Consider the following 72,089-nt stretch of genomic DNA (forward strand, 5'->3'; position numbering starts at 1 on the left):
GTAGATAAATTATTTAGCTGATCCGAAAGTTCGACTACTTTCTCTGATAATGAACTAATTTCCTCCATGTGCCTTTCTGAACCAATTTTCAGAGTATCTACTGTGTCTTTTAAGTTTTCCTGCGTTTTTGCAAGTAGCGTAACCGAATCGGTAGATGCAACTGAGTCAATTTTAGCCCGCAAGGTCTCATGATTTTCATGAACATTAGTTTGCAGTTCTTTTATGGCTGCTTCGTGATTCTGTAATGCATTTTCATGCCGCGAAAAAATAGGTTGAAAATGCTCACAAATTTGTGTTTTTACATTACAGACTTTTTGACATTTCGATTCAATGTTATGTAACTCAGTAGTTAAACCCAGCCACAGACTGCACACAGCACAGCCAGTGATTTTCATACAGTGCGCTACGTGGCGTTATCAATACAAAAACCTAAACAGCCTACTTACAACGGTCCTGGTACAGTTTGCTTTGAGCACGGAGTTACCGGCTCTAGGTAACTGAATGGCCTTCTAGCAATCCTTGGAAACTGTAGAGGATATCCTATGCCAAAGAATGTGAGTAATATTGCAGAGAGACTGCCGTTTTTTTTCTCATTCTTAACATCAGCCTTTAATATGAGCTCCCACCTGTTCAGTGCCTGTCCAGGATTCGTTACTGTTCTTGTATATATATGTGTGTGCATGTTAGTAATGATTTGTGTAATGGTGAATGATGACTAACTGAGCCTTGTCCCAGCCTTCCTCAATATGTCTGGGTTGTTTTCTCTAGTAGCACGCCTGTCTGTGTCATTCCATTGTGCAAAGGGTGACGACCCTCCTACTGATGATGTACTGCCTTCTGACGCCCTGCCACTGGACGGCGTGACGTCTCTCCCCACCTCCTTGTTCAGTCATTATCCTCCTGCTGACACCGAGCTTCCTCCGCTTGTCTGATGCATTTTGTCCTTTCTGTGTCTGACGCTACCTGTCGTCGGACCTCTGATAATGTGCGACTGAACTTTCCCAGCGAGATGGCCGGACGACAACAAGGATGGAACCCCTTTGGCCTTTCGGTTCCTGTTTCAGTAATGTACCTTTCTGTGAGGGCCTAATGGCAGCTTCCCTTGCTCCGCGCGTGTCTGCATCACCCAGCCTCCTGGAGACGGAAGCTTTTCAAACTTATTGCATAGCCACAGTCAATGTTAACAACATTCATGTTCGCCATAAAATTCCGTTACTCCATAATGTGCTGTATGCTGTGGATGTTGACGTTGCGCTCCTGCAGAAGGTGCGCAACTTGCAGACTTTTGTGCTACCCTTAGCTTTATGGCACACGCCTCCCATGCTTCCCCTACTGATACTGTGGTGGTGATGTAGTACTCATTCAGTGGCCTATTTCTCTGATGCCAGAGACATGGGTCTTGTGGCGTCGATAGTTACGATGCCACAACGTAGGTGTACGCTCTCGTAAGTTGGCACTACGAGAGAAGACTAACTACGCCGAGCACAGCGCCCTCTGGCTGACGCTGTGGAGCTCACCGAGAGCTGGCTTGATTTCTGCCCCCTTTTTCATCAAGAGCAGACGGCCTGGAAATATCGCTTCTACTACTGAGTGGTCTAGCTTGCTATTGAGATTTTGTGTAAGTGACGTTCAGTTAAAGTTTGGACAGCAACGAGTATTTGTTAGGTTTGAGATTATACAGAACAGTCATCCTAACTTCACAGGATTAGACATTGACTACGGCTTCATACCTACGTGCTCATCCTAGCCAAAGTTATGTATGCATTTGATATTTACTTGTGTTTTTGACTCTACTAAAAGTGTTAAAGTTACATGCAGTACCAAAGTGCTTCACCTCTCCTGCTCCTACTCGCCTATATTACAGAAGCAGTTCACAAGAGCAGACCCACGCTCCGCTTATGGAGGCGGGATACAAAAGGTCTCACGTTTTGTGATGTCAGAATCGCCGACGACTTTGCGCCATCTAGTTTGGGTCTCCACCCCGATCGTTCCACTTTCTTCTCCAAAGCAATGACGTCTCTCGTCCTGGGTCAGCAGGATGCCTTAAACATGGGAGGCGACTTCATCTCCACCCATGCGCCACAAGACAACTGCCACGGCACTCTCCGTTTGCGGCGCCAGCGACAATTGTCCAGCACCTCAGCAACGTGGAATCTTGGGAGCGTGTTCATGCAGTTTTGAATCTGCTTACTGACGCCATGGAGAACCGAGTCCACGATGCAAACCAGGTAGGTTCTATGAACAAGTCGCGCAGCCCTAACGGACTCCCACTATATCTTTGTTTTATCCGACATTTCGTTCCCTACTTGCACCAGTGTGAACGGAAATTTGTCAGGACCTTACGTCGTCCATCGTGCTGATTCCAGACGATTTCCTCGACAGTCTCATCATCATAATTCACATTCACAAGCCTCTGTGCACATCACGGATATGTAACTACCGCCCTCTCATGTTGCTCAACAGCGACACTAAGATTTTATCCGGCTGTTGGCTGTGTGACTTAAACGGGCGGCCTGATAGGTGTTTTACCCTGATCAAAGCTCTTTGGGAGATGCCCATACCGCGTTGGATTAGCCGAGCGGTCTCAGGCGCTGCAGTCATGGACTGTGCGGCTGGTCCCGGTGGAGGTTTGAGTCCTCCCTTGAGCATGGGTGTGTGTGTTTGTCCTTAGGATAATTTAGGTTAAGTAGTGCGTAAGCTTAGGGACTGATGACATCAGCAGTTAAGTCCCATAACATTTCACACACATTTCAGATGCCCATAATATTCACACTGCCGTCTGTCGCTATCGAGACATAATCGCTCTTGCTCACGCTCGTCGTCTGTCTGGACTTTGGGTCGCTCTTGACTGCACCCGGCGTTAGGTCGGGTCGATCACGACTACATGGAAATGGGTGCTCCGCAATAAAGGATACCCTTATATTACCGTCGACCTCATTATGCGTCTCCTTCGCAGAGCGATGTCCCTTGCGGTCTACACTGGCCATCTCAATCCTTCCATCTTGTTCCTTCATTTGGTGTGTCAGGGCTACCCACTCTCTTCAGTGCAGCATGCTTTCTCCATGTAATCGTCGCACTGCGGCCTCCGTCAACGCCTGTTTGTGATGTGTCTGTAGTCACTGTATTCAGTTTCAGTACTGATGTAGACGACCTCGTCCTCGTTCTTGGTAACGATGCAGAGGTCAGATAGTCATTGGGCAAACCTTCTAGTAGCTGTCTTAATATCCGCAGATCGAGCGCTATGGGTATAGGTCTGGGGCTTTCTGCCGACAGCGCTGCTCAATTGGGTATAGCTGTTACTGTCGAATGCTTAGGACTCGATTTAGCAAATGATCTTGTGATCTTAGGCGCAAGACTGCCCTCAGCTGCCGGCGCCTACTGTCCCAACTACGAAATGGGCTCCTAGGTCATCGATTACGTATCCTTGATCTTCAGCATATTTGGCGCCAAGCATCCTCCATGTGGCACAGACATTCCCCATTCCGCCGTACATGGCCCGCAGCATGGCAGTGGGACTGGGTTCATATGTTTGCCATTGCTTGCTGTCCACGATACGAGACTGTGGTGCAGGGGTGGTCTAGTCTGTGTAATGTCCCTGACAGACCGATAGCTCTCTTTGCCAGCTCTTAAATGGCGCTGTGGTGCTGTTGTCCTACATGACTTTTTATCCTGTTGCTGGAGGCTCTTGCACCACTCTTTCAGCCCCCATTCAGCTTTCGAACGTTCCTCCCCCTTCTTTTACTTCTGTCAGTTTCTCCTCGAAGTATGTCCATATTGTGATACTGACAATACTTGTAAGTAGGCTGTTTAGGTTTTTATGTTGGTAACGCCACGTAGCGCTCTGTATGAAAATCACTGACTGTTCAGTGTGCAGTCTGTGGCTGATTTGCATTGTTGGAATATTTGCTATTGTAGTGTTGGGCAGTCGGATGTGAACGGCGCGTAGGGTTGCGCAGTTGGAGGTGAGCCGCCAGCAGTGGCGGATGTGGGGAGAGAGATGGCAGAAATCTGAGAGTGGACAATCTGGACGTGTGTCCGTCAGAAAAAGGAAATTTGTAAGGCAGGATGTCATGAACTGACACACACACACACACACAGATATATATATATATATATATATATATATATATATATATATATATATTGTAAAGAATGTACAGAAAAGAGTTACGTTCAACATTAATGGATTAAAGTTAAGTATTTCACCATCTGCGTCCGTTTTTCTAAGTTCTCATTTCCTTGTAGCCTTCAGCTACGTCATTTGCTACGACCTAGCAAGGCGCCATTATCAGTTGCTATTGATATTGTAAAGAATGTACAGAAAAGAGTTACGTTCAACATTAATGGATTAAAGTTAAGTATTTCACCATCTGCGTCCGTTTTTCTAAGTTCTCATTTCCTTGTCCTGTTCCAGACCTCACGCCAGCCTGCGTGAGCTTAAACGCGTGCCTTTCGGCTTCCTCCAATCTCCGTGGGTTGGCTCCTGCCAATCCACAACACAAATAACCCTGTGACGAAACGCGCCGCTCTTCTTTGGATCTTCTCTATCTCCTCCGTCAACCGACCTGGTACGGATCCCTCATTGATGAGCAATACTCAAGTATAGGATGAACGAGTGTTTTGTAAGCCACCTCCATTGTTGATGGACTACATTTTCTAAGGACTCTCCCAATGAATCTCAACCTGGTACCCGCCTTACCAACAATTAATTTTATATGATCATTCCACTTCAAATCGTTCCGCACTCATACTCCCAGTGCTACCAGTGTTTGTTCCGCTATCATATAATCATACAATAAATGATCCCCCTTTCTATGTATTCGCAATACATTACATTTGTCTATGTTAAGGGTCAGTTGCCACTTCCTGCACCAAGTGCCTATCCGCTGCAGATCTTCCTGCATTTCGCTACAATTTTCTGATGCTGCAACTTCTCTGTATACTACAGCATCATCCGCGAAAAGCCGCATGGAACTTCCGACACTATCTGTGTCGCCTGTGATGTTCTGAACAGGGAGCAGCATCGCCTGGACTGCGGATCGGTGACAGGTAACTGCTCCTTGGTGCAACATAGCTGGCCTTAATTATTCGTACGACTCCTCATCAGATACTTCCTCACCTACTTCTCTTTCCGTACTCGGGATACTTCCCATAAATGAAGACAAATTCCAAGTAATGGATTTGTGGACACGCAGTACACTACTTGTTTGCTGAAGGAGAGGAAGATGTCCATGATTTTTGGCACTTCCTTAATGAACGACCTTATGCTGTGGTCCACAATCCCAAATAGAGACAGTTTTTCTCCAAGTTCCTTTGGAGTGTCTTTCTTAACCCACCCCAGAGTTCTGGGTGTTACTGCAGTGAAGAGATGGTCCATGCATTTTCCACTCTTAGTACCGGTTATTCTCTGGTCGTCGGAATGTACTCTGGAGAACTAGGCATCGATAGCCCCAACATGTGTGGCTACTTGCCGCTCTTTCCTACTTCCGACATCGCTTTCCTGCTACGCTTGGTGCTATTAAAAATATTGCAAAACATAAAAATAAAATGGAAGAAAATTCATTACGAAATAAAAACAAGAATAAAAACAGAACATCATTGATGTGCTCTGTACATCTACTCCTCATTCCCTACTGTTTCCTTGGTTCCTGGAAGGGGGAGAGCGGGGAAGGGAACGAGACATGGTGGTCTGGCCTCGGCTCGCGACCGCTGCCCAGTTTGCAAAAAACCGATGAGTCGATAACAATGTCCTCAGAATCACATGCATGGACAAAATGCTACTACGCGTGTGTGAGAGAAAATAATCCACGGTTTCTTTGTCATGAGCTCATGTGCTTCAGTGTAACCCACCGTTGTGCCCGGTATAGTATTCTCAAACGTCACCAAATGATTAGCAGCCAAGAGTAACGCCATTCGTATTGTGATTATAAAGATAGGTTACACAGCAAGGTTCTGGATCAGGAATCTCATTTGAATAATGTCTCAGAGAACAACTTGATACGCTTCGTGGAAGAAGGAGAAAGGGATATCGGCACTTGTCGTCATAAGACAGCGGCAGAATCGTAGCCTTGCGAGCCTCCAGGTCATGATTTCGCGTTGTCCAGGACACAACTGTAGAGCGAATATAGGATTGACCCGTTCAGGACGGTCATAGGATCAGGCAGGGTCTCAACGGTCCAGTGCGTGAGGACTACATAGTTGCACAACAGTCACTGCATTTCTGACATGGCTGTGTCTTATATTCGAGTCTCCCCATAAGTTACCTTCCAACAAGATAAGTCCGCACGTCGTCTGCGCTGTTCATGATCTGTTTCCGACTCTTACCCTTTCCGACACGTTCTCCAGATATCTCATCCACTGAGAACGTCTGGTCACGGACTTCCCAGAAATTAGCACGCAACAAATCACTATGCTTTATTAACCCTGAAAGAGGACTGAATTAGCATGGAATGATGTTATCCGTTTCTGTCACCCAGGCTCACTTCGACAGGATACACAGCCAGATTAGTCGCTTTTGCTCTCTGTACTTAATTTCACGCCCAATATATCCCCAAGCCAACCACATATATAACATTATTCTTTCTTCAGCACTTTATACCTGCATGAAGCAGAATTAGGTTATATCTTTCCCAGAGTTGCAGTTCTGGTGGCTAGTATGTATTATGCGGAATCTCACTCTCTCTTCAGAAATATGAGTGGGAAATATGTAATCAGACAGTGATTGTTTTTATACTGTAGCACGTGCCGAATATAGAAGACATGAATATTGTGATGTCTCGCAATTTTTTTACCATAATTTGTATACGTCCGGGTTATTTTGAAACCAACAGACTGCCGTTCTTTCCACCTCTAAAGTTCTGAAATGTAGTATGTGCTTTGGCTGCTGCTGCTTGCTTAAGCCATGAGTGTTTACTAACGTCAAGAAAAGCGGGCGTGTTTGCTAGGTTTCGGCGCATCAAAGCATTGATCTAAAACAGATCACCTCTACTTTCAGTAACGAGGTGCCATTGGAATTCGGGGAACAAACACATTCAGATAAATTCAAAGCACAGACATATAAACTATGAATGAAATTACTAGCGACAATCTGAAACCTTTTGGATATTAAAGACAGAGGCACTTGCCTTCCTACACTCCTACACTAAAGCTGAGGGATTATAGCATTGTCGGCGACTAGGACATTAGAGATTAAAGTTCATCACTTTGTAGTAGCCAGTGTCATATGCATACTCAATTATTAGCTATAGGATTCTTTTCTTGGAAACAAATGCAAAACATTATTTTCAGACTAAAGTTAACGTCCATAGGAATAATAACCAAATGGAGAAATCGGACTCAGGGCAGGACCTGTTCACATCATTCGGGATTTTAACTACAAACAGTTACCAGTCTGTTATGCACTTCAGAAATGACCTTGTTAATTCCTAAATATTACTCTCTCTCTGCAACCACGGAACATGATACAAACTGAATAAGTCAAAACAGCAATTTCTAGCATGGAATAAAATTCTACAATAATTCGTAGGACATTAAAAAATTACAAAGATATATTTATTTTAAAAAGTTACATGCAATGTAGTATTGCTTGCACAACACATAGGAGTGTGGTAGATCACGCAAAAGATAATAATAAGAATAAATGGGACTTGTGTAATTTGACGTAACGCGTTAGCAATACGATTACTTTTTTTTGTCTATGTGTTTTCTGGAAAACCTTACTTCCAAACCTCTACTATGCATAATAATAACATCTTGTCCTGTTCTATGTTCAACATATCTTTCATTATGGAAGAATACTAACTCATTTTCGTGGTATTGTTATAATTTATACTTCTGTTCCGTCCCAGATATTGTGACTCCTTTAGCAAACATCGTGCTAAGTACATCCATCAAAAACGTTAATAAATGCTTTTTTCTCATATTTACTTGAATTTTCTAGGCGTTAACACAAAGCTGTTCGTGGCAGACATGAAGTTTTCATTTTAACAAAGATATAAAATAAATATTTGTAACAGTTATGAGTTAATCAGTTAACTGAGAAGTAGAATTGAGTTGATTAGGAGTAGCTTTGCTACAAATCGTCCTTTCCTGTAGGTTGCAATAATCTGCCAATCAATCATTTGTTTCTCCCACAGTATGGTTTAGATTTGAAAAAAGTGAATGTATCCAGAGGAGTAATTAATTGTGATACAGGAGTAATTTGGTGTAGTGGTGTTGACTGTTTATTATTAAAAACAGAATATATCTGGAATCATAGAGGGTAATGAAACAAAACTGATTTCAAAGGACTTTTGACATAGACAGGAAGCCATGTTAACGGATATACTCAAGTTTGCGAAGGAGATTTATTGCAAACAATTCCTTTATTATATATAAAGATTAACCTAAATTGAATGTTTTACAATAAGTCTTCAGTTCACAAACGGAAAAAAGGATTAGCATTAAAATAATAAATTCTGAAATAAGCATAGACCAATGTATTGCGGCAACAAATGTAGAGACAACGATGTAAACTGTGGCTCTACAAGAACTTATCGACTGATTCATCAATGAGTGTGTGATAAGATACAGAAATTTAGTGAACATTACTTTCCGATTAATCCAATCTCTTTTACATTATTATGCTATGAATTTTTTCCCGACATGGCACTAAAAGTGTCCAGTTTGTTACACGCAGAATGCATAACAACAAATCTGTGACAGTAGCAGCACACGGAAACAACAAAACACTTGAATGTTCTGAAGTAGTTCAATTAAAACACTGCCATTGCTAATCCTCTGGATTAGAATAGTCAATAAATACTCAAATATACGTTCTACATCTCACATATTGCTATTTTCACCACAAGAAAATGGACACATGGTCGTTATCACTATAAACCTGTAAGACTCTTACGCATAAATAACCAAGGAGCCATCTCTTGTTATCAATGGTAGTCGTGGTGATGCCCGTGGTGCGGATGGTGCCTATGGTGTGGACGGTGCCAGTCATGGTGGTGATGTCCGTGTCCATAGTCGTGGCCACCACCCCTGTGGTGATGTCGCGGGTCAGCTACCGGGTTCGCCTTCAGCGTCGCGAAACACAGCGCCAGTGTCAGCAGCACAGCCGAGACCACCTGTTGGAGAACAAGGGGCTCCTGTCAGCTTCAGATGCTTTTGTGCTCAGCGCCAGCAGAATCTGATATCAGAACCAATTGTATCTGTGGCGTTCTAGGCACAAATCAACAAAAGGACCTAGTCACAGTATGTTAGAGATTTTACAGACGAAAGATTGTTATTGTAATCCTTATTTTATGTTGTTGAAGTAACATTTTTCAAATTCTAAAAATCTGTGTAAGTTTGATCTCTAAATCTCATCACTAGGAAATTAGTGTCAGTTTACGCATTCCTACTGATGAAGCTTTTTGAGCTATTAATTACTGCGTCAGTACATTGATACACTGATTTTTCATCATATATTGCCAAGAAATTCAGTTGGGGGCGTCACTGAAACACTACAATAGTTACAGCAACTAATAAAAAGAATAAAAGGTAACTTTCGTTATATCTGTCGAGCTTAAGAAACAACGCTGAAACTGCCAACTGTACGTTAGTGCGCTCGTTTCCTACGAGGCAGTGGTCGTGAAATTATGAAATGAGACTGCTGCTGGTGACGTAAGAACATGTAACGTGTGCAACCTGTATGCGTGTGTTGTGGTAATAGCGTTTACTATAGCGATCTATTCCTGCTCTTTCTACGAATCTCATTTGGTAATGGTGCAGGCGCTTCGAAACCACAAATATGAAGCAATAACAACCGATCTTTAGTGTCGAACTCACAGGCGGTTGTTTGACGGGGAGATGTCAGTGTTCTTGATAAAGCAGCAGAAATCTATTTGACTACAGTTCAGAGCGACTCTAAGAGACAAAATTGTAGTTTCGATTGTGCTGGATGTTACTCTTGGTAGGACGTAACCCATTTAATATTACATCAAAGAAATATATATTACTGCAACGCAAGGTAAATACGTTTCGCGGGCACTTGGAAAAAGTACATCGCTTTCAGAAGGGTGACAGATGATGAATATCCTCAGTAGTACACATTGTGTTAATAATACTCGCGCTTTGCAACTACTGCATTGGTCAAAGGTTCAGCGAAATAATCTGCTTACGATTATCTCTTCGCACAACCAAAGGGTGCACACATTCTTCCGCGAAAACAGATGATTAAGGAGTTGAATAAGTCAGTTTCTTTGAGATGCAGTTTCGAAAATTTTAAGTTCTATGAGTTTCTGTGAGCTCTACTACACAGATATCACTCATGTTACATTTAAGTTATCATATTAGTTGCTTCTTCACAGTGGTTATTAACTGCCAGAAATAAAGCGCAACACTTACATGAACTAATAATTTCAATTAAGACACTCATTCCACGATGGAGGCCATTAAAGAGGAGATGTGTGTTTCAGTGAAAAGTGTAGTGACTTACTGTCACCCATTCTAGTCTCTCTTAGTGGACGACAGGTAAAATTAAAAACAACGACAACGTAGAGTCAAAGTTAGAGGACGAGCGGTATGTTTGGGAGGAGTGCGATTTAGATCCCGGGCCATCCAGCCACCTCTGATAGCTCTAATTCGCCGAGGCCATTTCGAGGAGTGCTGCTTTGCAGCGAACAGAGCCAGTTTCTTTTACGCAGGCTTTTCCAGTCCGAATCTGTGCACCTAGTCTAATGACGTGACGAGATATGCAAGTTTAATATTTCTCCCGTCCTTGATGTAGTGGTATTTTTTCTTTTTTTGCAATATTTATTTACAGTCGAAAATTAAATCAAATACGAAATAATTTACTCTTTCACGCTAGGACAATGTTCATAACAAATAATTACCAAATATTTTAGTGTAATAGACCGTAACACTAATCAGAAACTGTTATAGGTATAATATCTCTCTGTCTTGGAATGGTTATGCGTGTGTCAGCGTTCACATCACATACTACTACAAAGTATGGTAAATACGATAAAAAATGTATTCGACGTGATAACTGCCGAATTTATGTATTTTAAATGCAAATCCGTTTTTCCACTTGTGTCTTCACGAGAAGTAGCATGGAAATTGTCAGATCACAGGTTCTCTTTCGGACGGAAGACGGAACTCCTCCAGAATTTTAATAACAATTTCGCAACACGAAAATGACGGAGCTGTTTAAGAAAGAATGTAAAAGTACGAGAATCATAAGCTTCATTATAAGGCACAGACAAGTGTCAATCATTCCTACACAGTATCCGTGATTGCAAAGGGAATATTCTGTAATGTAAGACAGAATGAGAAACTATTACTACAGAAAAAAAAAATCACTTACACGAAAATCTAGACATACACTCGGTACAGTGAAAGTATATGTTAATGTTTGCGAAATTATCTCCTGGTATAAGTTAGAAACAATAATGATTCCAAACGTCTCAAGAGAACAATGGACAGTAAACTCTCACCAGTTGCCTGTTCATGTCGCTGCCGTCACAGTGTTCTCGTTCGCCAACCACAACGGAAGTGTCTGAATAGTGACATCCTACCCTTCCAAATATACTGGCAGCTCTTGCGGAAACTGTTAGGTAAGAGCGAGAGCCACAGCAGTTGGGAAAGTACTGCAGACGATCACTGCTTCACTTTCTGACATCAGGGCCTCGCGACTGTCGCACATATATGACGTACGGAGCGGAGGCCCTGCAAGAAACTGTTACTCACGCAAACCTAAAGCAAACATACAGCTCGATCTGTCTCCCGGCTTAGCTTTGTATGGCAAAATCGCCTTTGAGGCTCTGTAGAAAGAGTGTTCTAGTTGCCGTCACACTTGTTTTTGTAGAAGCTGGAATATAATTCTTTTTATTGGTGTTATTATTTTTAGTGTTATTATTTTAGTCCTCAGTCTTCTGACTGATTTGATGCGGCTCGACACGAATTTTTCATTTGCGCTAACCTCTTCATCTCAGAGTAGCACTTGCACACTACGTCCTGAATTCTCTGATTGACGTATTAAAATTCCTGTCTTCCCGTACCATTTTTAGCCACTATAGGTCCTTCTAGTACGGTTTTCCCAACTGTCCGCGATTCACTACAATAGAATGCTGTGCTTCAGAATTATGTTCTCAGAAAATTCATCCTCAAATTAAGGCGATTGCTTGATACGAGCAGTGTCCTCTTTGCCATCAAATGCCTTAAAAAGAGTCGATAGTTATGCTGAGAAAATCTGCTACATACTTATGCAGAAATAATACATTTATAATCGTATCCTCTATGTTCTTCTCCCGCTTATAGCTTCAAATACGCTTTTAGGTAGTATTTAAAATTATTGCAAACTCAGTGCAGTGAGCGAAAGTCTTTTATATTGATTGCCATCTCATTAATCAGACACGCTTTACTTTGAACATTTTCCCGTCACACAATTGAGATCCCTATACGAATTTATTGTTTATGTCTCTCACTTGAAGTGACAACTCTCGTGTTTTACAGACTTCTATTCCTAAATGTTATCTCTCTTAATTGCTCCCCGTCGGACTTCAATTAGTCCTCATCTCTGCTTCTTCAATTACTATACCTCCAGATTTCTTTTTAAACGGCAAGTACTCTCTCTCAGCGAATACGGGAAAATGTTATGAGGAATAGTTCCTGGTTGTCAGTCTTTGCTGAGTACTTATGCTATTAAAATTCACGTGTTTGGAAGGTTTTGCTCTTTGTATTGTCACTCTTGTCTTCGCCTCTGCAAAGCGATTGTTTCATAATTGTATGCGTGGCTACATATTGAACTGCTGCTTCCTTTCTTTTCTCTCAGTCCACAAATGTGCTATTTTCTCCCACACGGAAGAGGGTTATCGAAATATTTGATTAGGACTGCTCAAATAATGTATTTCGCATGATACATGGTATGAAATGAATTTAATGGATAGGAACAAAACAGTCAGAAATCAAATTAGTTTGAAATGGCACTTGTTGGTCTACCGTTTATTCTGGAATAGGTTCCGTCCTGTGTACGACCGGTATAAATATGTAGCAAACTTTCTCATCTTAACTTTTCAACTAGTTACTATTTTTAAAACATTTGATGTTGAATGCTATGGGACTGTCCCCTTCTCGTTGCTTACTAAGTAGAGAAGCTGCGTGTAGTGCACATTTTCCGCTCTGCAACTCTGCTAACTGCAATTTTGGTTATATCTGGTTACATTTAAATCGTACTCATGGTCACATCTTCTTTGAACAGGTAACCAGGTATCATCGTATGTATTAGATGAAAATAGAACTAAATACGTCTCCGAATTTGATAATGATGAACGTACATACGGCAAAGAGGTAAGCAAGCCGGCCGCTGTGGCTTGCGGCTCTAGGCGCTTCAGTGCGGAACTACACGGCTGCCACGGTCGCAGGTTCGAATCCTGCCTCGGGCATGGATGTCTGCGATGTCCTTAGGTTAGCTAGGTTTAAGTAGTTCTAAGTCTAGGGGACTGATGACCTCAGATGTTAAGTCTCATAGTGCTCAGAGCCATTTCAACAGGTAAGCATATTGCCTCAAACAGCGACAAAAAAAAAAAAAAAAAATGTTCAAATGGCTCTGAGCACTATAGGACTTAACTTCTGAGGTCATCAGTCCCCTAGAACTTAGAACTACTTAAACCTAACTAACCTAAAGACATCACACATATCCAAGCCCGAGACAGGATTCGAACCTGCGACCGTAGCGGTCTCGCGGTTCCAGACTGTAGCGCCTAGAACCGCACGGCCACTCCGGCCGGCAAACAGCGACAAAGGGAACGCGCAGTGGTTAAGTGGATGACTTAAACATGAAAGTGATGATTCAACAATAGGCAAATGTTTCAAATGGTGACTCTAATTAGACTGGCGAAAGCAACTGTTTATTGACAGTAATTAAATTTCAAAAACTTTAGCGAAAAATGACGTTCACACATCTTACAATTACATATACTATTATTACAGTAAAATGATCAAAGAAAATGTAGTACAATTGTTAAGATCTGAAGGTAAATAAGCGCGAATTAATCACATATAAAATAAACTAATACGTATGTACAAAATATTCGTACCAATGTAAATTGCCCTGAAAGTATAAAAGATGAGAACGAAAATGGACAGAAATGGAATTTAGTTATCAAGGCTGTCAAAGGTAAAGTGAAGAACTGTATCAGTGCACGGGAAGTCCATCAGCATATAGCGGAACGACCAGCAGTACAAACAGTCAGTTTCCGGAGGGCTGTGCCGATGTCGTCATCTCCAGCGAACAGCCCATAGTGTGAGAATGGAAGGTTTTAAAAGCAACGAATCTTTTTGTGATAAGAGTGTAGTGCTCACTATTATAGAAAGCTTTTTTCAAATGTCGAAGTATGCACTATGACAAAATTCACAGTACTAATTAAAGTTATTTTTCAAAACGGATTTCTTCAGAATGGATATGTATCGGTTGTCTCCACAACATTGAATCACATGCTTTCCGCTCGTGATTTGGAATCATTAAATAATGAGTCATAAAGTTTCCGTTTGTGTGTAATAATTTCATCTTCGTGTTTCTTTCTGAAATACCGTTGTTACCATTTTACTCCTATTCATCTGATGGTGGCCATAAAGTTGATAGTGGTTATCTAGCGAAATGAAACAAAATGTGACAAAGACTGAATCCTAAAATTTATATAAGTATCACGGTCACAAAGTTCCAACAGAGATACAAGCGTCGTCATTTCACGCTCACTGTTTCTGTTTTAAAATTTGTAGTAACTAAAAACACACACACACACACACATAGATCACAGAAATGGTGTTTGTATTTCGTAGTTCAAAGAACATAAAAAATATACTGTTTCGATTACGAATCTTACGCTGCATCTGCATATTATACATATTTAACAATAATGTAAATCTTATTCTGCTCTAAATAGCACGCACGACGTAAACCATAGGGCTGAGATAGTTCATTGTTTTCTCGTAAAATTTCTGACTACAGATATATGTAGAATTCCTGTGACGTGTGAGGTCACAGAACCGTTGCCATATTTTGTACCCTATGTAAATGCATGGCGACATATGGTGATAGCAGAGCTCTGTGACAGCTACCGACAGAATATCTTCGTAAACTAATATTCATTTAGAAAATATTCATTTGGAAAAAATTACATCTAACAATAAGTCTAAATTTACTCGAGTATTATATATTACTGTCACACGCAGCAGTTACGTGCCTGGTTACTCTACCGCATATCGAATTAGCAGTCTTCATGGAAAATAATGTCATAACGTTTAAAATGCAAAGTGCAGCACAAGCTGACGTCACCTATGATAGTATTTATGAGCATGAGGCGGTATTTTTTTTTCTTCTATTACAATTCATTGTCGAAAAATTTTATATTTCACCTGCTGTTTTGAAATCTGTTACCTATTATTTTTGTATGTTTTTATGCATTCAATTGGTTAATGCCTGTCCCAATTCAATAATGTGTATTTTCTGTCACTTTTACCTTCTTCAATTGTGAGATACTGCCAGAGCTGTAGTTAACTCGTTCTTTCAATCTGTGTAGGGGGTATTTGTAGGTTAGGGTGAATATTTTAGCGCCATTGGTCTGAGCCGAGAAGACTGACGGACAAAAGAGTGAATTCACGAACGGATCACTACTGGACTACTGAATGACGATCGTAGTTACTATTGGGGTATAATCACATTTTAACAGGGTTAATGCAAGACGTAATTACTGTACTTTCAACCCTACACTCTCCAATCAGTGATACGTACAGCAATTGCAACTGCGTTAATTGTGGCTAGGCCATCTGCGCTGTACTTATCCCAGTAAAGGCACTTCGTGTGTTGTTGATAGTCCCCAATAGGTCTTAATGAAATGACCTTTTTTCCATTTTCTTTTGTTGCGTAATGAATCCCATCATTTAATTATAAAACTCCAATTTGTCTTCTGAGCTTCTTTGGTGTCTCGCCAAATCCTGTTCGAGAACGGGGAGAGAATCCACACTCCCTTAGCAACGAGCTGCGCGAGATGCAAATTACGCAACACATTGCTTCGCATATTTACTCATAAACATTTATTTGCGGACTCGCTTTGATTCTCTGCGCTGATACACTTATATTATCAGTAAGGGTAAGGTTCGTCAGTCTTACATTAATCATAGAGAAGGTGTCAACACTGTCGCTACTCCTACGCCCTAATTAGTACCCTGCAGCAGTCAGGAAGAATCTGACATCCGGCCCCCGGACAGCAAAATGAACACCGCTGTAAATTTAACTGTAGACAAAAGAAAAAATTTCAATGCTACATACTCAAGGGCAAGGAAAAGCATCGAATGCACATTCGGCATTCTATACTCTGAATGGCGAATACTGCCAAGAAGTGTTGAAACAAAACATCAAACCCCAGATTACATAGTAAAGGCAGTCTGTGATCTTCAAAATACCATTATTGACAAGGAAGGTTTTTAAAGACATCTCGCACAGGTAACTACGGATAAAACTGGTGGACGTGAACAACGACAATCAAGACAAAGAGAACGACACCATCTGCAGCTCTGCTATTGTGTGACACATTTAAAGTGTACTTTCAAGATAATCCTACTGAAAGCATCAATTTCGACTAATTACATACCTAGATTTTTAAACAACAATGTTCTTCATTATTATTTATTATTTATGAAAATAATGCTGGAAAATAAATATTTTTTTCGTGTGCAGTTGTTTTCCTTGCTTATTTCCTTCTACAAGCGATGTATAGCACCTGTTGTGATGTTCGTTCGTTTGCTGATCCCAAACCGCACGCCAATCCCTCACAAATAAAAGAAAACTGTCAAGGTTCATTGATTCAGTTTGAGCGCAGCGTATCAACTAGAGCTGCGATGCAAAGAAATCGGGGCTGAATTACCGACCAAAGAGTCAAGGTCTCGCCGCTGCATACAGCGCTATGTTAACTCACTGGACTACATGCGTTATTAGATGCAGCGCAGCTTCATACACCGCTTGACTCTTGACCTTCCGCTCAACTGTGTTCTCACCCTTACTCACTGAATGCTACATGATACCTGCAGATACAATACAATATTGTAAAACTGGATGTAAGGAAATGAAATGTGGCTTACACAGAAGGGGTACCTTGACAAGCTTCGGCTTTTTACACTGATACTATAATGCTACCCTGTTTTATGTCACTCTTCCCTAACTACCGAACGCTTAGTCCTGTCACAGGAAAAGCCACTTATAATGCTAACTTGCCACGTATGTTGCACAAGTGTGCCGTGAAACAAGCTAACGTTACACTGTGAGAGGATTTCGGATTTTGACCGTGCGTGTATCTAATGGCCAAAGGTATCGGACTGTAATTTTGAATATGGTTAAATTAACAGAAAAACTAAACGGACTTTAACCTTGGGAGTTAATGGAAGTGGTAAAAATCATATGTGAATGAAAAAGTGAAGGTCGCCAGCCCAATTGAGCACATTAATTTGGAAATAAATGTTTAAGAAAAATGAACATTGGTTATTAAAAATACTTTCGTTGATATTTCACTTTGAATAGCGCACAGGATACAAACTGACACAAGACACTCTGAGTTGGGTGTAGCAGCAGTTATCAATAAGTAATTATGGAAAGTAAATTTATGCTAAGCTCTACTAACAGCTACACTCAAGATCATTACTTAAACCAATACTGCAATATAATTTCATCTGGACATGAGGGGCTTCTATCTTAACTGACATGAAAAGAAACACAAATAAAGATAAAAAATATCATAAAGATACTGTTTATACTCCTTTACATATACCAGTTTTCCTTAGCAGCAGTAATAGTCCAATTATCTTTCTAATATATGGAGGATATGATGGGACCCATAAACTAGTATAATGTCACTAGTCAAGCTTTATGATTATCTTAGAAGGAAAGACTAATCCTTCCCTTCACTTGTAGTAGTTCATAATTCACTTTGCAAGACAAAAAAAATCAACACTGAGCGTAATTAACTTCGAAAAAGGAACCATTCATGATAGAAATTATTATAAGCTTAACTTATTTGCCTTTTTTATCACCTGTGAAGCAGGTATTTTTAGACAATAACATTTACACAATCTGACACTGTATTCTTGCAAAAATATAGTTTGCAATAAACTGAGAGTGCTTTAGCCAATTCCATTCTAACTTCATTTTTGTGGTTTTAACTCTTTGAAACACTTGAATGGCAGAGTTGTTCAGTTAAAACAGGATACTCGGTTTTGGTGGCACTTACGTGAGGACCCAGCGTAGGTTCGTGATCAGGATAGAAAACATGGTTCTGGACACTGATTTCTAACATTTGGATTATTATTAAAACCACACACAGTTTAACTGGTCCATGCCAATATACATAGCTCGATGTATGAAGTCAGTAAACCAGTGGTGAGATTTTGGTGGCAAGCGACATGGCGGCTAACTGTACTCACGGCTCTCGGTGTTCGAATGCTGCATAAAATCTCTTCTTGGCGTCGGATTTCCAACATATTAGAGCCATTTCTTTTTGCCGAGAATACCGAATAATAACCAGATCCACATACGAGGCGAAAATGACTTGTACAGCTGCTTCCAATTGCCTCTGCCAGCACCGTCGAAGTGCACCGCGCTACGGGTAGCCACATACCACGTACCGTTCACATCAAGGAGCCGCCCAGTTGGACCGCCAAAACCACCTTTTACATCCCGCCATGCCACTTCCGTTGCGGAGGGACTTCTCTACGTCGTTTACGTATTGCAAATATATGTGCCCTAAGCATGAAGGGTGATGTACTTGACGACAATATTATGGAAATGAAAGAGGATTTAGATGAAGATGAAATGGGAGGTACGATACTGCGTGAAGAGTTTGATAGAGCACTGAAAGACCTGAGTCGAAACAAGGACCCTGGAGTAGACAACATTCCATTAGAACTACTGACGGCCTTGGAAGAGCCAATCCTGACAAAACTCTACCATCTGGCGAGCAAGATGTATGATACAGGCGAAATACCGTCAGACTTCAAGAAGAATATAATAATTCCAATCCCAAAGAAACCAGGTGCTGACAGATTTGAAGATTACCGAACAATCAGTTTAATAAGTCACGGATGCAAAATACTATCGCGAATTCTTTACACACGAATGGAAAACTTAGTAGAAGTCGACCTCGGGGAAGATCAGTTTGGATTCCGTAGAAATATTGGAACACGTGAGGCAATACAGACCCTACGACGTATCTTAGAAGCTAGATTAAGAAAAGGCAAACCTACGTGTCTAGCATTTGTAGACTTAGAGAAAGCATTTGACAATGTTGACTGAAATACACTCTTTCAAATTCTGAAGGTGGCAGGGGTAAAATACAGGGAGCGAAAGGCTATTTACAATTTGTACAGAAACCAAATGGCAGTTATAAGAGTTGAGGGGCGTGAAAGGGAAGCAGTGGTTGGGAAGGGAGTGAGACAGGGTCGTAGCCTATCCCCGATGTTATTCAATCTGTATATTGAGCAAGCAGTGAAGGAAACAAAAGAAAAATTCGGAGTAGGTATTAAAATCCATGGAGAAGAAATAAAAACTTTGAGGTTCGCCGATGACACTATAATTGTGTCAGAGACAGCAAAGGACTTAGAAGAGCAGTTGAACGGAATGTCTTGAAAGGAGTATATAAGATGAACATCAACAAAATCAAAACGAGGATAATGGAATGTAGTCGAATTAAGTCGGGTGATGCTGAGGGAATTAGATTAGGAAATGAGATACTTAAAGTAGTAAAGGAGTTCTGCTATTTAGGGAGCAAAATAACTCATGATAGTCGAAGTAGAGAGGATATAAAATATAGACTGGCAATGGCAAGGAAAGCGTTTCTGAAGAAGAGAAATTTATTAACTTCGAGTACAGATCTAAGTGTCAGGAAGTCGTTTCTGAAAGTATTTGTATGGAGTGTAGCGATGTATGGAAGTGAAACATGGACAATAAATAGTTTGGACAAGAAGAGAATAGCTTTCGAAATGTGGTGCTACAGAAGAATGCTGAAGATTATATGGGTAGATCGTATAACTAATTAGGAGGTATTGAATAGGATTGCCTAGAAGAAGGGATCAGTTGGTAGTACATGTTATGAGGCATCAAGGGATCACCAATTTAGTACTGGAGGGCAGCGTGGATGGTAAAAATCGTAGAGGGACACCGAGAGATGAATACACTAAACAGATACAGAAGGATGTAGGTTGGAGTAGGTACTGTGAGATGAAGAAGCTTGCACATGATAGAGTAGCATGGAGAGCTGCATCAAACCAGTCTCAGGACTGAAGACCACAACAACAACAAGCATGAACCAGCTTTCAATAACCATTTCTTTTTATAAACATAAACATATTATAATAATTTATGATTATAACTAATTCTTTGCTTTTTTCTGGTATATATTACAAATCTCTAAATTTCTTGTCACAAATCAATAACTTTAAATTACAGTGAATACACACTCCATAATTGCAGATACAGAGTTACATAATATAAACCTATTTGTCATCGATATAAGTTATAGTACCCTACAAGCTTCAGTTTTTTACACCACAAAGGACCGTATGCTTTAGCATGTTACAAAATTTTCAGCTTCATACGACTACCCGTTCCTGAGAGGTTTTAACGTTCGTATATGCTTGACATTGTCAAGCTAGCTGGCGATCTAGATTAATGCTGAAACATTGCAGCCTTCATAGCTATTGTGAAGCCTTCATAGCGATGACCAGTTTCAGCAAACTACGTTACCATCATCAAATCATCTGCACTACATTTCGCTGCATATTGATCAAATGCACGATATAAGATGTGTTTGGTCAAGATTCAATGAAATACAGTGCTGAAGATCTCATGATGGCAACAGTTTGCTGAAATCCGTATTCAGAATAAAGGTTGTACAACATCGATATTGGCTATTTGAAGTTGTCCTTTGCTTATTTTTAAGAGTCGGTCAGACAGACAGACATTCATTCAGACAGACGGACGGACAACAAACGATTCCGTGTTTGCCTACTGAAGTGGAGCACCCAAAGAAAGGCGTATTGATAGAACGCATAAGAGGCGTCACAGGCTCGTCAATTTGGTAACGTAAAGTTGGTAGCGGATAAAAATAGTAGAGGGAGTGCGAGAATTGAACACAAAAACCAGGCTCATATCGATGTAGGCTGTGGTATCTATGCAGACATATAGAGATTTGCAGAAGATTTACTAATATGGAGAGCTGTTTCCAACTACACCAGAACGACAACAACAACTTAGTTTTGGGAAACATAAAGCTTCTCTGCGCGCAATAAATATTGCTGAATATCCTACCCGTAGCAGCGTAGACACTATCATCTCGATAACAAATATTTCTTCGGTCTCTAAGTATGAAACAAACGTCACAGTCGGCACCATATCTTGTCTCAGGGGACAACATCCTTCCAGCGGCACTGTAAAATTGGCGTTAGTCGTTAGTCAGTGATCCTTAGTGACAAATGAGGGAAGTTTAGAAATACTGAAAACCTACATGAATCCAAGGGTGCGTTTGTATGCAGCGGCGTTGACTTCTGATTCAGCTATATCCGGTTTCCTAGGCGACTGTTGCCGTTGAAGACAAGACATGTGATCATTGGGTAGAAGCATGATGGTAACGGAACCACGTGGCGGACATGTTTACTGCACGATGAGGACTTCCTGAGGTTTAACTGCGGTCAAATAGAGTATGTGTTTACGGATAAGCTTGAAGGGTGAGGTCTTTGTGTGCCTTTTGTTGCCTACTGCTAAGTGCTATTGTGAATTATTTTTGGTGGAGATTATCGGTGAATGTAGGTAGGGAGGCCGCTGGAAGTTATGTACTAACTGTCAGCGATGTTCATTTTCCTGCACGGGGGTCGGATGTCAGATTCATCCTGACTGCTGCAGGGCACTTATTAGGGCGTAGGAGTAGCGACAGTTTTAACACCTTCTAGATGATGAATGCAAGACTGACGATCCTCACCCTATCTGATTATGTAAGTGCCTCAGCGCAGAGAAAGAACGCTCACCAATAAATGTTTTGGGGCAAATATGCGAAGCAATGCGTTGCATAATTTGCATCGCTCGCAGCCCGTCGCTATGGGAGTGTGGATTCTCTCTCCGTCCTCGAATAGGATTTTACGCGACGCCAAGGAAGCTCCGAAGACTAAATGCAGTTTTATAATTAAATGATGGAATTCATTAATCAACACAACAAAATGGAAAAAGATGATTTCATCAAGACCTACTGGGGTCCATCAACAACACACGAAGTGCGTTCACTGGGATAAGAACAGCGCAGATGGCCTCCCCATAATTAACGAAGTTGGCCGGCCTAGGTGGCCGAGCGGTTCTAGGCACTACAGTCTGGAACCGCGAGACCGCTACGGTCGCAGGTTCGAATCCTGCCTCGGGCATGGATGTGTGTGATGTCCTTAGGTCAGTTAGGTTTAAGTAGTTCTAAGTTCTAGGGGACTGATGACCTAAGAAGTTAAGTCCCATAGTGCTCAGAGCCATTTCAACCATTAACGCAGTTGCAGTTCTGGGACGCATCACTGTTGCGGCAAGTAGTGTTGAAATTACACTAATTACTACTTGCAATAATCCTGTTAAAGTGTGATTTTAAATGGTTCATATGGCTCTGAGCACTATGGGACTTAGCAGCTGAGGTCGTCAGTCCCCTAGAACTTAGAACTACATAAACCTAACTAACCTAAGGACAGCACACACATCCATGCCCGAGGCAGGATTCGAAACTGCGACCGAAAGTGTGATTATGCCCCGACACTAACTACGAGCGTCATTTAGTAGTCCAGTAGCGATCCGTTCGTGTATTCACTCTTTTGTCAGTCAGTCTTCTCGTCTCAGACCAAATGCCACTGAAATATTCACCATAACTTACAAATACGCCCTACATGTGTCGAAAGAACTAATTAGCTACATCTCTGGAAGTATCTCACAATTAAAGAAAATAAAAGAGACAGAAAATACACATTATTGAATTGGAACAGGAAGCAATGAATTGAATGCATAAAAACATATAAAAATAATAGCTAACAGATTTCATAGAAGCAAGTGAAATACAAAATTTATCGACAGTGAATTGTAACGGAAGAAAAAATAATACCACCTGATGTTCATAAATATCTTTATATGTGACTTCAACTTGTGCTGAAGATTGCATTTTAAACGTTATGACTTATTAATTTCGATGAATATTGCTAATTCCATATGCAGTAGAGTAACCAGGCAAGTAACTGGTACGTGTGACATTAATATCGAATACACGAGTAAATTTAGACTTATAGTTAGAAGTACTTCGTTTCTAAATGAACTTCTGTCGAAAACTGCCACAGAGCTCTGCTATCTGCTTCTGTCGCCATGCATGTACGTAGGGTACAAAATAGGGCAACGGTTCTATTGTGGCACTTGGACGTTGACCTCACACGTCACAGGAATTCTACATATACTTATCAGAAATTTTAGAAGAACACATTGAACTATCACCAGCAGGATGGTTTACGTCGTGCGTGCTACTTAGAGAAGAAAAAAAATTAAATTATTGTTAAATATGTATAATATTCGGATGGAACATAAGATTCGTAATCAAAACAGTATATTTCTTTTTTGTTCTTTGAAAACGAATTAAAAACACTAGTTTTGTAATCTAATAACGTATATTTCTCTCTCCCTCTCTCTGTCTCTCTCTCTCTCTCTCTCTCTCTCTCTAAATATATGTGTACGCCTGTGTATGTGTGTGTGGTTGTTTGTGTGTGTGTGTGTGTGTGTGTGTGTGTGTGATAGTATTAATTTGCAGTCTTGCTTTTACAGTTATTACAGATTTTTAAAACACAAACAGTAAACGTGAAATGAGAACGCTTGTATCTCTGTAGGAAGTTGTTGACCCCGATACCTTAATAAATCTTACAATTCAGTCTTTGTCATATTTTCTTTCATTTGGCTAGATAACCACTTTCAGCATTATGGCCACCATCAGATGAATAGGAGTAAAATGGTAACAATGGTATTTCAGAATTAGAGAAACACGAAGATGAAATTATTACGCACAAACGGAAAATTTATCACTCGATACGTTGAATAGCTGTTTAAAATAGTAATAAGACTGCAAATGGTGAACACACCGTCGTCACTAGTCGTACTATGGCCGATATTCAACTTAATTTAATGATCCCAAATCACGAGCGAAATGCAACTTATTTAATGTTCTGGAAACAACTGATACATATTCATTCTGAAAAAATTCATTCCGAAAAAATCCACTCTGAAAAATAATTGTGAGAAATTCTTTAATGAGGAACGTGAATTTTGTCATAGTGCATATTTCGACATTAAAAAAAAAGATTTCAATAATAGGGAGCGTTACAGTTGAACCATAAAAAGATTTATGGATTTGTAACCTTTCGTTCTCATACTATGGGCTGTTTGCTGGTGATGACGACATCGGCACAGCTCTCCGGAAACTGACTATTGGTACTGCTGGTCGTTCTCCTGCATGCCGATGTACTTCCCGTACACTGATACAACTCTTCACTTTACCCTGCACTGCCATCAAAACTAAATTCCTCTTATATCCAATTTAATTCTCATTTTTTGTACTTTCAGGGCAATTTCCATTGGTGCCAATATATTTTACAAATCAGTTTATTTTATATGTAATTAATTCACGCTTATTTATGTTCAGATCTTAACAACTGAACTACATTTTCTTTGATCATTTTACTATAATAGTCGAATATGTAATTGTCAAATGTGTGAACGTCATTTTTCACTACAATTTTTGATATTTAATTACTGTCAATAAACAGTTGCTTCCGCCAGCCCAATTAGCGTCAACATTTGAAATATCTGCCTATTGTTGAAGCATCACTTTTATGTTTAAGCCATCCAGTTAACCATTGCGCGTTCCCTATGTCGCTGTTTGAGGCAATAAGCTTACCTGTTTACCGTATGTACGTTCATCTTTAACAAATTCGGAAACATACTTATTTCTGTTTTCGTCTAATAATGGTTCAAATGGCTCTGAGCACTATGGGACTTCACTTCTGAGTTCATCAGTCCCGTAGAACTCAGCACTACTTAAACCTAACTAACCTAAGGACATCACCCACATCCATGCCTGAGGCAGGATTGGAACCTGCGGCCGTAGCGGTCGCGCGGTTCTAGACTGTAGCGCCCAGAACCGCTCAACCACTCCGGCCGGCTTCGTCTAATACATACGATGATACCTGGTTGCCTGTTCAAAAAAAATGTGACCATGATTACGATTTAAATATAACCAAATATAACCAAAATTGCAGTTATCACAGTTGCAGAGCGGAAAATATGCACTACATGCAACTTCGCTACTTAATAATTAACGAGAAGTGGATAGTCCCATAGCATTCAGCATCAAATGTTTTAAAAATAGTAGCTAGTTCAAAAGTCAAGTTGAGAAAGTTTGCTACATATTAAAACCAGTCGAGCGCAGAAATGAACGTATTTCAGAATAAATGGTAGACCAACAGCTGTCATTTGAAACTAATTTGATTTCTAACTTTACTTTTCTCATATTCATTAAATTCATTTTATGCTGTATAACAGGCGATATACGTTATCTGAGCAACCAAAATTAAATATTTCGGTAATCCCGTGTGGGAGGAAGTAGCACATTTGTGGACTAGAGAAAAGTAAGGAAGCAGAAGTTCAATATGTAGCCGCCTAGACAATAATAAAACAAGCGTTTTGCAGAAGTGAAGACAAGGATGACGATAGAAAGAGCAAAATCTTCCAAACAGCTGATTTTTAATAGCATACGTACTCAGCAAGGACTGACAACAAGAAGGCATTCCTGAATACATTTCCCGGTATTCGCTGAGAGAGAGAGTAGTTGCCGTTTAAAAAGAAAACTGGAGGTATAGTAATTGAGGAAGCAGAGACGAGGATTAATTGATGTCCGACGGAGAACACTTGAGAGAGATAACATATGGGAATAGACGTCTATAAAACACGACAGCTGTCACTTCAGGTAAGAGAGACACAAACAATAAATTCATTCAGAGATCTCACCTGCGTAACGGGAAAATTTTCAAAGTAAGGCGTGTCAGAGTAATGAGAGATTACAGTCAATATAAAGTGGGGTTGAGGAGTTTCGCTGACAACACTGATTTTTCAGTAATTTTAAACACTATCTAAAAAACAATATTTGAAAGCGTAAGTGGGAGAAGGACGTAGAGGGTATGACCACATTTTGTATGGTTTCTGTGATGACAAAGAGCGCATTCCAGGTATCGAGCTATGGTCTGTATTTGAGGCTGAAATTTATGAGAAAATGATGTTGAAGCACAGCATTCTATTGTTAGTGAATCGTGACAGTGAAGAAACAAACTAGAGGGACCTATAGAGGCTAATAATGGTACGGGAAGACAGGAATTTGAATACGTCAAATAATTCAGGGTGTAGTGTGCAAGTGCTACCCTGAAATGAAGGGGTTGACTCAAATCAAAAATTCGCAGCGGGGCGCATCAAATCAGAAGACTGGGGACTAAATTTATAATAACAGAAATAAAAATAATAATATTCGAGCTTCTACAAGAACAAGTGTGACGTCTAGTATATGTTTCTCCAGAGCCTGGAAGGCGATTTCGCCGTACAATGCTAGGCCGGGACGCAGATCGAGCTGTATGTTTGCATTAGGTTTGCACGAGTAACAGTTTCTTGCAAGGCCTCCGCTCCGTACGTCATATATGTGCGACAGTCGCGAGGCCCTGGTGTCAGGAACTGAAGTAGTGTTCGTCTGCAGTACTTTCCCAACTGCTGTTGCTCTCCCCTCTTACCTAACAGTTTCCGCAAGAGCTGCCAGTATATTTGGAAGGGTAGGATGTCACTATTCAGACACTTCCGTTGTGGTTGGCGAACGAGAACACAGTGACTGCAGCGACATGAACAGGCTACTGGTGAGCGTTTACTGTCGATTGTTCTCTTAACTTGAGACATTTGCAATCATTATTGTTTCTAACTTATACTAGCTGGTAACAATGTCGCAAATATTAACATATATTTTGAATGTACCGAGTGTACGTCTACATTTTCGTGCAAGTGAATTTTTTTTTTCTGTAGTAATAGTCCTTCATTTAAAATGTTTTTCATTCTGTTTTACTTTACAGAATATTCTCTTTGCAAATACGGATACTGTGTAGGAATGTATGACACTTGTCTGTGTCTCATAATGGAGCTTATGATTCACGTACTTTTACCCTCTTTTTTAAACAGCTCGTTTTTTTTCGTGCTGAGATATTTTATTAAAATTCTGGAGGCGTTGAGTCCGACAATTTCCATGTTACTTCTCGTGAAGACACAATTAGAAAAAGACACGTGCATTTAAATAACATAAATTCGGCAGATATTCACGTCGAATACATTTGTTTTCGTTTTTACCATACTTTGTTGTGTTTGTTCAAATGGCTCTGAGCACTATGGGACTCAACTGCTGTGGTCATCAGTCCCCTAGAACTTAGAACTACTTAAACCTAACTAACCTAACGACATCACACACATCCATGCCCGAGGCAGGATTCGAACCTGCGACCGTAGCATGTTGTGTTTGTAGTAGTATGTGATGTGAACGCTGACATAAGCATAGCCATTATAAGACAGAGAGGGATTATACCTATAGTACGTTATGATTCGTGTTATGGTCTATTACACTAAAATATTTGGTAATTGTTTGCTAGGCATATTGTCATAGCATGAAAGAGTAAATTTTTTCGTATTTAATTTAATTATCGACTGTATATAGATACTGCAAAAAAAAAAAAGCACCTGTACGTCAAGGACGTGAGAAATATAAAACTTTAATATCTCGTCTCGTCATTAGAGAAGGTGCACATATTCGGATTAGGTAAGCCTGCCGAAAAGAAACTGGCTCTGTTCTCTTCAAAGCAGCACTCCTGAAAATGGCCTCGGCGAAATGGAAGTATCAGTGGTAGCTGGATGGCCGGGATCTAAATCGTGCTCCTCCCAATCATACCGCTCGTCTTCTAACTCTCACTCTACGTTGTCGTTGTTTTTAATTTTACCTGTCGTCCACTAAGAGAGATTAGAATGGGTGGCAGTAAGTAACTACACTTTTCACTGAAACACATCTCCTCTTTAATGGCCTCCATTGTGGAAAGAGTGTCTTAATTGAATTTATTAGTTCATGTAAGTGTTGCGCTTTGTTTCTGGCAGTTAATAACCACTGTGCAGAAAAAAACTAATATGGTAGATGTAACATGAGTGATATCTGTGTAGTAGAACTCACAGAAACTCATAGCACTTAAAATTTTCGAAACTGTATCTCAAAGAAACTGACTTATTCAACTCCTTAATCATCTGTTTTCGCAGAAGAATGTGTACACCATTTGGCTGTGTGAAGAGATAATCGTAAGCAGATTATTTCGCTCAACCTTTGACCAATGCAGTAGTTGCAAAGCGCGAGTATTATAAACACAATGTGTACTACTGAGGATATTCACCATCTGTCACCCTTCTGAAAGCGATGTACTTTTTCCAAGTGCCCGCGAACCGTATTTACCTTGCGTTGCAGTAATATATATTTCTTTGATGTAATATTAAATGGGTTACGTCCTACCAAGAGTAACATCCAGCACAATCGAAACTACGATTTTGTCTCTTAGAGTCGCTCTGAACTGTAGTCAAATAGATTTCTGTTGCTTTATCAAGAACACTGACATCTCCCAATCAAACAACCGCCTGTGAGATCGACACTAAGGATCGGTTGTTATTGCTTCATATTTCTGGTTTCGAAGCGCCTGTACCATTACTCAACGTGATTTGCAGAACCAGAGCAGGAATAGATCGCTATAATAAACGCTATTACCACAACACACGCATACAGGTTTCACACGTTACATGTTCTTACGTCACCAGCATGCAGTCCCGTTTCATAATTTCACAACCACTGCCTCGTACGAACCTAGTGCACTAACGTACAGTTGGCAGTTTCTGCGTTGTTTCTTTAGCTCGACAGATTCTTTTATTAGATTCTGTAACTACTATAGTGTTTCAGTGACGCCCCCAACTGAATTCCTTGGCAATATATGATGAAAAATCGTTGTGTCAATATACTGACGCAGTAATTGATAGCTGAAAAGGCTTAATCAGTAGGAATGCGTAAACTGAGACTAATTTACTAGTGATGAGATTTACAGATCAAACTTACACAGATTTTTAGAATTTGGAAAATGTTACTTCAACATTACATAAGGATTTTATTAACAATCTTTCGTCTGTAAAATCTCTAACATACTGTGACAAGGTCCTTTTGTTGATTTGTGCCTAGAACGCCACAGATACAATTGGTTCTGATATCAGGTTCTGCTGGCGCTGAGCACAAAAGCATCTGAAGCTGACAGGAGCCCCTTGTTCTCCAACAGGTGGTCTCGGCTGTGCTGCTGACACTGGCGCTGTGTTTCGCGACGCTGAAGGCGAACCCGGTAGCTGACCCGCGACATCACCACAGGGGTGGTGGCCACGACTATGGACACGGACATCACCACCATGACTGGCACCGTCCACACCGTAGGCACCACCCGCACCACGGGCATAACCACGACTACCATTGAGAAGAAGAGATGGCTCCTTGGTTATTTATGCATAAGAGTCTTACAGGTTTAGAGTGATAACGACCATGACTCCATTTTCTTGTGGTGAAAATAGCAATATGTGAGATGTAGAATGTATATTTGAGTATTTATTGACTATTTTAATCCAAAGGATTACCAATGACAGTGTTTTAATTGAACTACTTCTGAACATTCAAGTGTTTTGTTGTTTCCGTGTGCTGCTACTCTCACAGATTTGTTGTTATGCATTCTGTATATAACAAACTGGACACTTTTAGTGCCATGTTGGGAAAAAATTCATAGTATTATAATGTAAAAGAGATGGGATCGGAAAGTAATGTTCACTAAATTTCTGTATCTTATCACACACTCATTGATGAATCAGTCGATAAGTTCTTGAAGAGACACAGTTTACATCGTTGTCTCTAGATTTGTTGCCGCAGTACACTGGTCTATGTTTATTTAAGAATTTATTATTTTAATGCAAATCCTTTTTTCCGTTTGTGAACTGAAGGCCTATTGTATAACATTCAATTTAGGTTAATTTTTATTTAAAAGAAAGGAATTGTTTGCAATAAATCTCCTTCGCAAACTTGAGTATATCCGTTAACCTGGCTTCCTTTCTATGTCAAAAGTCCTTTGAAATCAATTTTGTTTCATTACGCTCTACGATTCCAGATATATTCTGTTTTTAAGAATATACAGTCAACACCACTACACCAAATTACTATTCACAATTAATTACTCCTCTGGAGACATTCATTTATTTCAAATCCAAACCATACTGTGGGAGAAACAAATGATTGATTGGCAGATTATTACAACCTACAGGAAAGAACGATTTGTAGCAAAGCTACTCCTGATCAAATCAATACTAGTTATCAGTTAACTGATTAACTCATAACTGTTACAAATATTTATTTTACATCTTTGTTAAAATGTAAACTTCATATCTGCGACGAACAGCTTTGTGTTAACGCATAGAAAATTCAAGAAAATATGAGAAAATCGTATTTATTAACGTTTTCGATGGATGTACTTAGCACGGTGTTTGCTAATGTGTTAGTATTCCTCCATAATGAGTCATATGTTGAACTTAGAACAGGACAAGGTGTTATTATTACTCATAGTAGAGGTTTGGTAGTAAGGTTTTCCAGAAAACAGAAAAGACAAAAAAAAAAGTAATCCTAGTGCTAAAGCGTTACGTCAAATGACACAAGTTCCATTTATTATTCTTATTATTATATTTTACGTAATCTACCATACTCCTATGTGTTGTGCAAGCAATACTACATTGCATATAACTTTTTTAAAATAAATATATTTTTTTAATTTTTTAAATCTCCTAGGGATTTTTGTAGAATTTTATTCCATGGTAGGAACGGCTGTTTTGACTTATTCAGATTGTATCATGTTCCGTGGTTGGAAAGAGAGTTTAATATTTAGGAATTAATAAGGTCATTTCTGATGTGGATAACAGATTGGTAACTGTTCTCACATTTTGTAGTTAAAATCCCGAACGATGTGAACAGGTCCTGCCTTGAGTCCGACTTCTCCATTTGGCTATTATTCCTATGGACACTTACTTTAGTCTGAAAATGTTTTGCATTTGTTTCCAAGAAAAGAACCTCATAGCTAAAAACTGAATGTAAATATGACACTGGCTACTACACACTGATGAACCTTAATTTAATCTCTAATGTCCTAGTTGCTGACATAGCTCTAATCCCTCAGCTGTAGTGTAGGAGTATAGGAAGGCAAGTACGTCAATCTTTAATACCCAGAAAGTTTTCAGATTGCTGTTAGTAATTTCATAGTGTAAGTGTCAGTGTTCTTAATTTAACAGAATGTGTTTGTTCCCCGAATTCGAAAGACGTCTCGCTACGGAAGGTAGAGGAGATCTGATTTAGATCAAGGGTTTGATCCACCCGAACCTAGAAAAAACGTACGCTTTTCCTGACGTCGGTAAACACTGATGGCTTAAGCAAGTAGCAGTAGTCAAAGCACCGTTTCTGTTTCAGAACTGTAGAGGAGGAAACCATCATAGAAGGCCGACGGTCTGTTAGTTTCAGAATTTGCCGGATTTATATACATTATCGTATTAAAATTATAAGAAATCACAATATTCATGTCTTCTATATTCGGCACCTGGTACGATATAAAAACGATCACAGTCTGATTACCAATTTCCAACTGTCGTTTCTGAAGAGATAGTGAAATTCCTCATAATACACTACTAGCCATCAGAACTGCAACTCTAGGAGGGTTATAAAATGACCTAATTCTGCTTTATGTAGGTGTAAAGTGTTGTAGAAAGAATAAGGTAATATTTATGGGTGGCTTGGGGATGCACTGGCCATGAAATTAAGTACAAAGGCAGAAACGACTCTAATATGGCTAGGCAGCTTTTCGAAGTGAGCCTGGATGACAGAAACTGTAACATCGTTCCATGCTGACTTAGCTATATATCAGAATTCATAAAGCGTATTGGTTGGCGATTGGTGGCGTGCTAATCTGTGGGAAGTCCATGACGAGACGTTTTCAGCGGGTGACGAATCTGGAGAACGTGTCGGGAAGGACAACAGTCTGCATCGATATAGATCGCGGACAGCGCAAACGACATGCGATCTTGCGTTATCTTGTACGAAGGTAACTGTTGGGAGACCCGAAGATAAGACACTTCCACGTCAGAAATGTAGTGGCTGCTGCCAAAATACATGTCATCCTCTCGCATGGGGACGTTGAGACCCTGCCTGTTGATGAGTATAGCCATTCTGAACGCATCGATCCCATATTCTCTTGACAGATTTGGTATCCTAGACAACGCGAAACCATGATCTGGAGGCTCGCAAGGCCACGATTCTGCCGCTGTCGAATGACGGCAAGTGCTGGTAAACGTTTCTCCTCCTTCCACGAAGCGAAACTAGGTGTTCTCAAAACCATCATTCAAATGAGATTCCTGATCCAGAACCTTGCTGTGTAACCAATCCTTATTGTCACTGTACAGATGTCGTTCCTCTTGCCTGCTAATAGTTTGGTGATGTTGAGAGTACTATACTAGGCTCGACGGTGAGGTACACTGAAACACATGACGAATAAATCATGGATTATATTTTCTCACACACACAAAGTGTCATTTTCCACATACATGTGATTTTGATGATATTGTTACCGACTCATCGTTTTTCCTATTAGCTTCCACAGTACACTTTTAGTACCTCGTCAATGTTATAAACATATCTTATTTAAGGACAGAAGCTGAAGTAATGATTTAAAATTTGTGCCAAGCCCGCGACGTTTTTTCCTTCTTTTTTTTCCTGGCGCCCAAAGCGACTGGTGGGAGCAAAGTGGACAGCGGTCGCAGGTCGCAGCAACCCGAGTTCTGGGCACCATGTGTCCTTCGCTCCTCCCCCCAGTAACCAAAGAAAGCACAGCGAATGTGAGTAGAGGTACAAAGCATATGTATGATATTGTTTGTTCTTATTTTTATATTTAATTTTCTGTCACTTTTTTTGGTAATATTTTTAATACCATCAAGCATAGCAGGAAACCGACGTCGTAAGTGGAAGAGAATGCCAAGTAACCACACTTGGTGGGACTATCGATGCATAGGTTCTCAGAGAACATTCCAACGACCAGAGAATAACCGGTACTATGAGTGGAAAAGGCATGGATCAAGTCTTTATCGCAGTAACACCCAAAACTCAAGGGTGCGTTAAAGACACTACAAAGGAAATTGGAGAAGAACTGTATTTGGGGTTGTGGACAACGCCACAACGTTGTTCATTAAGGAAGTGCCAGAAATCAAGGACATTTTCTTCGCCAAGTAGTGTACTGCGTGTCCACAAATCCATTTCATGAAATTCGGCTTCGCTTCTGGGAGGTATCCCGAGTACGAAAAATGGAGCGTGTAAGGAGGTATCTGATAAGGAATCGAACGGTTAATTAAGGCCAGACTCTGTCGCATCAAGGACCAGATCCCTACCCGCACACCAGGCGATGCTCGCCCGTGTCTAGAGCATGACAGGCGACACACAACTGTGTATCTCAAAGGTGAATCCCGTACTGGCGTATTTGGTTCCCACTGACCAGCTTATGCTGACTGGACGTCAGTGACAAAATAAGGAGCTCACACCGATAGCCATACGACACGCCAGTCCACGTGGGGACGCTTCTCCTCGACCATATTCGGTGACCTGTTCTGCTGAATGAAGCTATACATCGCCTTCGTGTACATCAAGAGTATTGTCGGTATCACAGTATTAAGTTAGATGAAAAGACGGAGGACGTGAAGGAGGATCGTCCGAAAGCTGGATAGGGGCTGCAAGGGCCTCCAGCAACAGGACGGTAAGGCACGTGGGACAAAGGCACCACAATGCCGTTTGAGAGCTGACAAAGATAGTTACCGCTCTGTCAGGGACTTCATATAGGCCTAAACCAACCCTGCACCACAGTTAGGTGAAGGTCTCATACCGTATCTTGAACAGCAAGCAGTGTCAAACATATGAACCCAATACTACTATGAGCCCAATACTACTATGTTGCGGGCCATGGACAGCGGAATGGAGAATGTCTCTGCCAAATATACATTTACACATTGTCTCCATTGCAAAGATCAAGGTTAAATAATCGATGAACTAAGCGCCGGCCTCGTAGTTGTGACAGTAGGCGGCCTTAGCTGAGGGCAGTCGTGGGACGATCACTAGCTCACTTCCTAAATCGAGTCCTAAGCATTCGATAGTGGCAGCTACACGCATTGGAGCAACGCTGTCCGCAGGAAGCCCCGCAACTATAGCCCGGTTGACGGGCATTGAGGCAGTTACTAGAAGCTTCACCATAGGTCGTAACCCATACCAGTGATTCACTGACCTCCGCAACGTTACGAAGAACGAGGACGTGATCGTTCGTGTAAGCAGTAAAACTGAACACATTGACTACAGACATATCCCAAACAGATGTTGACGGAGGCCGCAGAGCGACGATAGCATGAAGAAAGCATGCAACAGTGAAGAGACTAGGCAGGCTTGAAGCACCGAATGACGCATCAAGGCGGGAGGAGTGAGATGGTCAATGTAGAGCACAAGGGACGTCGCTCCGCGAATGGGACCCATATCGACGTCGACGGTAACACCAGGGTATCCTATATTGCGGAGCAACACTTTCCAGGTAGTCGTGATCGACCCGATCTAACGCCTGGTGCAGTCAAGAGCGATACAAAGTCCTGACGCACGACGATCGTGAGCAAGAGTGGTTATGTCTCGGTAGCGACATAGGGCATCATGGATTTTATGGGTACGTTCCGAAGAGCTTTGATCAGGGTAAACCACGTACCATGCCGTCCGATTAAGCCACGCAGCCAACAGGCAGGTAAAGATCTTCGTGTTGCTGTAGAGCAACGTGAAGGGTAGTAGACAGATATCTGTTCAAAAATGGCTCTGAGCACTATGGGACTTAACATCTATGGTCATCAGTCCCCTATAACTTAGAACTACTTAAACCTAACTAACCTAAGGACAGCACACAACACCCAGCCATCACGAGGCAGAGAAAATCCCTGACCCCGCCGGGAATGGAACCCGGGAACCCGGGCGTGGGAAGCGAGAACGCTACCGCACGACCACGAGATGCGGGCCCAGATATCTGTGATGTACCCATAGGCTTGTGGTTGTGAATGATGATGATGAGACTGTCGAGGAAACCGTCTGGGATCTGCACGTTAGACGACATAAGGTCCTGACAGATTTTCGTTCACACTGGTGCAAGTAGGGAACGAAATGTCGGATGAAACAAAACTCTCGTGGGAGACCAGTAGGGCTGGGTGACTTGTTCATAGAACCTACCTGGATAGCTTCATGGACTCTGTCCTCGATGGCGTCAGAAGGCAGATTCATCATTGCATGAACATGCTCCCAAGATTCCACATTGTTGAGGTGCTGGACAATTGTCGCTAGCGCCGCAAACGGAGAGTGCTGTGGCAGTTGTCTTGTGGCGCATGGGTGGAGATGAAGTTGCCTCCCATGTTTAAGGCATCCTGCTGACCCAGGAAGAGAGACGTCATTGCTTTGGAGAAGAAACTGGATGGATCGCGGTGGAGACCCAAACTAGATGGCGCATAGTCGTTGACGATCCTGACGTCACTAAACGTGAGACCCATACCTCTGGCATCAGGGAGACAGGCAACAGTGAGTTTTACGTCACATAAGAGGGTCACCATCCCAGTACCAGTAGAGGAAGCGTGAGAGACATGTGCCATAAAGCTAAGGGGAGCACAAAAGTTTGCAAGACGCACCTTCTGAAGGAGGGCAACGTTAACGTCCACGGCTTTCAGCATATTATGGTGTAATGCCATTTTATGGCGAACATGAATGTTATTGACCATGGTTCTGCAGTAAATTTGAAAACTCCCATCGCCAGGAGGGTGGGTGATGCAGACAAGTGCGGAGCCAGGGGAGCTGCCATTAGGCCCTCACGGAAGGGTACATTACTGCAACAGGAGCCGACCCCACCAAAAGGGTCCCATCCTCATCGTCTTCCGGCCAGAAAACAGACCTCTCACTCGGAAAGTTCAGTCGGACACTAGCATAGGTGCGCCGACAGATAGCGTCAGACATAGAAAGAGCACCAACTGCTCCTCAGACAACTGCTCATCGCTGCCTGCAGGTGAATAATGACTGAACAAGGAGGTGGGGAGAGACGTCACGTCGTGCAGTGGCAGGGCGTCAGAAGGCAGCACATTGTCAGTAGGAGGGTCGTTATTCTGTGCGCAATGGAACGGCACAGCCAGGCGTGCTACTAGGGAAAACAACCCAGACATATTGAGGAAAGGCTGGGACAAGGCTCAGTTAGACATCATTCACCGTTATACAAAGCCTTATTAACATACATACATATGTATACAAGAACAGTAACAAATCCCGAACAGGCACTGAACAAGTGAGGGCTTGTAATTAAAGCCTGACCTTAAGAATGAGAAAAAAGAAGCAGCAGTCTCTCTGCAATATTACTGACATTCTTTGGCATAAGATAGCCTCTACAGTTTCCAAGGATTGTTTTAAGGCCATTCTATTATCTAGAGCCGCTAACTCCGGACTCAAAGCAAACGGTATAAGGATCGCTTTAAATACTTAAGTTCCTGGCCCGCAAAGGCCTTTTTTTTTTAAATGTAAGTAAAATAACGGAATAACCAGAACCAGCTATAGGTTTTAAGTATTAATACCTTGAAAACTATGTCACAGTGCGCCAATAAATTACATCCAAATGATAGATTGAGATTTAAGCTTAAATTCAACTTGCTGGCCGATTGATTACAAAAATGCAAAAAACCGTTTAAAAGGTAATACCAATGGATCAGTATAGTGCCCATTATTTTCCTCATTAAGTCTCAATGTTGTGTCTACTGTTATCTCCCACAGCAAATATCATTTATACACTGACGACCTTCAGTTATAACTAAGTGCAACTCAAACAAATCTGTGCACAGTCACCCAGAACGTAAATCCTGACTTACTTGCTTCATCAGAATGGGCGCAGAACATAGGTTCGAAATTTAATCCACGTAAATCGCAAGCAATCTTAGTCGCCCACAAAATACTTATTACTGCTTAGTTCAGAGAATCTTTTCCACCGTTAGTCCTAAACAGGACAAGAATCACAATTTCATCTTCTGCATAGAAATTGGGGATAATTCTGGACCATCAACTAGACTGGACTGAACACACAACCACAGTCTGTAAAAAAGTTTCAGCATCACTTCATTCATTACGCAAATATAACAAAGTATTTCCTCTCGAACTTAAAAAGAAACTTGTATAGTCACTAATACTCACGATCCCTGATTATTGTGATACTGTTCTTCAGGTACTTTCGTTCGACAGCTCAAGTCGGCTGGTACTGCGGGTGAATGCTTGTGTGCGATACATTTCTGATGTACACGGTTTCGACCGTACCACCCCTATCTATGATGATGGCTACATGCCAGTAAGCGTACGGATTATCATACCCTGTGTTTGCTGTATCGTCTCCTCAATCACTGCACTCCTTCATATTTATCTTTAAGCGTTACAACTACTGTCTGAATGACACAGCAGAAATACTGGGACCCAACTAAGTAAAATCCAAAGTTCTGTGTGTACCAGTACACGACAGCGGCATGATCTCTAAACCATTTTATACCGAGCCAGGTGGCGCAGTGGTTAGCACACTGGACTCGCATTCTGAGGACCATGGTTCAATCCCGCGTCCGGCCATCCTGATTTAGGTTTTTCGTGATTTCCCTGAATCGTTCCAGGCAAATGCCGGGATGGTTTCTTTGAAAGGGCACGGCCGACTTCCTTACACGTCCTTCCCTAATCCAATGAGACCAATGACCTCGCTATTTCGTCTCTTTCCCCAAACAAGCCAATCAATACAATCTAAACTATTTTCTGTCTCAGGTACCCGACGCTGGAACAATCTACCTCAGAATGGTAGAGAAATTAATATCCTTTCAAACATCAAAAGATAGCTAATGGTTCACCAATCTCCTCTTGCCTCTAATTCTCATCAACCATCCCTCCCCCACCGCTTTTTCATTCTCCTTGTCTACTGAGTTACCTATTAAAATTCTCTTCTTACCTGCCAATAATTGTCACTTCCATGTCAATCCTCTCCTCTTTCTTTATCCCTACCACTTCTTCTAATATCAAACAAATCTCTAATTGTGCTAAACTAATCACTATAATACTCAATGCCTCCATTATTTTATTATTATTGCTATTGTGACTCAAAATATTATTATTACTGCAGATTAATGCTTTTGTCTGAAATGTCAGTGGACGCCCCACTGTGAGGAAATAACTAAACTGCCATGGGAAAAGTTCAGGCCAGTTATCACATTTATTACTTCACAAAACAAACATCTTTTATTGCACAGGTACCAAAAACACTAATAAAATGCAAATGATTTAGGCAATTATTCCAAAATTCCTTCAGTTGACCCAATAGATGATTAATCAGTTAACTTAAACGAACAAAATTCACCAATTTACGAAGGATTAAAAGGCATACTACGGAAAAGTCTCACAAAAGATAGCAAATATTTTTAAGCCATACGATGTCAAAATAGCTTTTCAGACTAATAACCTAGTGAGGTATAGCCTTAAGCACGATATTGGCGAGAAGAGAAATAAGTTTGAAAGATCGGGAGTTTATAAGATTCAGTGCAGAACCTTTGATGCAAAATATATAGGGCAGACAGGAAGATCATTCGCGATCCGGTATAAAGAACATAAAGATGCGTTCAGGTTAGGAAATTATGACAAATCAGCTGTTGCGAACCATATATATGAAACAGGCCATCCCCTTAATAGCATAGAAGACAACGTAGAAATATTGCATGTAGAAAAGAAAGGGAGGAAACTTGATTTACTAGAGGAATTCGAGATAGCTATCCATGAAAAGAAACAAAGCAATATCCTAAATGTACAAGATAACTTTAAAGAAATGAGATGTTTTAGCGGGTTTTTAGAATTATTTTAGGGCAGGCATGCGACTTTAAACTTGTAGCGTGTCAATGACGGAGTTGCGAGAGGCTAACGATGGCAGACCAATGCAATAACGAAATGAGGCGCCCAATAGCATAGCGTTACCGTCAAGCACACGGCTGTAACCACGCCACAACACCTAGGCACGTCAGTCCACAACAGCTCCCGAGCCGGCGCAGTCGACAGCATATTTGGTAGCTATGGGACGGCCATTGACTTGTGTCAACAACTTCAATGTAAGACGAGGACCCACAGTCCAATATACTTTTAATTCTGTTTTACTCTATGGACTTCCCAACTATTAGTGATGGTATTTTGTCTTTTTAGTTCGTTTAATTTCATGACATAGATTTTACAGCCTGATGATGAGAGCATTGTCTCTTGAAACGCGTTGTTAAAATAAGTATAAGAATCGCGGTTGAATGCTAACAGCGATAACCAACGGGGTAAATTTTCTGAGAAATGACGTTCTGTATAATGTGATGGCATGGGTTCAAAGCGGTTATGAAGACTTGACTTCAGTTCAGTGTGTTGTGAGTAGTTTCAGATGTTATTAATACCCACATTTGATGTCAAGAGCTGGAGAAGAACGTCAAACATACCACTAAAAATTCCAACATTCAAAAAAATGGTCGTGTAACGATAGCTAAGATGTAATTTCTCCAGAGCGTCAAGGAAGAATACCGCCCAAGATAGCGATGAAGTGTGGATTTTCCTGTACTACCAGTTCATGAGAGTACCGTCAATATCAGGATTTCCGGTAAAACATCAAATCTCCGACATCGCTACGGCCGGAAAAAGATCCTGCAAGGACGGGACCAGCGAAGACTGAAAATAATCGTGCTTCGTGACAGAACTGCAACCGTTTTGAATATTGCTGTAGGTTTCAATGATGAGACACCAACAAGTGTCAGCCTACGAACTATTCAACGAAACATCATCGATAATCATGTACCCTTCCTGCCTGCATGACACAAAGCTTTACGCGTCGCATGGGCCCGTCAACACCGACACTGGACTGCTGATGACAGGAAACATGTTGCCTGGTCAGGCGACTCAGGTTTCAAATTGTATCGAGCAGATTTACGTGTACAGGTGTGGAGAAAACCTCATGAATCCGTGGACCCTGCATGTCAACAGGGTACTGCTCAAGTTGGCGGCGGCTCTGTAATGGTGTGGGGCGTGTGCAGTTCAAATGATATGGGACTCTTGATACGACTCTGACAGGTGACACGTACGCAAGCATCCTGTATGATCACCTGATTCGTGTCCATTGTGCATTCCCACGGTCTTGGGCAATTCCAGCAGGACAATGCGACACCCCACATATCGATAATTGCTACAGAGTGGCTCCAGGAATACTCTTCTGAGTTTAAATACTTCCGCTCGCCACCAAATTCCTCAGACGTGAACATATCTGTGATACCTTGCAACGTGCTGTTCAGGAGAGATCTCCGTCACCTCGTACTCTTGTGGATTTATGAACAGCCCTACGGGATTCATGTTATCAGTCCCCTCCAGAACTACTTCAGACAATAGTCGAGTCCACGTCACGTCGCGTTGCGGCACTTCTGCGTCCTCGCGGGGGCCCTACACGCTATTAGGTAGGTTTATCAGTTTCTTTGGCAAACCAAGCCATATGACTCAGTTGACAGACAGACCGTTTTGGACGCTCTAGAAGACCTCGGGCTAGACAGGAAGACTAGAAAACTAACCTGCCAGACCCTCACAGACACTTAATCTCAGGCGAAGGTTGTGGGTAAAATCTCTTGTCCTTTTGAAGTACATACAGGAGTTGGGCAAGGGAAGGTCTCTGGCAGCTCCTGTTTATGGTTGTGTTGGAGTCATCAGAGAATGGGGGACAGAAACCGAGGATATAAACTTCGGGACTGAAAATCATAGTGAAATGCCTAGCTATTTCTGACGATATAGCTACCTTCACTAAGATTGGTGAGGAGACCGAGACCGCCATTGAGAAGTTAACCGACATAGCATCAAATGGCTGCCTTCAAATATTATGTGCGAATGTTCATTTGGTGGAAAATTTACATAAAAATATCAGAAGAGCTCCACTACAAACGAACTGAGGGACAATTTGACATACATCTTGTTGAAATATAAAGAAACTACTAATGTCCAAATACCGCATAGGACAATATAAAAAGACTAAAGTAAACGATTCATATCCATTAATGCGAAACGTCGGCATTCCAAGACAGTCGTCTTGGCTAAAGCACTATATTCTTTAGAAATTGTATCTTTAGGAGGATATTAAAAAGCTGATGAAATTGCAAAGGAAGAGAGAAAAATTCTAAGAAAAAGTTATAGTCTCATTAATATAAATGGCACAAGGACAAAAAAACTACAGACGTATACACAGCACTGGAGAAGTTCATTGATGCAATACGTAAGACGACGCTGTGGTTACGTCTACAGATCGGACAATTCTAGATTAACGGAAAAATCTACTTAATTTAATAGATTTAAAAAAGGTAATAAGTAATTGGTAAGAAGGGGTTAAGCAGAAACACCATCAGAGAAAGCAAAATCTTAGGAATTGTAGTTGCAAATCTCTAATTCACAAAGCTAAAAAAAAACATCACTGAAAAATAATGGACAGAGAAACGCAAGCAGCAACATAGCGAATCCGTGAACTGATTTAGGTAAAGAAAGAAGACAAAGAATCATTCAGACCTAGCTAACAAGTTCAAAGGCAATCTTCAACTGGACATAAGACAGAAAGAAGTAAATATCTCTGCTATTTCATGTTATACTTTCATACAACAATAATTTTTTGTTTTCTCTTTGTTTCCTGGGAATCCTTACTCCCAACCGTCTGCTATATCTAATACTAGAATCCGATCTTCTTTCTGAACTCAACATCTCGCTCATTGTGGAGAAAAGCTAATTCAGTGTTTGAGTGTTGTTGTAATATGTGTTTCTGTGATAATGCAGATATTGTGAGTTATTTAGTAAATGGCATTCCAAGCACATCTGCTCAGAGCATCAGCAATTTTCTTGTTTTTCTCATGTTTTCCTGATTTTTCTAGGAGTCAACGCGTTGTTCTGCATGGTGTAGAGATAAGGTACACGTTTTAGTGAAGTTGGGAAATAAACGAATGTAACAACATTATATTAATCAGTTGATTAAAAACTAGGATTGAGTTGATGAAGCAATAATGTTAATACAAATCCTTCTTTCCTGAATGCAGTAATAACCCCACAGTATGATGATAATTTTGAAACAAATGGGAGTCTGAGAGGGGAAAAGTTTTACGTACCGTTATCGTCTGTTTATTAGTCACAATAGATTACATGTGCACTCATGAACTCTACTGAAACAACATTGATTTCAAAGGCCTTTGACAGAAAAAAGCCGATATCCTCGGTTTATTGCACATACGTCATTTACCTAGGTTAATCGAAAGTGAATATCTTCTATGTAAATTTTCCATCAAATGAGCCTTCTCACACAATATTTGAAGGCTTCCCTTTGATACTGCGTCGTGTGACATCTCAATACCGTATTTAGTTTATTCACTAGTCTTAGTGAAGATAGCTACAAGGTCAGAAACAGCTAGGCACTTCACGTTGATTATCTGTCCCGAGATCCCAATGTTTATACCCTCGATTACTTTCCCCCCTTCTCAGATAGCTTTGTCTAACGCATTGTGAAACAGAAGCTGGGAGAGTCTCTTGTCCATGTCTTCAACTGAAGAATGGTAAAAAATGATTAGAGCAGTTAACTGTTAAATAACGTGGGTAAATGTGTTGCATCGACAAATTTAGAGACAGAGATATAAACTGCAGCTTTTCAAGAGTTCATCAATTGCTTCTTCAACAGGTGAAACTGAAACAAATGAACAATACTTTCATATTAATCCATTTCTTTCTACAATATTGTACTATGAATATTTTTCCCAAGATAGCATCCACGGTGCATTCTATTTGTTGTTCGTTGAATGCAGAAGAATAAATGGTTCCAATGGCTCTGAGCACTATGGGACTTAACTTCTGAGGTCATCAGTCCCCTAGAACTTAGAACTACTTAAACCTAACTAACCTAAGGACATCAGACACATCCATGCCCGAGGCAGGATTTGAACCTGCGACCGTAGGAAGAATAAATCTTATATGCGTAACAAGAGATGGAAACAACATAATATTTGAATATTCCAACTGAAATAAAACATTGTTAATCCTAACACTTCCAATTAACACACTCAATAAATACTCAATTATACGTTCTAATTATCAGTTTATTGTTATTTTCATAATAAGGTAAAAGAAAATGCGCACATGGTTGTTATCCTGATAAGCCTGAAAGTCTGTAATGCGGAGAGAAGCAAGAAGCCAGAGCAATTTCTTCTCAGTAGTGATGCTGGTGGTTGCAATGGTGTGGGTGGTGCCAGTCATGGTGGTGATGTCCGTATCCATAGTCGTGGCCACCACCCCAGTGGTGATGGCGCGGGTCATCTGCCGGATTCACCTCCAGCATGGAGAAACACAGCGCCAGCATCAGCAGCACAGCCGAGACCACCTGTTGAACAACCAGAGGTTCCTGTCAGCTTTGGATGCCTTTTGTGTAGAGCGCCAGCAGAATCCAGGGTCACAACCGAACGCAACTGTGGCGAGCCAAGCACGAATCAGAAAAAAAAATGATCTATACACGCTGTGATATCAGAGTTATTGCGAAACATTACATAGCCCTGTGTTGCTACTCAACGTGTTGCCAACCAAACTACCGTCGCAATAATAAATTCTTGTATAAAAATTGCGTATATTTTTAAATACACAGGATGTTTCAGGAGGAAAATCAAATGTTTCACGATATGGTGGTACACTCTAATTCGAATCAGAAATTCCTTAAAACATGTAGCCAGTTTTTATTGGTTACGGAGATACAGCTTGATGCGGAGATAAGTTTTCATTGCGGCTATTGGTATTTCAGTTTCTATGGGTTTATTCATAGGTTGTTGAACAACTCTGCTGCATCGCTTATGCAAGCTGTACGTATTTAGAAAAACTGGGTATTTCGATACGGGATTTGTGCAAGTGTTTCGTAACGGAAAAACAGATAATGATTGTGGAGAAAAGCGTCGACGATTCTCTAAGCGTAATTTATCAGATTCTCGTGTTGTTTCATCAAACTTAGTGAAACTGGTGCAGCGCCCTTCAGCCACATTTCATCTGAACGTGCAAAAGAATAGTATGTGGATGAAGTAAAATACACTAGGAAGCTGGTTGAATATAGCCCCCCAAACAAGCTCACTCAAATAGTCTACATGTTTTAAAGAACTGATTTTTCTGGTAGCAAATGGCGCTGATCTAATTAAAGAACAGCATAGAGACCGAAGAAGAGCTACACTTAGCGGCTATTATAACAAAAGTTTCCGTTTGTAATACTTCACTCCACCCCCGACTGCGACATAATACAGTTTCGAGGTTGTAATGTAGCATTCTTGCTTTCTTTTTCTTCCATGATTATTTTGATACCGACTCCGCTCATTTATGCAAAAATATATGTCAACAGCATAGTCGTTTTCACTTGTGACGAAACAAACGAAAATTTTCAGACGCTTTCGTCTGAGCAGAAATTCTTGTACTCTTTCTGTGTAACTTCACTGATCCCTACTACATACAGATTCAGGCTTTCCCTTTCCAAATTTTGTAGCTCCAGTAGCACTTTCAAACGTTCGTCCGAGATGATATAGTCATCTATGGAAAATTATAGCTTAATGTTTCTACCTTATCGCAGGGAAATGTGTGCTGCAATACTTTGATGCAGTGTAGCAGTAAATCAGAAACGTTAAATGTAAAATTTTTACGCTACAACAATTTTTGTTACAATTACAAAATATTATACTGTAGCAGAACTATTGGTTATGAGCGTGTGCGTATATGTGTTCTAAAATAACTATAGCAACTACTACTATCAACATTAGGTTGGTAAAATATTTTCTAAATGGAAAAGAAATGCTGTGAAGAGAGTCACCTAAAGCACTGTTCGGTTTGGAAATGGGATGAAGTTGACGTATAAAAATGAAAATGGCATGCCTTAACAAACATAAAATTTTATTCACTATCTGAATAATAATTGCTTCGGATAAGATGCACGCAGCACCCCTAGAAGTGCGATCGGAAACTGTAGATTGCGTAGAAATCACAATAAAGCAACAATATTACTGTCGATTCTCTAGTTTTTGGCGCCACTAGGATGACTGGTGAAGTACTAACTATATAGTTGACCAAAAGCATTATATTCTTTTCATCTATTATTACGTGTTAATATTACCCTGCAGAGATATTAAGAAAGAACTGAATAAATAAGAACTTTGTTTCACTTGTTAAGTTCTGACAATTTGGGCTACAGTGGTGCAAATATTGAACAGACAGTCCTACTGTTAAAACCACATTCTCGTTATGAAACAGAATACTATCTCAAACACTCAGCGATGTGTTCACATACTAGAAACACAACAAAATATGGAAAAATGGGAAGACTAGTAATTTCGATGGCAATACTTGTCGAATGCATGTAGTTTAAGTGCAACAGCGTCTTTCTGCAAAAGAGTTAACATGGGAACTGTCAGGAAATCAAAGAATACTGATTTCGTATAAAAAACGATACGTCTCTTGAAATTTACACAACAAGACTACAGCATAAAAAATACAATTTTTTTGGAAATGAATGTAAAAGGACATCAGTTATTAGCTACAGACAACAATTCTTCCTTTACTACACTGTATACTTCACTGCAAGGGGAAATTTCTGTATTCGAAAACAGAACGGAAATATTTTCTACTATACAAAACTGTATATGATAAGTATTTATGGAACTGTTCCGAGGTGCTAAAGTCAGAAACGATCCTGGATGAAAATGTCGCATGTTACGAGAACAATGGGCAGTAAATGCTCAACAGATGCCTGTTCATATCGCCGCTGTGACTGTTCCCGTACGCCAACTGCAGCGGACGTGTCTCACCGCTGCCGTCCTACCCTTCCAAATATAATGGAAGCTCTTGAGGAAACAATTAGGTAGGAGCGAGAGTAACAGTCGTTTGGAAAGCTCCGCAGTTGCACAGGCTTCGTTTTCTGACATCGCGCCCACCTAGGTGACTAAGGGAGACGACACGGTAGGAAAAGCTGTTACTCACGCAAACTAAAGGAAATGTATAGCTCGACTTGCGTCTCGTACAGCCTTTGTATGTCAACATCTTCTTTGAGGCAGTGGAGAAACCATTTCTTCGCTGCCGTTACACACCTTTTGTAGAAACATTCCTCGATATTTAGGATACTTAATGCTAAGCTTAACTTTGTTGACCCACTCCTGACATCAAATACGTATTATCTAGTGTTTAAAATTATTCTCAACTCAGTGCAGTGAGCGAAAGTATTCATCCCGATTCATACTGAATCATTTTTCCTATACACTTTTGTTTGAAACTTTTCACGCTAGACTGCTGAAATCTCTGTATGAATTTCTTTTCTACGCCACTACTTGAAATGACAACAGAAAGTTAGCTAAATTACTTGTATTTTACAGACGTCGATTCTTAGCCGTAACCTCTCTCTTAACCACTCTCCGTCGGACGGCAGTAGTGTTCATTTCTGCTTCTTCACTCTGGCAAGTATCTGTCTAAGAATACCGGAATATTGTGTAAGGAATGACTCCCTGTTTAAAGTGCGTGCTGAATACCCATACTATGAAAATTATAACGTTTTGAAGATTTTGCTCTTTTTGTTGTTACCTTTGTCTTCACATGTGATAAACAGCTGTTTTCATAATTGTCTGAGGTGACTACATACTGCTTTCTGTGTGCTCTTTCATTCCACAAATATGCTGTTTCCTCACTTATGTAAGCATGTCACTGGAGTGTTTAATATTAGTTGACAATGTACGTCACACGAAACAGCTGTCGAAAAAAGTTATTTAATGAATAGAAACAAAGAGAATTCGATAGCCAAATTAGTTTTGAGTGGTAGTGGTCGTGATCCGCCGCTCATTTTCTAATACTTTGAGTCCTGCGTTCAATCTTTGCATCGCACGTTTCCACAGCTTAAATATTAAATTATTTTCCCTTCGTAAAACATTTTATGGTAACTGACATACTTCTGTCTCACGCTTGTTGATTATTAAATGGAAGAAACTTATATGGTGCTAATTTCGTTGTCTGCAGCGAAACTACTTTCGTGATTATTTTTCAACCATGGATTTCGTTGTCTTAGACACATCTTGTCCACCCCTCGTGGTCTCGCGGTAGCGTTTTCGCTTCCCGAGCACGGAGTCCCGGGTTCGATTATATAGGGGTCCAGTGCGTGTTCTGTGTTAGTGGATCAGCGCTCTTGCGTTTCCGTTGCCAACATGCTTTGGAAATGTAATTGCTACTGTTATCAGCATTTCAGCTGTTACTCCCTCAAAAGCTTCGGTAACAATAGCTATTGTTGGAGGTAATTGTTGCCCGATGTTAACTGGTGATGTGACTTCGACAACTTTGTAAAGACTCTGGTAATTTGTCACAAATTTTTTCTTCTTTCCTTTAGCAACATAGGGAATGGATAGAAAAACCCATTGCCCAATTCTGAAATCCGGATAGCGTGTATGTTGCCTAATTTCTCTTGCCATTTTACTGCTCTGCTAATTCCTCTGTATTTTTCCACATGTTCTTAATGATTCGAGCAAATTTCCTAACTGTTTCTCCATTCTTTTCTTCTTTGGGCTTAATACGAGGGTTATTCGGAAAGTAAGGAACGATCGGTCGTGAAATGAAAACCACAATGAAAATTTGATGAAGTTTTGCTCAGGTGTGTTGAGCAGTGTCTCTAGAATGCCCGTCGATGTCATTACATCGTTCTTTTTAGTTGTGAGTACACAGGGAGCACATAAATATACGTAGAACAATAGTGTCTCCCTCCAGGAAGGAGAGTGTAGTGATAAATTCCGCCTGAAGCAATGCAGCCAACATTACATAACTGTTGTGCGTTTTCGTCTTCAAGACAATTCTCAGCCGCATTCTGCAGGGGCAATGAAGACGATCCTGGATCGTTTTCAATTGGAATTGTTTGCTTACCCACAATTCAGTCCGTAATTGTCTCCCTCTGAATTTCACCTCTGCCCACATGAACTGCTGGCTATGAAGACAACATTTTTCCACAAACAGTGAGCTGTAGCCCAGTGTAGAGAATTGGCGGAAAGCAATGGCGGCTGCCTTCTATAACGAGGGTACTGGTAAGTTGGTAAGACGCTACGACAAACGTCTAAGTCGGATCGGTGACTATGGAGATAAGTAGCTGGAAGTTGTAGCTAACAGTTGAAAATAAAACAGTTTTGATTTTCAGTGTGGTTTCCATTTCGCGACCTATCGTTCTTTACTTTCCGAATAGCCCTCGTAACATCGAATGGCGACTGCAACTTCCTCCCATACATAACTTCATAAGGCGATATGCCCATTCCTTTGTGTGTTTTGGCGTTGTAAGCACTTACACAATACTGAATGATGATATTCCAATTGTTGTGTTGGTCATTGATGAAATAATTAAGCATCTTCAAACAGTGCAGTGGACGCTAACTGTCCATCCATTTGCATTTGGGTGTAATGAGGTGGTGCATAATCTGTGCACTTTCAGCAAATGGCAAAGTTGTTTCATGAAGTCAGACATGAAGTTACTGTCTTTGTCAGTTATAAGGGCTTTTGGTAAGCTGAATTTTAAAATCCAATTATTGACCATAGCCTCTGCAATGGCACTTTTCTGTTGATCTTGGAGTCTTACTATAGTTATATATCTTGAGAAATGATGTATAATCTTTAGTATTTACCTATTCCCAGGTAGTGTTTTATTAAAGGGACCATAAATGTCCATTCCTATTTTTTGAAATGGGTGTGACACTTCTGCAAGTCTTTGTAACAGTATATGTTGATGGTAATATGCGCACTGGGTGCACAGTATGCAGTTGCATACAACCGTGCTATGTCATGCCTCCTTGTGTTCCACCACAAATGTTCAGCAACATCTCTTTTAGTATGTTTTTGAACACTGTAACCTGAAAGAATATGATCATGGGCATCATGCATGACTTCCTGTCAGATGTGTCTCGAAACCACGAGTCTCGGTCTGAGGCTAGTTGCAGGCAAAATTGGCGTTGTGTCACGTATCTTCCGGAACCTTCCTCTGAAGCGTGCACTTTTCGCCATTCTTCTGCATCGCAATCTACTGCTTCTAAGACCGCTACCTTTCTACTAAGACAATCTGTGCTGGAATGTTTCGTCCCCAGTTTATCAATGGCTTTAAAGTCCATTTCAGAGAGGCATAGGGACCAACACATCAAAGGACTTGATAGGTCTTTTAGCCCAAGGAAACAGTTGAGAGCAGCAGTGTCCGTGATTATCTTGAATTTATTCCCATACAGATAGCACCTGAAATATTTTATGCCACAGATGACACTCAGTCATTCTTTTTCCATTCCCGAGCAATTCTTTTCTGCTATGTTTAATTGTTTGGACATGTAGGCTACTGGATGTTAGCACCATTAATGTTTTGACTTAAATCTGCTTCGATAGCATGTCCAGATGCATCACAAGACAGTATGGATTCTTTTCAGAAATTTGGGTAGATTAATATAGGACTATGTGTTAATTTGTATTTCAGTGTTTCAAATGTTGTGTCACATTCTGTTGTCCAGTGAAATTTAGTACTCTTTTTCAATAACTATGTAAGAGGTAGCACTATTTCTGCACAGTCTCTTACAAACTTTCGATAATAATTTGAGAGGCCTAGAAATTTCATTACTTTCTTGATAGGCCGGCCTGAGTGGCCGAGCGGCTCTAGGCGCTTCTGTCTGGAACCGCGCGACCGCTACAGTCGCAGGTTCGAATCCTGCCTCGGGCATGGATGTGTGTGATGTCCTTAGGTTAGTTAGGTTTAAGTAGTTCTAAGTTCTAGGGGACTGATGACCTCAGATGTTAAGTCCCATAGTGCTCAGAGCCATTTGAACCATTTTGAACCTTTATAGATTGCAGTGATTCCGTGTTCACTGAAAAAATAGCCTATATATGCTACTTCCTCTAATTTAATATTAATTTAGCATCTCTGAGACGTCAGAAAACTTCTCGTAAGTGAATCACATGCTCCTTGTCGTCATTTGAAAACACAGTTACGTCATCAACATATATTATGTATTGTTGAGGTTTTCACACACGTAACACAACATCTGTCAATATTTGGAATGTTTTGGGGGCATTTTTCAATCCGGAAGGCATCCTCAAGGATTGCTAATGACCTTGAGAGATAGAGAAATCAGTTTTATATCTGTCCTCTGGTACAACATCTATTTGATGGTAACTGTTCCTCAAATCAACTCTGGAGAAATATTTTTTTGTTGGCAATATCTCTGATATTCAGTTATGCATACAGGTCCGAAATTGTTTTGCTATTTAAATGTTTGTAATCACAACATAATCTATTTTACACCACAAGTCGATATCTTTGGAACAACATTTGCACTGTATGGCAAATCCGAATACTCTATTATACCATGCTTTAATTGTTGATGTAGGAATTCATCAACTAATGGTTGTAACAGGTGAGGAACACTGCAAGGTCTCCTGTAAATTGAGGTGTTATTTTTTGCTGGAATCTTGTGCTGTGTGATGTTCGTTGCTGGTGGCGGTCCCTGTGAAATAAACAGATCCTGAAAGTCGTCCAACACTGCTTCTGTCATATCCCATTCGTTTCCTTTTAAGTGTGACGTTTCTTCGTCTCTTCTTTCTCCCCTCAAAGAACCACCTCACGCCCGTTTGTCGGAGGTATTTATCAGGTGTTTTCTCAAATGCCGCCAAGTTTCTAGGACGCTTCTCGCGTTGGGCAGAAACGTGACCAATGTCGACACATGTGCTGGCTTTCGTTGTTTTACTTCTATGCTGGCGTTATTTGTCATGGCCAGTCGTCCTCCTCCGCATCACCAGATAAGTGACGTACGTGAGTTCTGTACGATGACAGTTCATGGAGTACTGACTGCTGATGTGTGATCTACGCTGGTGGCTCTTCTCCTTGTAAGCACTGCCCATCTGCTTGGTCGTTGATCTGTCGAAGTGCTGACTGCTGGTGCACAAACTCTACTGGTCATTGGCCTCCTTGTTTGACTGCTGCCGCTTCTGAGTGTTGTGGCTTAATGTGTCAAAGACTCTAAAATGTTCACTTAACCTATCATAAGTCATTACGTATTTTTCTGCCGGATCTCTGCTTTGAACAACCATAAATAACAATTATTATACACAACCATAAATAACACACAATTATTATAAATAATTATTATACACTATATGCTCCGTATATATAACTTTGTAACGATAATTATGTGTACAAACTGTGCTGTTCTGTTTTCTTTCTCACAGTCAGTTTTAACAGAAAATATATTATGAAAGTTGTATTAATGCTTTATTAGCTTATGAATAGAACACTACTACCCTATCTCAATCGTCCAAAACTTAGTAATACAAATAGTTCAGAGATAAAAACTGAGCAAAATAATGGCCTTGTAGGTATGTTTTGATACAACTCAGAAGATGAAATCTCGTTTTCATGCCAAAATGCCAATGATACAAACTGATTTACCCACTCATTTTAACAGAGGTTAGTTCTGAATCAACTATAAATGAAGCTGACCACCAAACATTCATATTAAGTGGAACTGATTTACCATCAAATTGCTTTCTGCATGGTCAAGTGTGTATTGCCCTTTGACGAGATAAAAGTACAGAAAATCAGTTCATAATCGTACACACAGTATCTGAAATGTTTTAAATTCTGAATTTCTGTAATTGTGTTGTCTACAAAAAATTTAAAAATTAAAAATGAAATCAAACGAGTCTTGTTCATTAATATCCTATATTAATTATGATTTCGAGTTCAGTACGGACATAGTTGATGACATGGCAACGAGGAACATTTGACACAGCTCCCAGAGGTACCCCAGATACATACTGTATTTCGGAACTGCGGCTCGTCACCGGGTTTGGTAGTTAATAAATAAACTGATATGTTGGAAATATTAGTACTAATGTAAATCTTTCTCGAAGGAGAAAAGATAAGAACTAAAATTTATGTAACAGAAATTTAGTTATGATGGCCGATGGCTATCAAAGATGAATGGGAGTCCATTAGTATAACGTAGAACGTCCAGTGTACCGCATAAGTTTTCAGTGTACTCAGAGCTACCGGCAACACTAGTAGACGTCAGTGGGCTATGCCGTTGTCGTCGTTGCCGGCAAACAGCAATTCGAGTGAGAACAGAAGCTTGGGAAAGGTAAAGAAAATTGAGTAGATGCTACTATAATACACTACGTTGTACAAAGCTTTGTGAAGTGTACGTTCGACGAAAAAATTCATATTCAGCGAGGCGCATTCAGCTCGCGATACGAAATCCTTATATCAGATTGATTGTCGGCCATAGAATGACTAGTGGTGACGATATGTCCGCTATATGCAGTATTAGTACTATTGTTGAACGTATATATAAAATGCGACCGAGACTGTGAATTCCACAACAACTTTAGGTAACACCATCTTCATCTCACACACACACACACACACACAGTGAGAGAGAGAGAGAGAGACAGAGATAGAGATAGATAGAGACATCCACAAATCACAGAATTTCTATATATTTTTCTTTGCTCAATGACTAAGAAACGCTTAAGGTTTTGAACCCCCATGAACACTGGACCTTGCCGTTGGTGGGCATTCTTGCGTGCCTCAGAGATACAGATAGCCGTACCGTAGGTGCAACTACAACGGAGGGATATCTGTTGAGAGGCCAGACGAACGTGTGGTTCCTGAAGAGGGGCAGCAGCCTTTTCAGTAGGTGCAGGAGCAACAGTCTGGATGATTGGCTGATCTAGCCTTGTAACGTTAATCAAAACGGCCTTACTGTGCTGGTGCTGCGAACGACTGAAAGCAAGGGGAAACTACAGCCATAATTTGTTCCGAGGGCATGCCGATTTACTGTATGGTTAAATGATGATGGCGTCCTCTTGGGTAAAATATTCCACAGTTATAAGAGTCTCCCATTCGGATCACTGGGCGGGGACTACTCGGGAGGACGTTGCTATCAGGAGAAAGAAAAATGGTTCAAATGGCTCTGAGCACTATGGGACTTAACATCTGTGGTCATCAGTCCCCTAGAACGTAGAACTACCTAAACCTAACTAACCTAAGGACATCACACACATCCATGCCCGAGGCAGGATTCGAACCTGCGACCGTAGCAGTCGCGCGGTTCCGGACTGAGCGCCTAGAACTCCTAGACCACCACGGCCGGCAGGAGAAAGAAAACTGGCGTTCTATGGACCGGAACCTGGACTGGCAGGGCAGCTAGATTACAAAATTTAAAAAGGGAAATGAGTAGGATAAAGTTAGATATAGTGGGAATCAGTGAGGTTTGGTGGCAAGAACATGAAGACTTCCAGTCAGGTGGATACAAGCTATAAATACAAAATCAAATAGAGGTAATGCAGGAGTAGGTTTAATAATGAATAAAAAAATAGGAGCGTGGATAAGCTTCTACGAACAGCATAGTGAACGGATTATTCTAGCCAAGATACACGAAGCCTATGCCTACCACAGTAGTAAAAATTTATGTGCCAACTAGCTCCGCAGATGACTAAGAGAACGAAGAAATGTATGATGCGATAAAGGAAATTATTCAGATAGTTAAGGAAGATGAAAATTTAGTAGTCACAGGGGACTGGAATTCAATAGTAGGGAAAGGCAGAGAAGGAAATGTAGTAGGTGAATATGGACTGGGGTAAGGAATGAAAGAGGAAGCCGCCTGGTAGAATTTTGCGCAGAGCATAACTGAACCACAGCTAACACTTGGTTGAAAAATCATGAATGAAGGTTGTATACTTGGAAGAGGCCTGGAGACACTGGAAGGTTTCAGACAGATTATGTAATGGTGAGACAGAGAGTTAGGAACCAGGTTTTTATTGTAAGACATTTCCTGGGACAGATGTGGCCTCTGACCACAATTTATTGGTTATGAACTGTAGACTAATACTGAAGAAACTGAAAAAAGTTAGGAGTTTAAGGGGATGGGATCTGATTAAACTGAAAGAAACAAATGCTGTTAGAGAGTTTCAGACAGAGCATTAGGGAACGACTGACAATTACAGGGAAATGAAATACAGTAGATGAAGAATGGGTAGCTTTGAGAGATTTAATACTCAAGGCAGCAGAGCATCAAATAGGTAAAAAGACGAGGGCTAGTAGAAATCCTTGCATAACAGAAGAGATACTGAATTTAACTGATGAAAGGAGAAAATATAAAAATGGAGTAAATGAAGCAGGTGAAAAGGAATACAAACGTCTCAAAAATGAGATACACAGGAAGTGCTAAATGGCTGAGCTAAGATGGCTAGAGAACAAATGTAAGGATTTAGAGGAATATATCACTAGGGGTAATATAGATACTGCCTACAGGAAAATTAAAGACATCTTTGGAGAAAAGAAAACCACTTGCATGAATATCAAGAGCGCAGATGGAAAACCAGTCCTAAGCAAAGAAAGGAAAACCCAAAGGGGAGCAGAGAGTATTGAGGATCTATACAAGGGCGATGTACTTAAGGACAATATTATGGAAATGGAAGATGATGTAGAAGAAGATGAAATGGGAGATATGATAATGCGTGAAGAATTTAACAGAGTACTGGAAGACCTAAGTCAAGAAAAGGCCCTGGGAGTAGACAACATTCCATTAGAACTACTGATAGCCTTGTGAGAGCGAGCCACGACAAAACTCTACCATCTGGTGAGCAAGATCAATGAGGCTGGTGAAATACCCTCAGACGTCAAGGAGAACATAATAATTCTAATCTCAAAGAAAACAAGTGTCGACAGGTGTGAAAATTACCGAACTATCGGTTTAATAAATCATAGCTGCAAAATACTAACACGAATTATTTACAGACGAATGGAAAAACTAGTGGAAGCCGACCACGGGGAAGATCAGTTAGGATTCCGTAGAAATGTTGGAACACGCGAGGCAATACGGACCCTATGACTTATCTTAGAAGAGAGATTAAGGAAAGGCAAACCTAAGTTTCTGACATTTGTAGATTAGAGAAATCTTCTGGCAATGTTGACTGGAATACTCTCTTTCAAATTCTGAAGGTGGCAGGGGTCAAATACAAGGAGCGAAAGGCTATTCACAAATTGTACAGAAACCAGATGGCAGTTATAAAGAGTCGAGGGCACGAAAGGAAAAGCAGTGATTGAAAAAGGAGTGAGAGAAGGTTGTAACCTATCCCCGATGTTATTCAATCTATATATTGAGCAAGCAGTAAAGGAAAGAAACGAAAAATTTGGAGTAGGAATTAAAATCCATGGAGAAGAAATTAAGTTTCCCGATAACTTTGTAATTCTGGGAGATATAGGCAGGGGCCTGGAAGAGTAGTTAAACGGAATGGATATTATCTTGAAAGGAGGATATAAGATGAACATCAACAAATGCAAAACGAGGATAATGGAATGTAGTCGAATTAGATAGCAAAATAACTGACGATGGCCGAAGTAGAGAGGTTATAAAATGTAAACCGGCTCTGGAAAGGAAAGCGTTTCTGAAGAGGAGAGATTTGTTAACATCAAGTATAGATTTAAGTGTCAGACTTTGTTGAAGATAACGTGGGTAGATCACGTAACTATTTAGGAGGTGTTGAATAGAATTGGAGAGAAGAAGAATTTGTGTCGCAACCTGACTAAAAGAAGGAATCGGTTGGTAGGACACGTTCTGAAGCATCAAGGGAGCACCAATTTAGTATTGGAGGGAAGCACGCATGGTAAAAATCGTAAAGGGAGGACATGAGACGAATACACTAAGCAAATTCAGTAGGATATAGGTTGCAGTAGTTACATGGAGGTGAAGAAATTTGCACAGGAGAGAGTAGCATGGAGAGCTGCATCATACCAGTCTCTGGACTGAATACAACAACTACGAGGGCTATTCAGAAAGAAACGAACGATAGGTCGCGAAATGGAAACCACAGCGAAAGTCAAAACTGTTTTATTTGCAACAGTTAGCTACAACTTCAAGCTACTTATCTCCATAGTCACCAGTTCGACTTACACGGTTGTTGTAGCGTTGTACCAACTTTCGAATGCCCTCGTTATTGAACGCAGCCACCAGTGCTTTCCGCCAATTCTCTAGTCTGACCTACAGCTCGTTGTCTATGCCAAAGTGTTGTCTTAATACACAGCGGTTCACGTAGGCAGAGATGAAACTCAGAGGGTGACGATTACGGGCTGTATTGTGGGTAATCAAAATTTCAAATTGAAAACAATGGAGGAGCATCTTCATTGCCCCTGCAGAATGAGGCTGAGAATAGTCTTGAAGAAGAAAACGCACGACAGTTATGTAAGGTTGGAGGTATAGCTTTAGGCGAAATTTCTGACCAGGCCCTCGTGCTTGGCTGGAGATACTACTGTTCTAGGTATCTTTATGTGCTCCTTGTGTGCTCAGAACTAAAAAGAAGACGTAACGCGATAGACGGGCATACCACAGACACTGCCCAACATACCTGTGCAAAACTCTGTTCATCAGACCGTTAAACGCTTTGCCATTGCGCCAACGTGCAGTACCGATGGTCACGTGCCCATCTAAGTCATACTTGCCTATGTCGTGGCACATGCATGGTTCGTCGGCTGTGGAGGCAAATCGTTACAGTGTTCGGTGCACTGGTGTTCAGAAACACTTGTACTCTACCCAGCATTAAAGCCTGATGTTAGGTTCGCTTCTCGCCGCCTGTCCTACTTTTTCAGTCTGCCCAGGGTACAACATCTGTCATCTGTAAGATGGGATATCTGCCAAACCTCACTACATGTGGACGTGATTCAGTCTTGGTTTCACTACTCGTGGAAGACCTTCACCACAGCACTCCTCCAACACCCAACAAGTTGTGCGGTTTCCGAAATGCTCTTGCCGAACCTCCAGGCCATCACAATTTACCCTAGGTCAAACTGAGATAGATCGCGCCCCTTCCCCTTTCTACAAACGTACGGCGCGCTCACTGATACTGCATACACCGAGCGTGTGTCTGATTAGCAGTCGACAACGCTGCTGTCGGCTGGACGGGATTTCTATCGATTGTAGGTCGGTGGTCATAATGGTTTTGCTATTCAGCGTAAATGGTCCCTAGTGACTTAACCCTGTTTATTTTTCTTTATTTTTTGCTTTGTTTTTATTTTGAGTCGTAATTCTCGTGATAGGTGTGATACGACCCGCTTCGAATTACTCTCCTACCCCACGTTTTCGTCTCACGGTAGCACTTGGAATCTTCCGTCCTCAGTTATTTTCTGGATATTTTCCAATCTTTGTCTTCCTCTACAGCTTCTAATGTCTACAGCTCCCTCTAGTACCATGGACGTTATTCCGTGTCATCTTGACAGATGTCCTACAACACTGTCCCTTCTTTCTGTCAATGCTTTTCCATATGTTATTTCCTCGCCGTTTCTGCGGAGAGCATCCGCATACCTTACCTTATCAGTCCGCCTAATTTCACCATTCTTCTGTAGCATCATATCTCAAATGCTTCGGTTCCTTCTGTTCCGGGTTACTCACAGTCCTTATTACACTAAATACAATGCTGTGGTTTGAGCGTACATTCTGGCCCTGTACACCACAGCAAAAATTGCGGTCACGCTACACCCCAAAGATATGCGATCACGTTCGTAGCGGTGGGTAAGACGGGGTGATACGACGTTCTCATCACGGGAAACGTCCACGATGGCGTGGGGATAATTGTGGTGAGATTTGGTGCCAATATTACATAGTTAACCCATCCTACACCTGACTGGAACTTCCGTGCTCTGGCCTTTCTTTCACATGTGTCGACAGCTTACAGTTGTAGGGCGCCACGCTTTTGCACCGTCACGGAGTAAGGTTGTAGGCAACTCTGAGCCACATTTCTAACTTCTGCGTCACAGTAGGAGACAGTTATGGAGTTTCTAAAATGGAGCACTTTAATTGTGTTCCGCAGTTGTGTTTGTCTTTCTAACACTTGCTGTTGCTATTTTTATAGATGTCCACTACTCTGCACCTGAACTGCCTGAAGTGTTATTCCTTATAGTAGTATGCACATCTTTAGCGAACTTCAAACGCGTCTCATCATTTTTCAGTACTTCATTTGCAGCTTCCTTCCACAGTGACCCTTCCGACGATTCTGTTAACTTCTAGTCTGCTTTTCATCACAACTAAATAGTAATCTTAGACTATATCTGTCCCTGTTTGCACCTTAAAATAACTGATTTTGGGCTCTTTGTCTGACCATGATTAATCCATCTCGAATCTCCACATACGTCTGGTTCATTTACACGTATCTCTCTTCCTCTTGTGGTTCCTGAGCAGATTATTCTCTATTACTACCTGAATTTTATTCCAGAACTCAATTAGTCTTCCTTCTCTCTCAGTCATACTAACAAACCTACTTTTTCCCGTTACCTTTCTTCTACTCCTCACTCTGCATCTGCATTCCAATACCCCACGAGAATCAGATTTTCTTCTCCCTACCTCTCTCTCTTAACACTGTGCTTGTACGTACACGAGAACTGGTATCAATGCCGCAGGTTTGCTGCCGATTTTGGTGAGATCAATCCTTTCGCTGAACTTTTCACAGTAATTATCATTACTTATTTTAAGAATTGGTTATTCCGAAGAGTAAATTTTTTACTCCACCTCTATTATTCCTCAAAAGTACAGATCACCTGATTCTTAAAAGAATGCAAAACCGGTCTTGACGTTTCAATTATGGAATTTAAGAGCGTGAGCAGAAGAATTTGTATGTAAAATGAAGAATTTCGACTGTAGTCGCAGTCATTTTAAACTTATGGTATTAATAAAACTTTAAATCAAAGTATCTCCTTTCTTGAGATCCTTTTATGATGAAACAAAGCCTATAATGTGCCATCAGCTAAGTGCAAGTTAACTGCGGGAATCCCATAAAAATTCGTGTAACACTTTTGGAGATTGGCTTGCTGAAACTGACATACACGATACTTTCAGGAATTTATTTTTGTACATTAACGAATTAAATAATTGTACGATTACATGATCATTATCACTAGCCAGGTAACTGTCTGTCGTTATCGCTACTATGTATTTGTTTATTTTTTATTAATACACCTTACGGTTTTCTGCCACAGCCATCATCAGAATGTGTCAGATAAACAGATGAAATGAGAACTAATATCAATCAAAAATCGATATAATAAAGAACAAGACAGACATTTACATGCATACATTTTTAATATTTGTATAGACAGACCCTTGTTATAATGGATGGTAGGTGAACTATTGATACTGATTTTGACCTTGAGTGTGGAAAGATTAACATAAATGTGTAGAGGTTTATTCATTTCTATACATCCTGGTGTTCCAGGTTTAATGGGCAGCATTGTATTATCAGTAATCCAGATCGTATTCAGACAGTGATGTTATTGTAATACAAATGCGCAGGCAGGAATATTGTTATTTCTTATATTTTTCTAGGACAACATGCATATATTCGAAAAGCTATTGTAACAGGAAGTCGCCATCGTCCTTCAGTGCTCCGTTCCCCCTGTACAGAGCGCTGGTGGTTTGTCTGGATGCCACCTGCTTAAGTCCTCATTGCTTACTCAGGTCAATAAGAACGGACCCCCTTTAATGACCTTCGGGGGTCAGACCGTTGGCCAAAACCAACGCTTCAATAGTGAGGCGTTATTAGAATTGGTGATGAAAAATAACTTTTCCTAATTTACAAATAGAGACATGTAACCTACGTGGTTATTCTGTGGAAACTGAAAACTATTTGGATACTGAGATCCGTGTTACTTGCCTTTTCATATTCCAACACTAAAACTGAGTAGTTAGATCCCTGTTGATAACAACGATATTAGAAATAAAAATAAAAACAAGTTCGTCAGTGTGTAACAAGCAGTGTTTTCAGTACACTCAGTTGTTAGCTGTGGAACTTTTTGTGAGGAACAAATGTGAAAAACATAAACACAGTTTTCAAACTTTCGATTATGTTCATATGAATAATTCCCAAGACTAGTAAGGATCTCTTCATAATACTGGAATTTTAACTACAGTATGTGACAACAGTTACCAGTCTGTAACTCAAATCAAATATAGCTTTGTTTGTTACTGATAATGTAGTTCTTTGCATAACTATGGAACAAGGCATAATGGACAAAGAAATTACTAATCACAATTTTTTAAGAAGGCAATTATTATGTACCTATTCAAAAATATATTCGATACAGCGAATAATTATATACAGTAGATAACATAGACCCCAATTTTGTAACATAAACATTTCAATCATTCCACAGAATAATTTTTCTTTTTTGATTCCTGGAAGTCTTTAATGCTAAAGCTCTATTATGTATAATACCAAAACTGTGCCCTCACTCTGAGCTCATCAGACCCACAGTGGAGGAATGCAGACTCAATTTTGAGTCTTGTTATAATGTATATTTCTATTACGACTTAAATAATGTGACTCGTCTAATGAAGGTAATTCTAAGCACATCTACTAAAACATTAATATTTTTCACGGTTTCTTACATTCAGTTTCCTAGATGTAAACACGATGTTCTTCACCATGGACATGAAGTTTATAATTTAGAGAATGTGCAAAGTAAATTTATGCAGCAATGATATGTTGATAAATTAATTGAAAACTAGAACTTAGATGATGGGAAATAGCTTTGATACAACTAATTTTTTTCTTCATGTTGTAATAATCTCTCAGTCAATGATTTGTTGCTCCCATAGTACGGTTTTCTTCTAGGCCTTAACTTGAAGAGTACATTTTAGCGGAGATGGAATATAGAGAGACCATACATTAACATAACATGTTATTTAGACGATTAAAAACTATGTCTGAGTAGATGAAACAGTTGTATTATTAGAGATTCTCCTTCCCTGTATGAAATCATAATCTACTAGTCAATTGGTTATTGCTCCTGCAGTGGGCGTTAACACTGAAACAGACGAAACAATCCACAGGAGTAATTAACTGTGTCACAGGAGCAGTTTCACGTACCATTGTCGTCGGTTCGTTCTTCACAGTAGAGTGTAGGTGTAATCATAAATTATGATTACATTGTAAAGTTGTAAAGGACTTTTGACGTAGATAAAAGACAGTTTTTAGGTTACATTCAAGTTAGAGAACATGATTTGTTTCATACATTTTTATTTGGGCTAATCGTGATTGAATCACTGACATTTTGTCTTCAGCTGGTAAATGGAAACAAAACTAATTACCTTAAAGCAATCACTTGTTAAATGAACACAGACAAATGAGTTGCATTTAGAAATCTACACACAGCGCTGTGAATTATTGCTTTTAAAGAACAAATTTTTTTATTCAACAGCAAGTGCATGATGTGAAACAGAAAATTTGTGAGTATGCCCATCGCAGTAATCCATTTACTTCTTCATTATTGGCAGTCAAATTTTTCCCAGTAATGCACTGGAAATTCATTCGAGTTAGTACATTTTGAATGCAGAACAATAGCTTTATGAGTGTATGAGTTACGGGGTGTGGAAAAAAATAGTTGAATGTTCCGAGTTAATAAAGGCAAATCATTATTAATGTCAATCCTTAGGATTAGAACAGTTAAAAATGACGAAATAGACATCCAAATTCAGCTTTTTTCCTATTCTCACCGCAAGGTCAAAGAAACTGCACACATGGTCATTATCCTGCTAAGCCTAAATGTCTCTTATGTAGGAAGAAGCAAGAAGCCACTGTAACTTCTTTTCAGTGGCAGTGCTGGTGCTACCAATGGTGCCAGTGATGCCAGTGGTGTGGGTGGTGCCAATGGTGTGGGTGGTGCCAGTGGTGGTGGTGATGTCCGTACCCGTAGTCGTGGCCACCACCCCAGTGGTGATGTCGCGGGTCAGCCATCGGGCTCGCCTTCAGCATCGCGAAGCACAACGCCAACGTCAGTAGCACAGCGGAGACCACCTGTTGGACAACGAGAGGTTCCTGTCAGTTTCGTTTGCTATTGTGTTTAGCGCCAGCAGAGCCCACTTTCACAACCGTACACAACTGCGGCGAGCTAAGCACGAATCAGGAAGAAATATCCTATTCCCAACGTGATATCTGAGTTATTGCGAAACATTACGTAGCACTGTATTGCTACTTAACGTGCTGTTAACAGAAACTACCGTCACGGTGGGAAATTCTATTATATAAATTACCTGTCATTTAAATTTAGAAGGTGCTTCAGGAGAAAAATCACATGTTTTACAAGATGGTAATACACGCAACTAGAATAACAAATTCCTTAAAGCAAGTACAGTGCGTTACTGGTTATAGAGATACAGTTTGTTGCAGAGATAAGTTTTCATTTCCGCTGTTGGTATCTCAGTTTCTATGAATTTATTTATAGGTTGTAACCTTTGTTTTGAATTTCTATTTGTAAACTGTGTGTGAATTTACATAAAAAAATTATCATAGTGTTTCTGTGTTATTGGTCAACTCCGCTGTATCGGTTATTCATTCCGAACGTATTTACCAGGAGTGTGTTCTCTGACACTGGATCGGTGTAAGGGTTTTGTAACGTAAATGTTGCTGGTGATTATGGAGGGAACTATCAGATTTGAGGGTGCCTGCTCGTGTGTTGACTAAACTTCGTGAGGCTGGTACCTTGGCCCTGTATTTACAACTCATATCGATAGTGTGTGTATGAAGCAATAGACACTATGCCGTTGCTTCAACGTAGCTCTTCAAAAAGCACATCCAGTTATCCTACATGCTTTAACGAACTGATTTTTCCGATTGTGAACAGTGTTGCCCTCAAACAAGAACGTTAGGGTGACCTACGAAGAGCTACACGCAGCGAATGTTATAACAAAAGCTGGCATTTGTAATACATCGCCACCTACACAGACATAAAACAGTTTCCAGGTTTTAATGTAGTATACTCGCTTTCTTTTTTGTACTTGATTCTTCTGACATTAGTTCCTCGCATTTCAGCAATAATATATGTCAGCTGCCTAGTTATTTTCTGTTATGACTAAATAAACGAAAATTTTCAGTATTTTTATCTGACTGGAAATCTTCGTCTTCTCCTCATTTCACTTCACTGAACCCAACTACGTATAGGTTGAGCATTAGAATTTCCCTTTTAAGGTTTTGTAGCTTCATTATGACGTTCAGGTATCCAACTTTGATGACACAATGGTCGATGGGAAATAATCTAATGTTTCTTCCTTATTGCAGAGCAATTTTTTGCTGAAATATTTTTGTATAGTGTAACAATACAGCAAAGACAACAACCCCCCACTTTTTACTTTTCATGCTACTACAGTTTGTGGGACATTTATAAAATATTTTATTCTATTACATCATAACACAAATAATTAATAATCAGTATAAACCCTCTGTAATGGTTAGGAGGTTGTGTGTGTGTGTGTTCTAAAACAACTCGTGCAACTACTACTATCAACTTGGATTGGTAAATAACTTTATAAATGAAAAAGTAGTTCTAGAGGGAGTTGGTCACTCCAAGCATTCAAACTAGTAGGATTGCAAGCGGCACGAAGATAACGTCTGCAATTTAAAGCGGCACGGTTGAAAATATATAATATTTTATATACTACCTGAATGAGAATTGATTCCGGTAAAATGCACTTACCATCACCAGAACTGCGATAGAAAACTGTAGATTATACAGAAATCATAGTAAACGGCCAATATCAGCACCGAATCTCTAGCTTACGGCGTCACTAGAACGATTGATGCAGTAATAACTAGATAGTTACTCAAAAGGACTCTGTAATGTTTTTAGCTGTTATCATGCATAAGTATTATTACGCAGAAATATCAATAAAGAACTAATTAAGTAGTTACTCTGTTTAGTCTGTCATTAAAATCTATAAAATTTGGGCTGTATTGGTGCTATAACTAAATAAACAATTCTCCTGTGAGAACTGCCTTCTCGTTATGAAACATGTTACTATATAAAATTCGATGAAGTGATCACACGCTACAAATACAAGGTATGGAAAAACAAGAAAATGAATAATTCCGACAGGAATAATTGTCGAATGTATGTAAATTAAGGGCAAATGCGTCTTTCTTCACGAGACGTAATATCAAAATTGCCTGGTCACTAAAGAAAACTGCCGTCGACTGAAGATGTATATTGTACAAAATATGATATGTCTCTGGGACGCTGAACAACAACATTGCAACGTAAAAAATACGATTTGTTTGGAAACTAACGTAAAATTACATCAGTTGTAAGCTATACACATACTTCCTCTGAAATACACGATCCGTCATTGCAAGCGGAATATTCTGCAACGTAAAACACTTGAAAAAACCTTTTGAACTACTACTATACAACAATTTATACGTTATTATTTCCTAAATAGGTGCTACAATAGTTGAACATTAATGTTTATACGTGGATCATTTCAAGAGACCAAAGGACAGTAAATGCTCACCAGATGCCTGTTCATATCGCCGCTGTGACTACGTTCTCGTACGGCAACTGCAACGGATGTGTCTGACCACTGCTGGCTTACCCTTCCAAATATACTGCGAGATCTTACGGAAACTTTTGGGTAAGAGCGACGGCACCAGTCGCTTTGAAAACACCGCAGACGCACTCACTTCTCTTTCTGACGTCACGCGCCCGTAACTGACCCGACTAGATGAGGAACGGAGAAAACGCCATACGAAAAGCTGTTACTTACGCATTCTAAAGGTATGTGTAGGTCGACATGTGCCTCGTCCAAGCTTTTCCTTTCTACATTTTCTTTGAGGCTCTGGCGTAAAATGCATCTTAGCTGTCATTACACACCTTCTTGCGTAGACACTGCAGTTTTAGCGAACCTGATGTTATGTTTAACTTCCTTGTCACACTCCCGACAACATATGCATATTTAATTCTTAACATTACTCACAACTGAGTCCCCTGAGTTGACGTCTTCATATGTCGTTTTGTGGTGAATGTCGTCTAATTATTCTTTATTCTACAAACTTCTACCCTCGGCATAGTCGAGAACTCTGTGTGAATTTCTTTCTACCACTCCCATTTGAAATGGTAACAGAAAGTTAACTACTATGTTAGTGTGTTTTGAAGACGTCTATCGGTAGGTGTTACATCTCCCTAAACTACTCTCCGCTGGACGTCAATCAGTGTTTCATATCTGCTTCTTCATCTACCTACGTCTTTCCTTTTCCGGGGAAAGTGTCTTTTTTTAACGAATACCGGGAAATGTTACGAGGAATTCCGTCTTGGTTTCAGTCTGTGATGGATACCCTGGTTACGAGAAATAGCTGTTTTGAAGGTTTTGCTGTTTTTGTTGTCAGCCATATCTTCAACCCTGAAAAACCAGAGTTTTCATTACCGTCTGAGATGACTACGTACTAAACTTCTGCTTCCTTTGTATTCTCTCATTCTATATATATTCTAGTTTCTCATGTATGTAAGAGAGTTGTCGCAATGTTTAATATTATTTAGCCAAATAACGTCTCTCTCGTGCTAAACCGCTGTCGTGAAAATGAATAGAATGAAAGAGAATTCCTTAGTCAAGTTTGTTTCAAATGGTACTGTCGAAGCGTGTTGTTAATTTTCGAATACTTTCAGTCTTGCGTTCTGTCGGTATAACTACACCGGCTACTTCTTCAATGCAACTTTTAAACCATCTTCTCTGTTTAAGACATTTTGTGGTACATACTTTAGGACTGTTCCGCTGCTTGTTGACTATTAAATGGTAGAGTTATACAATATATATGGCTTTTTTTTCAGCAGCGTTTGTATTCATTACTTTCAAATTGCAGAATTCATAGTCTTTGTCATATTATATTTTCTTTGAAAATATAACCAATTACCATCATACCTATGCGTAGTTGTTAACTGAGTTGCTATCGATGTGTGTGTGTTACTTAGAAGTTGGATGATGTTACAAATCATGGCGCTAATGGTGCTGTTGGAAGTACATATTTATGAGACTAGTTAAATGACATTAGGCATGGAGTGATGTACAAACATTTGGCAATTTCGTATAACAATTATTTCAGCTATATTATGTGAGAAATTGTATTTCAGTTGTGAAGTACTGCAGATACAAAATCTTGAACTCAGCTGTACAGATACGTACAAGGGTAAACGTTATTAGCAAAACTCTCTAAACGTATTAACCGCCTCAGTTCAAATTTTTGTAACCGCCTCAGTTCAAATTTTTGTACGATACTGTAACAAATATTCGAACGGACATCAGCTATATATGTTTTCATATAAAAGTGTATAGGTTTTCTGTCAAAATCGGCTGAGAAAGAGAAAGTGTTGAGCCGTTGTTTTTTGTCGCATTATCAACTGCCTAAATCACGAGACAAATCGATTGTGCTGTATATGTATTTTGTTTCTCCGTATATATAATTTACAAAAATTGTATATATAACGAAAGTGCTATTTCGTTTTCTTCCTCGCAGTAGGTTTTAACAGAAAATGTGTGTAATAGGAAAATCGTATGTATGGGTTATCGGCTACTCCTACACTGTCTGAAGCGTCCGAAACTTCGTAATGCAAACAGTTCGCACATAAGAAGTGTGAGTACCTACTGTCCTCACAGGTTCAGCAGGTGGAGACTTCGTTCTCATACCCGAGTTCCAATGATTACAACTGATGTACCCTTTCATTACAAGTGAATGACGTTTCAGATCAAGGTTTAACTTGCAACAACGGTGAAGATGGTTCAAGATGAGATATTCAAATTAGCAACAACTGATTTAAGATCCGAATATCTTTCGCGTGGTCAGCTGACTATTGCTGCTTCACGAACTGATAGTTTAGAGAAGCAGTTCATAACCTTACCACACAATAAGCAAACAGGAAAAATCTGCCGAATTGCGAGTAGAACCAACGTGCTGACGATTTGGTACAAAATTATGTATGCAGAAAGTTTACCCACTGCGGGAATCTAGAATAATGACGATTTTGGCCTGTTATCGACAATATCAAGATATTGGTCTCAGGGACTCCATGGCTTTCGAGAATGTTTTGATTTTAATTTTGAAGTCGGATAACAAATGACAGAAGAGATGTTTTTTGGTGATACAGTTACAAATCAAAAGTTTCTGATTCTTCCCTTTACTTGTGCTGTGAGACCTTGTTCCTTGCCAATTTTCATGGTATTAGGTCAAAGGAAAATACACTATAGGTTTTAATGAGTGCCTTTTCTAGTATCAAACTAAGTGACGTAAATGGCCGTATCTTTTGACTGTATTTACTTAGAAGCTTAAAATATTTATAACTTACTTCAATACACAAATTAGCGATCGCGTTATAGTTGTTTATTTTTATTTTTAGATGACAGCAGTGGTCTCCACTCCTCCACAGATAGAACCGTTCCACGCCAATGGTTCCTACAGTCACCAAGGAGTAGAGGATCTGAAGATTATCTCTTATAAGATGTAAACCGGTAATCGAAAAATAAAAATTAATACCTTTCATGCTATCACAATTCCGTGTTTTGAAATAAGTTTTCCTGAAGTAATTTTCCAAAGAATTTTATAATTTTAAGACTACAAAGGATAAGCACACCTTAACATGTGACATATATCTGAAGATTATACGTCTCCCTAGTCCTGAGAAAAACCGATCTTAACTTCGGATAGACAGACAGACGCGTAACAAAGCGATGCTATAACGTTTCGCTTTTACTGAATGAGTCAAGGAACCCTAAAAATGTTGTATATTCTCAATTTCTTAAGCTGTGGTGTGTACAAACATCCTACAGACAGTAAAAACAAAAAAAGATATCATATGAGTTTTTATAATTCCCTTTCTCTATGATTTATTAGAAGCGAGTTCCATGCCACAGCGCGTGAAATAGCAACGAGAGCAGAGATTTGCGTCCTCACACAGTTCCCAGGGATACCGCAGGCTGGGACGTATATCCAGTCTACACATATTTAGAAATTGCTACGTTTTGCCGGATTCGCTAGTAAATAAACGAATAAACTGATTCGTTGGAAATATTAGTATTATTGTCAATCTTCTTGAAAGTGCAAAAGATAAGAATTAAAATTTATGGAGAAGAAATTTAGTTATGATGAGGTGAAGGCTAGGTCAAAGACGACATGAGCAGCTGTCTCACTGTACGGGAAGCCCGTTAGTATGACGGAGAACGTCCTGTGTACACCAGCAGTTTTCTATGTACTCGGAACCACCGGCAACATGGGTAGACACCAATGGGGCGTGAAGAAGTCGTCATTGATGGCAATCAACTCAGAGTGAGAACGGAAGCTTGTAAAAGGTAGTATGAATAGATACTACCATAATGACCATTTTTACAGAAAGGTTTTAAAAAGTGTCAGTTCATTCTATCACAAAATCCGTATTATTCGATAAAGGATATCAGACGATTACTTTCTTTCAGTACATCAAGTAAGACGCGTTCTGCTCGTGATGTGAAATTTTTTTAAGTTCCAACCATGTTATAATTAGTGGCGATTTTATTACTTTGTTTAGATGTATATTTGACACATGTTTTTTCTTCCAGTGAAACGCTGGTCTTATATATCTGGTGACGACTACATAGCCGAAAGCGTTTATTTAGGCAGATGAAACGAAATGCGACCAAAACTGTGAATTCTATGACGTATTTATTATCATGGTCACCAATTTAATCCAGCGGTGATTATTTTTTATTCATTGTTTTCAAAGTTTTCAATAACTACAACAGCATTTCCACGAATTAATCCCAAATTACACACATACACACACGCACACACACACACACACACACACACACACACACACACACACACACACACACACATCATACACACGCACAGAGAGAGAGAGAGAGAGAGAGAGAGAGACAGAAACACAGATATACACTCTTAGATCACCGAAATTCTATTTGTAGCTCTTTGTTCAAAGAAAAAAAGAAAGCTTAAAGTTGTGATTACAGATCTGTATACTCCACTTCAGAACTATGCTAAATAATAATTTAAAATTTTACTGAAGCATCTAGTACGCACGCTCTGACCACACCCTAAGTGACCGTTCACTCATAAAGTTTCCATCACTGAAGCAAAGTATGCAATGTTTAGAAACTGCATACAACCTTACTCTCTCGTACTGAGATACGGACGACTTGTAACACTATAGCAAATAGTAAATTTTTATTCATTTTTTTGGCCCCTTGTAATAAACTGCGAGTATATGTAGAATCCCTGTGACGGATGGAGTCAGCATCGAAGTGTGTTGTACAACAATTGCCATGTGTCGTATCAACTTGCGCCTACACAAAGATATAGCAATACGTTGTAGTAGCTGTCGACAGAATATCTCTCTGAAATAATTTCCTTATGTCACAGATATTCATATAGTAGCGAAGTACATCAAAGTCTAAATGTACTTGTTTCTTACAGAGTACTCTGCCACACCCCAGTTAACAGTCTGGTTCCTCGACTGCTTATCGCATCCCAACTGCTCATGGAAATCAGTTGTTCTTAACAGGTTGAAAGCTTATCGTCAGTTAAATTTGAAGCCACCAAGGATTCTATTTAAGTAGGTTTGGCCATAAAATTTTTTCCTAATGTTAGATTTCATCCTCGAACCTTTTTTTTATTGTGGCAAATACTTCTGCGGAATCTATTAACTGTGATTTACATTTGATTTCATGTACCGAATTAATGTGCTCACTATTCTGGAGCTAAAATGTGTAGTTTCGTATATGCTGTACTGTGTACTGCTAATTGTTTAGTTGTTGAGATGATACCAGGGGTGTAGTCAATATGCATTCTTTGGAACTGTGTATCGCGTACTTCTATATCAGGTTATATAATTTACTTGCTTTGGAAGTAAGCTGCAAAGGGTAACTGATAGAGGAGGAACGACAGAAACAGGTTACAATGGAAAGATGAATAAAATTGTAGTTTGTTACGGAAATTAGTCGCACCTTAGTTGGGCACTTACCAGTGTTCTACAAAGAAACAGTAGATCACTGATATCTAGGCGTCGGCGTGGCAGACATCGCTTTCGACACCCCTCAGATTTCGCATGCGGCTAGCAGGCAGGAGTCCTGAGGCATGGAGCCACTCAGATGAAGTGTGTCGAAAGGGCCTAGGAATCAGTCAGTGTCAGACTCTGCATATGGACATTTTTAAAGTTCCCAATGAATTTGAGCCTGTTGCACCAAGGGTGTTGCCGAAATAGAAGGTCTTAAAGGGAATATTTGCAGTTTTATTCACGTAGGTGTCAATTTCACACAAGCCTGTGATTGCGCCACAGGAGGTCTCCAAATGGTAAACACCCTTTACTACTTCTGGTCACGGTAGAATTTCTTCGAATGTTTTTGAATGGTCCCTACTGATTCCATCTGTATACCAGAGCAAAAATTGCGGTCGCGCTACATTCCATAGGTGTGCGATCACGTTCAGTAGCTTTGCTGCCCCACGATATCCTTACAGAGGGGTTGAATCGTCCACGGGGTGTCAGCACTATCCAATGTTGTCAACAACGTCGTCCTGCCATACATAGCACTGGAAACTGACGTCTTCACTGGGAAATGTGTGGAAATCAACTTCCCAAGGGAGTGGGTGATTTCAGTGATGTCCTTAATGCTACCCCCTGAGGCCTTTTTCGTGTGGGCTTTCAGTGGTGGACTGTTTAAAATGCTTTCCTCGGCTACACATAACGAATTCACGTGATTCCAGTGTTTGGAATCGCTGTTCTGACCTCTATCTTCTTTCTTTCTTCTTTTTTTTTGGGGGGGGGGGTTGTTTGGGGAAGGAGACCAGACAGCGAGGTCATCGGCCTCATCGGATTAGGGAAGGATGGGGAAGAAAGGAACCATCCCGGCATTTGCCTGGAGCGATTTAGGGAAATCACGGAAAACCTAAATCAGGATGGTCGGACGCGGGATTGAACCGTCGTCCTCCCGAATGCGAGTCCAGTGTCTAACCACTGTGACCTCTATCGCAGAGTCGTGGATGTATGTGAGTAAGAAAGGATGTGAGGACCTGCCCATCATATGACACGGCCACGATGGCCTCGGGAAGAATTGTGGTTAACTCATCTTACAGCTCACAGAAACCTTTGACCCGTAGTCTTCCTTTGCATGTGCCGGTGCCCTGTCGCAAGGCGCCATGCTTTCGCACCATCACAGAGAAAAGTTGTATGCACTTTTTAGGCATATTTCGAACATCTGCGTCGCAGTGGGACACAGTTACGGAATTTCAAAAAAGTGACCCTTTAATTATGCTGCGCTTCGTGTGTTTGTCCTTTCAACATCTCTGATTGCTCTTTTTATAGACGTCCACACATTTACACCTAATCTGCCTAATGTATTATTCCTCGTCGTAATATCCACATCTATAACGAACTTCCAATGCGAATCATCATACTTCACTACTTTAGCATTCAACTTCCTGTCACACCATGACTCTTTTGCGCGATTCCGTTCGTCTCCCGTCTACTCTTCATCACAACTAAATTGTAATCTGAGTCCGTATCTATTCCTGGCTGCACCTCACAGTACAATAACTGATATCGGGATCGCTGTTTGACCATGATCTAATCCAGCTGAAATCTTCCCATGTGTCAGATCTGTTTCCACGTATACCTCCTTCTCTTGTGACTCTTGAACAGATTATTCGGTGTTAGTAAATTAAATTTATTGCAGAACTCAATTAGCGTTCCCCCTCTCTCAGTCCTACTTCCAAGTCCGTTATCTGCCCGAACATTTCCCTCTGCTCCTCCCTCTACGCCTTCACTCGAATCCCCCACGAGAATTAGATTTTCTTCCCCCTTCACGCACTGAAATGCTCATACAGTATCGTCATATACTTCCTCTATCTCCACCTCCTCTGCTTGCGTATATACCTGAACAACTGTTGAGGTCGTTAGTTGCTACCGATTACTGTGAG

The sequence above is a fragment of the Schistocerca nitens genome, chromosome 5 (genome assembly GCF_023898315.1).
Source record: "Schistocerca nitens isolate TAMUIC-IGC-003100 chromosome 5, iqSchNite1.1, whole genome shotgun sequence".
Lineage (NCBI taxonomy): Eukaryota > Metazoa > Arthropoda > Insecta > Orthoptera > Acrididae > Schistocerca > Schistocerca nitens.